The sequence below is a fragment of the Macaca mulatta genome, chromosome 1 (genome assembly GCF_049350105.2).
Source record: "Macaca mulatta isolate MMU2019108-1 chromosome 1, T2T-MMU8v2.0, whole genome shotgun sequence".
Taxonomy (NCBI): domain Eukaryota; kingdom Metazoa; phylum Chordata; class Mammalia; order Primates; family Cercopithecidae; genus Macaca; species Macaca mulatta.
Window position 1 is genome coordinate 60,925,639 of NC_133406.1, and position 50,533 is coordinate 60,976,171.

Below are 50,533 nucleotides of genomic sequence, written 5' to 3' on the forward strand. Positions count from 1 at the left end.
GATCCAAGGGGTAATGTGCACTGTCAGTTCCACCTGTTTGCTGGCTCCCTTGCTTGGAGCCAGGCGGCCAATAGCTTTGTAGAACCTACAGGAATAAGTTGTCAAAGGAGGACCAGAGACTAATACATTTGGAAAAGAAAAGAAAACAATGAACACTTCAAATCAACTCTTCTAGCTATTTTGAAATATACAATAAATTATTGTTAGCTATAAAAAAAAAGAGAAGAAAACAAACTTTCACTTGCAAAGAGTGGAAGGGAGTCAGCTTTCAAACAAAACTGGCTCACCAAATACAAAGCACAAATGTTTCAAGGAAAAAGTCCCAAATGGCCTAGATGACCGTGTTCACTTTGGTACCATTTCTTCACAGTGGAAAACAGCAACTTCCTCACATGGTCATCAGAGTCACAACGTATCCTCAGACTTCAGCAGAGCAAAACTCAGGGATCAAATGGTTTTTGTTAGAGAGGCCAAGTTTCTGGGAAATAGTCAAGGCTAATTTTGGGGACCAGAACCAGTCAGGGCGACCCTGTTGGTTTTTTTTTCCTACCATGGTATGTGAAGTGCTGAGTCATGTTGGAAATAGGGCAAAGTGTCAGCAATGCTTAGCACACATTTGTTAAACTAAACTGAACTGAAGTTGACCGTCCTTCATAGGGCCATGAAAACCTGGTCTCTCTGGAGAAGCCACGTGAAGATAATAGACAAGTGATTGTACAAGGGTCCCCTTAGCCAGCCTGAAATCAGTTTCCTGGTTAGCAGACAGGGTGAAACGTGGCCCTGCGCCCCATCTCTGCCTGGATGTGGGGCAACTGTGTTCAGGCGGCCTCTCCTGTAAGGGAGCAGTGACTCCCAGGGCCTGTGCTTTCTGGCACACAGCAGCCATGGGCAGGGGACTGGGAGTGAAAGCGGGGTAAGGAACCAATCTAGAAGTCGGGGCCGGCGGTCTTCACCCCTCTGAAGGCCCCTGGAGCAGCCATGTGTGTATGTATTTTCCGGACCCTGGTTTTGGCCCATCTTGTTAAAGAAGTGATGGCCACTCAAGCTGATCTGGGTGTCCCCCATCCCAGGGATCGACTGACTTGCTCCCGCCTTCACAGAGTAACCCCTATTCTGGTGCCCACTCCTCACTTCAGTGATTCCTCTCTCTGTTCCAGACTCATCTTCTTCTGGAACCTTCCCTCTTTCACAGGCTCACATCTAATTGCTCTATCCTCTGACTGTGTTCTTACAACAATTGGGCCTGTGAGTTTTGGGAACACCTGTGTCTATGGTGGTGTTTTAGTGCCCATGTGTCTCATCTTACCTCTCAGACTAGAGGCTCCCTGAAGGCAGGGCTGTCTCTTCCATCTGCCACACACTTTAGGATCTCCCTGAAGGTAGGGACTCTCGCCTCCTTTTCTTTTCAGATCTGGTGCCTCCTGAGGGCAGGGGTTGTGTCTCTGTCTGCTGAACTTCCCATAGCCATGTTTGGGTGAGGGCCTGACTCTCTCAACAGATTTCTTTCACCCAAGGACCCATGTCTCTAACACATCTCTCTGGATGGTGATTGTGATTTCGAACCACTGTTCTGAGGGATGCTTTGCACTTATCTATAGGGCATGCAAAAGGTGTTCTTAGTGATGTCTTGTTGACGATCTTAAACTCCAATCCACTGGATGATCCTCCTTCTCCTCTCCATTCGGTATGCAGAAGTAAGTGGAGGTTAATGAAATACACACACACACACACACACACACACACACACCCCACAAACACTCCTTCTCCATACATTCTAAATCCCATCTACAAATTTACAGCTCTAACCTGTCTAAATAGCCCTGTTCACCATAAACAACCGTCCTCTCCTTGGAATTGTTTTTGATGCCAGGATAAGAGGAGCACTGGCAATGTACAAAGCCAGAGCCTAGGTGACCCCAACCCCACACGGTCCTGTGGTAGAATCAGAAAAAGTCCCCAACCCCCATTCGGCTCTGCCACTTGCTGACCTTGTTAGCATGACTCAGCACCCTTGAGCCTCAGCTCTTCACAGGATTGTGGTAAGAATCCATTGAGGTATGCAGGTGAGGGTCTGGCATGGAGCAGGTGTTCTGAGGAGGCCGGTTGCCCTTCTCCAACCCCAGCTTCATTTCTGGCTCTCCCGTGAGATTTCCACCTTCTGCAGTTGAGATGATTCTGTGGCTCCCCCACTAAACACTGAATTTGGAAAACGCATACAGCAGAGCTACATGGATCCCTTTTGCCGTAACGGAGATGGGTCAGGTAGCAGTTATAACTCCCTTTAAGAGCCTTCAACATTAAAACAGGCAACTAGCCTGGGTGCAGTGGCTCATGGCTGTAATCCCAGTACTTTGGGAGACCAAGGCAGGCGGATCACCTGAGGTCAGGAGTTTGAGACCAACCTAGCCAACATGGTGAAACCCTGACTCTACTAAAATGGCTCAGGTATGGTGGCACGCACCTGTAATCCCAGCTATCTGGGAGGCTGAGGCAGGGGAATCGCTTGAACCCAGGAGGCAGAGGTTGCAGTGAGCTGAGATCTTGCCATTGCACTCCAGGCTGGGTGAGAGCAAGACCCTGTCTCCAAAAATAAAAAATAAAAATAAATAAATAAAAATAAAAGCAAAACCAGCCAAACAAAGAACACAGGCAAATAAAGGTATCTACAGACTCTCCATCCTTAGGAGTACTTAGGGGACCGGGCCTCACCCTTAGGGGACCAGGCCCTTTGGCCTGCGATGAGATGAGAAGGTCCTTCCTGAAGCCTCGGAGACGGATGCGATTTGAGAACAGCTTATGTAGTAAGGAGGTTGTGGTAGAGAGAATAATGGCTCCCCAAAGATGTCTGTGTCTTAGACCCCAGAATCTAAGAACATGTAACCGCACATGGCAAAAGAGACTTTGAAGATGTGTCTAAGTTAAGAGTCTTAGTTGGGGAGGTTATTTTGGATTATCTGGGTGGGCCCAATGTAATCACAAAGGTCCTTATGAGTGGACGATGGAGAGTCAGGCACAGAAAAGGGAATGTGACAAGGGCAGCAGAGGTAGGAGTGATGTGCTTTGAAGATGGAAGAAGGAGCCACAAGCCAAGGGATGCGGGCAGCTTCTAGAAGGTTAGAAAGGCAGGGAAATGGATTCTGCTCTGGAGACTCCAGAAGGAACACAGCCCTGTGGACATCTTGATTTTAGCCTCATCAAACTTATTTTAGGCTTATAACCTCAAAAAACTGTAAGATATTAAATATGTGCTGTTTTAAGTCATTATAATTTGTGGTGATTAGTTACAGCGGCCACAGAAAACAAATACAGAGATTGTTTTCCCCATTGACAATGAGGAAGCAGAGAGCAGGTGACCTTTCCAAGCCACTTGGCTGCTAAAGACAGAGCCTGTCCTGGAGCCCAGTCTCCAGGCTTCCTTTGACCAGGCATGGACCAAAGCCGACCTGAGTGCAGGGAGTATGAGGACACGCCTGAAAGTGACCTTTCTCCTGCTAGGTAAGGGCCTGGAGGAGAGGAAACCTGCGTGGTCTGCAATGCCCCTGATATTTGAAAGAAAGTGCCAGCTCCCTCAATAAAAATAAGCTCGAGGCAGGCCTACCCAGGTTGGCACTGGGTGAAGACCTCCCTGGTGGGGAGGAAGAAGCAGCTGGACTGCAAGATCCCTGTGCTGTCACTCAGATTCACTAAGAGGCACCTTTCCCTTAAGAGGTTGTAGCCAAGGTGGTCTCAGGGGCACTGGTCACCCCTTAACACTCTGGCCCAGGAGGTGGCACAGTCCTCCCCCTGAAAAGCGGAGCCTGAGCCAAGGCATTCAGATAAGACTCAGGGGAGGCTTGAGGGTGAGGCAGGGGAAGTGCACGCTTCGAGGTGGGTCCCGGACTGTCAGACCTTCAAGCTATGCTTGACTCCTGATTCCACACGGAGGGCGCCATCTGTTCAGGGACCCCTGTTGAAGGATGCATCCCTACTTCCAAGTCGGGGCCCTCTTCCATCTCCCTAAGGCTAGTCTTCTGAGCTCTGGTTTCCAATAAAGATACAACCTTTCCCCAGGGATTGGAGCTGGGCACCTCCTCTTTAAGGAGACAGAGCTCTCTGTCTGCAGACATGACCTGACTCATCACTCAAGCCACAACTGAACTGAGAAAATATAACAGTCCCCTAACATCCAAATCACTTCTACACTCCCACTGTTTGGGTAAAGCATTACATTACTCACTGGAGCCCAGAGTCCTTTGGCTGAAACACTAATTCACTCCATTATTTATCCTGAGGGGCAAGGGAGACTTGTGCCAAGTGCTCAACACATGCTATTCCAGTCACCGCCGCCCCCCCGCCGCCGCCCCCCGCCAGATCCTGGAATGGAGCTGTTGGCCTTATCCCTCTCAGTAGGTGAGCAAACGGAAGCTGAGAGAGGATCAGTGCTTTGCCCAAAGTCGTGCAGATTTTATGTGGTTGAGCAAGATTTGAACCGAATTCAGCTCTTTCAACATTGAGTGCGGGGGCTGTTTAAGGCTGCTCTCGTGGGATAAAAGGAGCGTGGGAGGAAAAAGAGATGAAGCCCATATTGTAAGAAAATTCATGATACACAGTGGGACAATAGGACAGAACAGTAGAAATCAGGACTGTCCTAGATAGCTGGTATAGATCTTGCCAAGAAAGGAAGTCAGAAGCTAACTATAGACTGAGGACCACGGGTGTAAGAACACGGTCAGTCCCTGGATTCTGCCACTTCTCCCTGATGGTAATTTTCCATTCTCCCCACTGTTCCCCTGCAATGACTAGCATTTAAACCCTGAAACCGAAAGGGACAGCTAGGAAGCGAATAGCCAGTCTTTGTCCAGTTCTGCAGCTATTTTAGGGGGAGAAAGAAACTCGACAATATGGTGTTTATGAGGGAAGTTTTGAGAAAACTTAAAAATAAGGGGAAAGGAGAGTGAATTCTTGGTGGCTTAGAAGGAGAAACTAAAGAGCTCACAGGAGTCTGCTTGGGACTAAGGGCAGCATCTGCTCATTCTTTCAGGAAAGAGTTACTGAGCCCCTATTAGGTGCCAAGACCTGGGCTAAGTTCGGGAGAGTGAGGAGTGGGACCTGCTCTAGTTAGAACAGTCAGGGAGGCCTCTCTGAGGAGGTGATCTTGAGCAGAAATCTGAGGGATGAGAGGGAGTCAGCTACCTTAAGAAGAGAGAAAATGATCCAGGCAGAGAACGCCATATGCAAAGTCCCAGAGGTGAGAAAGAGCTTAGCTTGTTGAAAACAAAAAGAGTAAAGCACAAGCGAGCTGACCAGCTGGCTAGAGTAGATTGGGGAGGTGGAGAGAGGCAAGAGGCCCAGAGGAGAGAGGCAGGTCTGGGTCCTGAAGCCTGTGGAAACCACAGAGGGGTTTTGTCCTCTGTGCATTTAAACAGGCAGTCCAGGATAAAGTTTGTGTTTCGGAAAGTCACTCTGGTGTCTCTGTAGAGAATAGATTTGGGGTGTGGCAAGAGTGGAAGAGGCATGAGCATAAGCAGCTATTAACAAGGTCCAGGCAAGAGATGCAGTGGCCTGCCCTGGGCTGGGGGCATGGAGGTGGGAAGAAGGGTGGACTATGGACTTTCTGTGGAGGCAACATCCGCATACCTACTGATGAGTTGGATGTAAAAGGATGAGGGAATAGAAGGACCGGGAACCACCCGGTGAGTCCTACCTTTAGCAAGGTGGACAAGGTTGTGCTAATTGTTTAGTGTGAGGAATTTGAGGGGTGGGGATAAGTTTTAGGGTAGGGGGTCTGTCTCAGCCATATTAAAGAGCTGTTTATGTTTTATCTGGATAGAGAGAGCAAGCGGGCTGGTGGATACATGCATCTGGAACTCGGAGGAGAGGTCTAGGCTGGAGATACATAAATGTGGGAGTCATTGGCATCAAGATGCTATTTAAAGCCATGGGAATGGATGAGTTCACGTAGAGCAAGAAGGGCAGAAGCCCATGCCCAGGCCCTGAGGCATCCTGACATTTAGACATCAGGTGGAGGTGGAAGAGACCCAGAAGGTACCACAGCAACTACATCATTCAGCCCGACATCCACAGGACCTGCAGGTTCAGCCCCACTGTTCCAGGTGCTAGGGCCAGCAGAGGAGGGGGATGGGGCCTTTGCCCTCAAGGGGCCCAGGGTCTATATAGGAGGCAGCTGTTTGAGCCAATACTTACAATGCAATATGGTAAAGTATTTATAGAGATGGGCCCAGGAGAAGGAACTAGAAGAAATGTCTGTGGTCCCAGGTCTCAGAAGCTAGGGCTATGACTGAGTCTGGGAGGGGCCATGGGCCTCAGAGAGGTGGAGAGAAAAGATGCAGAGGGCCGGGCGCGGTGGCTCACGCCTGTAATCCTGGCACTTTGGGAGGCCAAGGCAGGCAGATCACGAGGTCAAGAGATCAAGACCATCCTGGCCAGCATGGTGAAACCCTGTATCTATTAAAAATACAAAAATTAGCCTGGTGTGGTGGTGGGCACCTGTAATCCCAGCTACTCAGGAGGCTGAGGCAGAATCACTTGAACCCGGGAGGCAGAGGTTGCAGTGAGCCGAGATTGCGCCACTGTACTCCAGCCTGGGAGACAGAGCGAGACTCTGTCGAAAAATGGAAAAGAAAAAAGGCAGAGACCTGGAACTATTCCAGGTCTGGCATCCTTCCCTGAGACCTCCAAGTCCCCTTGAAGCTCGTTGTACCTCCTTCCCTTCTGCTCACCGCCAGCCTCCCACCCCACCTCCTAGTGGGCCTCCAGTTTCTCCACACTCCCCGATCTTCTTCCAGCAAAGCCCCCACCGCTCATGAGTAACAACATGGAGCCTGCTCCTTCCTCATTCCCATTCCTACCCCAGGCCCCCCGGTCTCCACCCCTTCCCTGACAGGCCAGCCTCCTCAGGAGAAGTGTTTTCTATAACCAGGATTAACTTGCCATGAAAATGACCACAGCCTGAAGCCTTGCCCTCCATCAGGGTGGGATGCTGTCTCAAAAACAGTTGCCTCATTTCCTGCTGTTGAGAAATCATGCTTGTTGACCAGCTTACATTTCACATTACTAAGAAAGGAGAGAAATCTGCCCCGCTGAGCTTCTCAGACAGAAACTTGGTTAACCCCTGGGTCTGCGGGTGAGGGTCCTGCACCAACCCCCTTCTCTCCTGTCAGCTGCAAGTGCAGCGGCTGGGTTGCTGGTTTACTTTGCTGCCTGGGTCACGATGCCCATGCAGTTCACTCTCTCCCATGGCTATGTGAAGTCCACAAACCTGGACAGTTTGGCCTCAGCCTCTCTCTCCATCCTTATCCCCTGCTGCCTTTTCGCGTGCCTGGTCCAGTCTGGACACACTCTGGCCTTCAATCTGAGGTCATGGCTCTAAGTCTCATGGCTGACTGCCTGAGACTGCAATGAGGTCTGAACCCTCATTCAAAGCTTGAACTCGGCTCTGCTGTTTATTTACGTTAGCATCCCCATGGATCATCCAACCAGAGGAAATTTCCTCTGAACATATTTAATTTGTTCTTTTTTAATTGTTTATGATTCATTTAATCTTGAATTATAATATTTGTAGGCATGCTTTATCCCCTCCCTTCTAAACTCTATCAACTCCAGAAGCTCAGGCCTTGAATCTAGAGTCAAATCTCGTTTATTTTCATCCACAATCTCAGCCAAGAGTTTGGACATGCTTGTGGAATGAATGAGTTTTGATTAGAGTTGCAGAGGAGAACTTGAGCTGATTGATATGGGAAATGCAACCTAGGGATTGATTTATTGGTTCTGTACAAAAATGCACCACTAACAGCTAAGAGCAGAGTCTATAAAGGGATAGAGAGCAGTTCATTTATTCACTCATTCATTCAACAAACACATATTAAGCATCTACTGTTTGCCAGAAATAACATTAGATTCTGGAGATACAGTAAGAAACAAGGCTGATGAAGTTCAGCTCACATGGAGTTTCTCTTTTAGCCCAGAAAGATGGATAGTCAACAGCAAAAACAAACACACAAAAAAACATCGCGCAGCAGTGCCATGATAAAAAACAATTTGGAATGATGTGAGAGAGTGACAGGGAGGTGGTTGAAAGGACTCTCTGAAAGAATGATGCTTTAGGGGAGACCTGAAGGGTAAGCTGGGTTGCCATGGGAAGATCTGGGCATGGAAGTCCAGGAAGAGAGAATAGATCAGACCAAGCTTTGAGGTCAGGGCAGGTGGGGAATAGAGATGGGACGAGTTTAATGGGTTCAGAGAACAGAAGAAAGGAAAGAGTAGCTGGATCATTTGTTCATTGCCTCAGGGTGATCAAGGGGACAATGAACAAAGATCATCAACAGTTCAACAGGAAGATAATGGCAAGGTAGAAAATAGAAATGGTATAGTGTCAGCAGCAGAAGCTTTGATCTGCAGATGAATTGGAGTCCTGACCAATTGTTACGGTGTGTGAGCTTGGGCAACTTTTCTAGGTCTTGCTTTTCTCAAGCCTAATTTTTAGAGTTCTTGCAAAGATGAAATGGTATAATAGAAATGAGCATCTACCAAGTGACTTTGTGTAAGTGGTAGCCTACAATCCAGGTAATAATCTGAAAACCAGCCTTACAAGATTAGCGTTGACAAGAAGCATGGAGCAGAAAGCAATGATCCAGCAACTGGGCTTAACAAGCCCTCCTTGCTGCTCCTCACCTCATCGCCCTCTTTCCCTCTCCTTTCCACTGGTCTGCCCTTTCTCAGCTTTTCATGTTTTCCTTATCTTTTTTTTGTCTTTCTCCTCTTCCTACCACAATTTCTCACTCTTTCTTTCCTTTACATTCTTTTAAGTCACATCATCTCAACTGCCTCAAATTTGGAAAACATATTTTAACATATTGGTCATGTTTATTTTGCATGATTTTGTCTTCCTTTAAAAATCAGGTGTTCTTAATGTTTTCTACATCTTTCTTAATTAAAAAGAAACAGCAGCAGCCACGCCGAACTTCAGTAATTTTATACAGTGATGTGGCCCTCGTATGAGTATGATTTTCCACTGAGGTCACTGTTCCTTAATAGAAAATGGCTCCCACCACTGGATTAAGGGATTAGAAAGAGATTGTCTCAAGGCATTTGGGGTCTGGTGTGTCGGGAGATCTCTCTGCTGGCAGAGGGGAGGTCTGGATGTGTTCAAAGGTCAGTGGCCTGAGTCACTGTGGGGATGCTCTGGAGCTCAGCCTGGGCATGCGGCTCCACCGCTGGCTGGCTGCAGCTCAGTGGCTGATGCAGATGTGGAACCTGACAGGTGGAAGGCCAAGGAAGGCCTGTGGGGTCAGCTAGTGCAGACTGAGACCCTGAGGAATCTCTAAGGATAGGCTCTGGTGTGAAGTGCAATGTAAGACACCCTCCCATTGTTGCAGGCCCTTGTGCTTGGCCAAGAAAGGACAAGTTTCCTCTGCAAGCACGCGTGTTGCACAAGGGTGTGGTGTGTGTGTGTGCTTGCGCACATGCATACACATGTGTCAGGAGGAGGAAGCCATAGAGCAAGTCTCCCACATTTAGCTCAGGATGATATTGCAAGGAGCCTTCTGGTTGGGGGATCAGGGTGAAGAGGTGATGCTTGATGCCAAGTGGAGACTCTGGCCCTCCCTTGCTTTCCTTATTTTCTGAGAAGAGGTACGCAGTGGCTGGTCGTGGCTAGCTGTGGCCAGTAGGTCATCTAGTCCAACCTGACCACTGTACAATGGGACACAGAGGACTTGGGATGAGAAGTGACTTGCCCAAGGGGTAAAGACCTCGTGATCTTCCCTCCATACCGAGTCACCTTTGCGTCCAGGTGATGACAGTAGGAAGATGGTGGGGGGACATTCCTTCTGTACTCTGACTTTAGGGATCCCAGATGTCGAGCATGAAGCCCTGCCCTGGCTCGTGTTACGGAGCCAAGTACCCTCATACTCCAGGGTTGAGTGACGTAGCGCTGGGTTGTGTAGCAGAAGGCAGCCCAGGACTTAATCGTGGGCACAGATAAGCTACATGTGCACACAGAGAGTTAACTTTAAACATGGAGAGGGTGGAGATTTCCACCTCTAAGGAGGCCCAAGTAAGGTCATATGAACTAAAGCTACAGCTTGACTATCTTACCCTAGATGCCAAGAAGGAACTTAGGGAAACAAGGGCACCAGTGGGTGGGTCTGGGCTGGTTTGGGTGGCCTGGCTCCCCCGTGTCCCTGCTGCTCTGCTTCGGACAAAGGCCAAGGACAAGCGGTGGTAATGGCAGTAGTTGTGGACACTGGGCCCTTGTCCCTTTCCTCTAGATGCCCCCCTTCTCAGGTGACCCCTTTACTGTCTCCCCTTGGAGTGTGATCTCCAAGGGTGAAGCGGCTGCGTGGATGGGGGACTGGGAGGTGTCCTCACCTAAGCCTGGGCTTCTGCTTGCCTGGCCTCATCAGTTTATTATTGGCCCGGGTGACAGCTGGGAATGGCAAGGACACCCTGGAGGAGGGAGTGGGTGGGGCTGGGGCCATCCTAAGCCCCCAAGATCCCACATGCCTGTGGAGGGGGTGCCAAGGAATGACGGGAATGTCTGCATGCTCTCCCTTCCTCACTCCCACCCTGAGCGAAATGAGGCGAGGCCCAAGACAAATGTCGGTGTAGACCTTTGGAAGGGTTGTTTCTTTCCTTGAGATATATTTGAAACACATTTGTTGCCCTAATGCCTGAATTAATTAAGAGGGATCTGGCTACTTTCTCTTGGCACCAAGCTCTGAACAAGGGGAAATGGGCTTTACGAACAGGAAGAGGTTGAATGAGCATAAAGAGCGCTTGTTAGTAGTTAATCTAGCCTAGACCAGGTGGTGGCATCTGGGGAGGAGGCCTAGAAAAAACACAGTGTGGAGGAGGGGGTTGCCGGGAGACCCTGCAGCTGCACCTAGCTCCACCAACCTTTCAGACGCGCCTCTGTCTACTGCTTTGCCACCTTTTCCATTCTGCATCTCTGATGGAGTTGCTGTCTTAGCCAGGGTCCCCTTCAGTTCCCCCCAAACTCAGCGACAGCAGGCCCTAGAGTCAAGGGACATGCATTTCCCATGTGAGAGCCTTATACTGTAGGAAAACTGGCATCTTCAATGGCATTTACAAGTGATAAAAGAAAAACTTCAACTGGGCGTGGTGGCTCACTCCTGTAATCCCAATACTTTGAGAGGCCAAGGAGGGCAGATCACCTGAGGTCAGGAGTTCAAGACAGGCCTGGCTAACATGGTGAAACCCCATCTCCACTAAAAATACAAAAATTAGCCAGCTGTGGTGGCATGTGCCTGTAGTCCCAGCTACCCAGGAGGCAGAGGCAGGAGAATCACTTGAACTTGGGAGGCAGAGGTTGCAGTGAGCCGAGATCACGCCACTGCACTCTGGCCTGGGCGACAGAGTGAGACTTTGTCTCAAACAAAACAAAACAAAACAAAACAAAACAAAACAAAACAAAACAAAAAACAAACTACAGCCGAAGGAGTTTAAGGAGTTTAATTGAGCAATGAACAAATCACAAATTGGGCAGCCCCTAGAATCACAGCAGATTCAGAGTCTCCAGGGGTGCCTCGTGGACAGAACAAATTTATAGACAAAAAAGGTAAAGTGAAGTAGAGGAATTGGAAGTGAAGCACAGAAACAGTGAGATTGGTTACAACTTGGCGTTTGCCTTATTTGAACGCAGTTTGAACATTCAGCAGCATACGAGTAATTGAAGTATGGCCGCTGGGATTGGCCAACACTCAGCTATTGTTACAGGTACACACTACTAAGTTAGGTTTTCAATTTTGTCTATTAAGCTAGGTTACAGTTACAAGGACCCAAATATTGGAAGTATGGAGTCCTTCTCAGGCCATAGTTAGTTTGCTTTAACACAATGTAGGGAAAGGCTATACCTGTGGGGGTGGACATGGAGCCAGGGGAGAAGAAGGGAGGGAAGAATGCAGGAAGCAGGTTTATTGAGCCTGGATCCTCTGGAGATCCCTGGGGGAATCTGTGGATTCCTTCAGTGAGAGAAGTGAGGGCAGTGCCTCAAGATGAACAACTTCCCCAGAAGGTTCTTAATTATTCATGGCACTTTCAACAATCTGGTCTCACTCCTTGCCTTCTGGGAGAATCACAGGTTTATGGCATCTGCTCTATCCCTCTCCAGGGACACTTAAGAGGGACAGATGGGAGGGAGAGATCACTAGCAACTACCTCGATTTTACGCCAAATAAGGGCTCTTGCACAGGAAACAGAGATGCTGAGTTCTGAGTAAGACAAAAGCAAGTTCTAATGCCACTTCCTACCACCCTCAGTATCATTTGGGAAGAAAGAGGAGGATCTTGGCCTAAGAAGGGACAGAGAGTTTCAGCTTTCTACCTACTAGAGGGAAAATAGAAAACGCAATAGTCCTGTAGCCACCAAAGACACTAAATTGGTGTCAGTTAAAAATTATCCTTAAAAAAAAAGCATTGAGCTGATGGCTTTACTGGTGGCTGCTACCAAATGTTCAAGGAGCAGATAAGTCCTTTCAACACATCCATCAAAAAATAGAATGAGGGGACCTTCCCAGCTTGATATCCCAGAACCTTGATACTTCAGGTCAGTTTATTATTGGCCTGGACAACAGCTGGGGGTGCCGAGGACTTCCTAGAGTGTAAGAAAGAAAATATGCAGGTCCATCTTACTAATATATGTGTGAAAATGTGAAAAAAATAAACCAATCCAGCAAAGTCCAAAAAAAATTAATATAGCATGACCAAGCTGGCTTAATCCTAGGAGTGTAAGATGAATTTAACAGGGGAAAATGAATATGATTTATTTTAGTAACAGAATAAAAGCAAAAATTTATAAATGGAAAACCATATGACAAAATTCATATCCATTCTTATAAAAACTCTTGGCAAATTAAGAGTAGAAGCACTTCTTTAGTCTTATTAAAGGCATCTATGCAAAACCTACAATAAATGGCGTATTTAACATTGAAATATTGAAAGCATCCTCTTTCAGGCCAAGAACAAGACAAAAAGGTCCATTATCACTGCTTACACTCACCACTGTACTGGATGTCTTAGAGCAGTTTGCAAGACAAATGAACAAAAGGTATATGGTTTAGAATGGAAGAAACAAAACTTATTTCTGCAGATGATGTGACATCACTATCTACATAGAATGCTGTGCAGAATTTGCAGAATAATCATCAAACTTAATCAGAGAGTTGGAAAAGTTGCTGGATACAACATCAACATACAAAAGTGGTATTACCATACACCAACAACAGTTAGTTAGAAAATTTGATTTTTACCATGGATAAAATTTATAACAGTAATAAAAAATTTAAAATACCTAGGAATAAATCTAATAAAAGATGTATGAGACCTTTAGGAAAAAATTTATAAAATTTTATTAAAATATATTTAAGAAGACAACTAGGGCGAGGTACAGTGGCTCACACTTGTAATCCCAGCACTTTGGAAAGCTGAGGTGGGAGGATTGCCTGAGGCCAGGAGTTTGAGACCAACCTGGGCAACATAGGGAGACCCTGTCTCTATTATAAATAGAAAAGATTAAAAAAAGAAGTAGAAGACAACTAAATAGATATACCATGTTTTTAGATAAGGAGACTTAATGTTATGCAGTTGCCAATTCTTCTCAATCTACAGATTCAATGCAATTACAATCAAAACTTGGACAGAATTTTTAATGGAATTTGGCAATATAATTTTAACATGTACATGGAAAAGTAAGTGTTAAGAACATCCAAGACATTTCTGAAACAAAGAACACAGTATAAAGATTTGCTGTAATAAATATCAGGATTTATTATAAGACTTTAGTAATTAAGATAGTGAGTTATTAGGGCAGCAAAAGAAAAATACACCAATGGAACAGAAAGATTCCCATGTGTGTACAGAAACATAATTTGTTTCAGGGATGGTATTGTAGGTTAGTATGAAAGGGATAGATTATTCAATAAATAGTGCTGGAATAACTGGTTATCCATATAGAAAAAATAAAATTAGATACAACCTTACAGCATATTTAAACGGCAATTTCAGTAAGACTAAAGGCTTAAGTGGGAAAAAAGTTACAAAACTTTTAGAAGATAATATAGGAAAACAGCTCTTGACTTCAGACTAGAGAAAAATTTCTCAAGATGCAGAAAGTAAAAACCGTAAAGAATAAGATTGGTAAATCTGACTACTTTAAAAGGCACCTAAGGAGAATGAAAAGCTAAGCCTCAGCCCAGAAGATTTAGCCAAACCTGCAACCATGAGTGGATTTGTGTTCGGAGCATGGAAAGAACACCTACATTTCAATAAGAAAGATATAAACAACCCAAGAGAAAAATGACAAGAGACACATTGGACTATTCACAAAAAGACAAACACATATTGCTTATAGGTATAGGAAAAGATGCTGAAACTAATGAGTAATTAGGAAAATGCAAGTTTAAACTCTAACAGGATACCATTTTACACCTCTCAAGTTGGTATAAAGTATGATATGATAATGGTGAGGATGGGATACAAGAAAATCCTGCTGATGGGAGGGAAAAGTTACACAACCACTTTGGGAAAACACGTTGCCTGCACCTGCTAAAACTGAACAAGCGCATAATTCACATCCCATTCATTCTACTCCCAGGCAAATTCTACACATATGCACTAGGAGACATGCTCAAGAGTGTTTATAGTAATATTGTCCACATTAGCCACAATCTAGAAACAACCCAAATGCCTGTTGACAGTGAAATATATAAGTTGTGGCATACTCATATGATGGAATACTATACAGTAGTGAAAATGAGTTATGGCCATGTGAAGCATTGGGCCACAGAAGATACCATATAATATGATTCCATTTATGTAAGTTTCAAAACCAGGGTAAACTAAACAATTTTTTTAAAAAAATGCACATCTAGCTGGTAAAACTATAGGAAAAACCAAGAAAAGGAATAACCAAAATCTAGTTAGAGGGCTATGGGATTAGGGAGGAGCACATCAGTCACTGTTCATCAGGTGCTAATAATGTTGTTTCCTTATCTGAGTGACAGACTCATAAGAGTTCCTGAACATATATGTTTTGAACACTCTTTGGTATAATGTGATATATTTTACAATGGAGACAAAATTAAAATGATAAACAGTGTCAGCTCTCACTGCTGCAGGTAAGGTGTGATGGAGAGTTTGGTCCCTGATCTGACCAGCCAAAGGGGGAGTCAAATTTGCCTGGGGTTCCAGCAGGTGTATCAGATGTAACAATGAATGTTATGGGAGAGGAGAATACAGGGGCCTCTTCTTTACGGGCTAAGAGTGGTCATCACTGTTAAGGAGGGTGCCCAGACGTTAGTGGGTTAAGCCACCAAAAAGTAAATAGCCCCAAATTCCTTTCAAACTGTATTGCTCAATGTCAAACACACTAACAGTTCAAGCAGCATTTGTGCCTGTCCAAAGGCCATGCAAGCTTGCATGACCTAGTTTATAATTAAAGTGTGTGGGGCTGACAGGGCAGTCTGGTGGGCACAGAGAGAAAGTCTTGTTATAAAAAGTGGTATTTACTTTGCGGTATAGGTGCTCAAACTTCATATGTCAGATTGTCTTGGGCAATGAGAGCAAGAAGTTCACCCTAGGTAGAGGCAATAAGAATGGTTTGTATACAGAGAATTTTTAAAAAACAAGAATAAAGACAGGTTTGGCCTGTTTCTTATTATCCCCATGAGCCTGCAGCTCCAAACGGCATCAGTAATGAAGTACCTGTACTTTCTCCCGGGGTTGATTTTTTTTTTTTTTTTTTTTTTTTTTTGAGATGGAGTCTCGCTCTGTCACCCAGGCTGGAGTGCAGTGGTGCGATCTCAGCTCACTGCAACCTCCGCCTCCCAGATTCAAGTGATTCTCCTGCCTCAGCCTCCTGAGTAGCTGGGATTACAGGTACATGCCACCATGCCCAGCTAATTTTTGTATTTTTAGTAGAGACGGGGTTTCACCATGTTGGTAAGGCTGATCTTGAACTCCTGACCTCATGATCTGCCTGCCTCAGCCTCCCAAAGTGCTGGGATTACAGGCATGAGCCACTGCACCAGCCGGGTTGATCTTTTGACCCTTGGTGATAAGCTGATCCTGGAGACCCGCACCAACAGTCCCACCAAATGGAAACACCATGAGGTCAGGGTTTATTTCTGCATTTCCCTTAGACCCTAGCACAACTCCAGCCACATGGCAAATGCTCAGGCAATGCTTATTGTTTTAAGCATTATTAAGATTACTTAATATCTTATCATTATTAAGATACTTAGGTAAACCATAAAATCAGATATTATAGAGGACAAGAGCTGAGGCATGAAGGAGGGTGCACCAGGGAGAGCAACCAAAGACATGGGTGGGCCTGGGTCAGGCCCTGACTCCACTGCTGGCTTGACTTGGACACCATGGTTTCTGCACCTGTGATCCCACGGGATTGACAGCAGAGATAAATGGACCTGAACATTAGCGTATGGCTGGAGACAGAGGAAGTGTCCAACACTCATGACCTCTGAGGTCTAGACACCAATAGCAGGGTGAGGAGATAAAAGAAATGCATATGATTTTAACTTGGGGGAGGAAAAGCCAGCAGTCTTCTAGAAAGCAAACTTGGGCTCTGGGTCTCATCTAGACTGGCATCTAAATTGCAGTTTTAGGCCCGGCGTGGTGGCTCATGCCTGTAATCCTAGCACTTTGGGAGGCTGAGGTGGGCAGATCACTTGAGGTCAGGAGTTCAAGACCAGCCTGGCCAACATAGTGAAACCCCATTCTCTACTAAAAATATCAAAAACTTTAGCTGGGTGTGGTGACATGTGCCTGTAATCCCACCTACCTGGGAGACTGAGGGACAGGAATCACTTGAACCCAGGAGACGGAGGCTGCAGTGAGCTGAGATCGCACCACTGCACTCCAGCCTGGGCGACAGAGTGAGACTGTCTCAATAACTAATTAATTAATTAATTAATTGCAGCTTTGCCACATACTGCTAGTATAATCCAAGGGAAACAGAAAATGATGCGTCCTTTGCAGGGGTACAGTGAGGATTAAATGACACAGGTTAATTCACTTACTATTCATTCAGTAACTATTTATTGGATGTCTAATACATGTTTAGTATGCTCTCTGGTCATGCAACAAATGTTAATTCCCCTGTCCCTTTGAAGGACAGGACTAATGGCTGGACACTAATATTAAAAGAGTCAGTGGTATTCAATAGAAGGGTTTGGAAGAGTAGTGCTCTTGTCATGAAATAGCACTTCAGTCTGGAAATCCTCTAAGTGATTTCTACGCCCGAGGATGAAAGAAGAAAAAAAGTCAGAAATTATATGGTCCAACATTTACTGAGCCTCAAACATGTGTCATGGTTGGAGAGGACCACTTAAGACATTGTGCTTGACCTTAGGAGCTCAGAACCTAGGGGAGGAGTCTAACATCTACACAGATCACGGCGGCAGCATATGTCAGTGTGGCCCAATGATCTAGGGTGGCAAGGAGGCAGTCACTGATGTCCAGGGCACCCGAGGATGTTTCCTGCAGGAGTAACTCGGAGCTGACTATCTTAGGGTGACTGGCAGTGGCCTGGGGGGAAAGGAAGGATGGCACAGGCAGATGTGAAGCACAGCTAGAGACATGCTCGAGGAAGGCATGGCCTGTTTGGAGACTCCCGATGGTCTCCTGGGATATAGGTCACCACATTGGATATGGGACACCAAGGGTGGTTTCCTGCCAGCAACCTAGAGCAGAGAAGAGGGAGGGTGTTGTACCAGACCACGCAGACAGACCATGCCCTGGGCATAAGGGCATGACAGAGGCTGGGGCAGTCACCAAAGGTTGACTCTGAAGGTACAGTCCCCAGGTTGGGGCAGTAGCCGGGAGCCCTGACCTCAATCGGTGCTACATAAAAGGGCACCAGGCAGGTGGGATTGAGGTGACAGTTGACATAAGGGATAGGGGAGCAGTCATTGCTCTGGAGGACCTGTCCATGGGGCCGTGATCACCGCCACCAGACTAAGGGCCTACACAAGGCACCTGTGCCAGGGGAGAAATGGGGCCAAGGCAGGGCCTCTTGGGGACATTTAGAAGAGGGGACCAAGGCAGGACTCTGTGCTATAAGCTGGGTTAACAAAGGCAGCCAGGGAAGAATTGCACCCAGGTTTACCCCTGAGGACTGTGGATCTCAAAAGTATATGGGCAAATCTTCCTTAGACTTGGGATCTCATCTCAAATGTGGCCTCCACTGAGCCTTCTCTGACCACACTGTGCATAGCAGTCCCCTCACCCCCATCCTTCACTCTCTAGCCATATCTTGTTTCCTTTTCAGCACTCATTATTGCCTGAAATGGTCCTATGTTCATGTTTGTTCATTGTCTGCCTCCCCCAAGAGAATGTTAGCCTCAGGAAAGTAAAGCCCCGGCTCTTGTCCCTGCTGTGTCCAGCTGGACACTAGGCCTGGCGTAGACACGCGGTATGCTGAGAAACTCAGCAGCAGCAGGAAGACTCCAGCCACATGGGGCTTCAAGGCCAAGGTGGAGTCAAAAGAGACAATCTGGCTGGGCACTGTGGCTTACGCCTGTAATCCCAGCACTTTGGGAGGCCAAGGCAGGAGGATCACTTGAGCCCAGGAGTTGGAGACCAGCTTGGGTAACATGACAAAACCCTGTCTCTACACAAAATACAAAATTTAGCAGGGCACAGTGGTGCGTGCCTGTAGTCCCAGCTACCTGGGGGGTGGGAGGATCACCTGAGCCCAGGAGGTCAAGGCTGCAGTGAGCTGTGATTGTGCCTCTGCACTCCAGCCTGAGTGACAGAGAGAGACCTTGTGTCAAGCAAACAAACAACAACAACAACCCCATCTCTACTAAAAATACAAAAATTAGCCTGGTGTGGTGGCATATGCCTGTAGTCCCAGCTACTCGGGAGGCTGAAGTGGGAGAATTGCTTGAACCTGGGAGGCAGAGGTTGCAGTAAGCCGAGATCGCACCACTGCACTCCAACCTGGGCAACAGAGTGAGACTCTGTCTTAAAAACAACAACAACAAAGAAAACCCAACAAACAAAAACAAAACAAACAGAAAACAAAACAAAACAAAACAAAAACAAACAAAAAGAGACAATCTGAACACTGATGGCTTTTAGGGAGCTCTCATTGTTCTTGTTCTGGGCAGGATTCATTCAGAAAATGGCGTGGGCCTGAGCTAGCCGGGTGACAGAGGGCTGTGGGGGTCCCACATGAGGAGCTGACATTGATGGTTGAGGTTAATGCTGACATCAGGGGTACCCAGCAACTTAACTGGGGTGGGGATATCAGGAGATGTGACCGGAGAAGACACGAAGGCCTGAGAAAGGGTCTCAACACTGTGCTGATGGGTGGGGACTTTCTCCTTTGGGCAGGGGAAGCTGTTGATAGTTTTTCAGCAAGGGAAGTGACAGGCTTAGCTCTCTATTTTAGAAAGATCAAACTGTGGTGTGGTGACTGACCAGAAGAGGGGGTGGGCAGGAAGCAGGGAGGCCAGGTGGAAGGTGGGTCCAGGTATGAGGTGATGCTGGTTCTAGCTGAGGGAGTGGCCGTGAGTTTGCAGAGGAGCAGGGTGGATGTGAAGACCAGAGAGAGGCTGTGGCTAATGCTTTCCTGAGGGTAAGACTAGTGCAGGTGTAAGACTGTGTACTCAGGGAGGACTTTGGTTATTTGGATGCTTGTAGGAGGGCGCATTCTGCTAAAAGGAGACTACAGTATTTGCTAAATTCTTGACATATCCAGCTCACAGAAGATGAAGAAGGGCTGAGAAGGGAAGAGGGAGGGAGAGAATGAGCACTGATCATAGGGTAGGTGTGCAGGACTTCACTGACTCCTCACAGTTCTCCCATCCTACAGCAGAGGACTGAGGCTCCGCTTCTTTGCCTGAAGTCACACAGCTGGAGTGCAGCAAGCCGGAAGTCACCCCTGCACCTGGACTCCACTCTGAACAGCTCATTGGGATGTGGTTGGCGTATCCCTCATTTGAGACCTCAGGGGGCAGAGCACATGCTCCAGCAGCTTGTGCTCTGGACTGAGGAGAGCAGGTTTCAGAATGCCCGTGGACAGGCAGGCTGCCGGAGTGACGAGGGCACTGGTGCTCTGGTGCTGGGTGTACTCACGTGGGGGGCCAAACCGCCTCCCCCTCATCTCACCTGTCCCAATCCTCAGCTGCCTTCCCAAGTCCCACCCAGAAACCAATTTGGAGTGAATAACAGGCTGGGTCATTAGGCTTTGTGCAGATTTTCTTCAAACAGAATGATCAAGGTGCAGCCCAAAGCAGCCAGGAATGTTGGGATGACTTTATCTAACCAGGACGCCGTATGCATGCTCTCTGGCCCGTTTCAGGCCTTGGTTCTGGACTCAGAATTGGTTAGAATCAGTCTTCAGTTTAAATGCCTGTAAAGTGAGAATAATCATTGTTCCTTCTTCATCTGGTGAACGGGGGCAGTAGGTGAGATAGGGCCTGCAAAGGGCCCAAACAGGATTTATCTCGAAGACCGCTGAGTACCAGGGGTCCAAATTCTTACTGTAATGTTGTGTGGCTGCTCGCAGAGCACTTAAATCAGGGAAAAGTTCTTCTCTGCTGCCATCTAGTGGTATTTTGGGAATAACACCTGCGTGAAGGTCTGCAGAAGCTCCTGTTTCCAGGCTTCTGAGCCAATAACAAAAGAACGTGTTGCACTTGGGGCCGTGCTCTGGCTGCCATCACCTGTGTACTGGAAACCACCCACTGGCATATGGACTCATGAGGCAAGACCTGCCACAGGGCCTGGCACATCCTGCACCGACCACCTTCCCACCTGGCTCTGACCTGCGGATGTTTTTGGAGTCAACAGTGTGCTTAGAGAGCCTCTTAAGTCACCACATCTTTGGGGAGAGGGGCACAAACCAAAGATTTATTTTGCAAGTGAAAGGGGCAGCCCAGGAGACCCAGAAAAAAGGGAGGCAGGGCTGAGAGCAGAAAGCCTGGGTAAAGGAAGACCACAGAGAGGCCTGCAGGAGCCAGATCGCAGCCCACAGGGAAACCGCAGGAGGCAGGCTGTAGAGTGATCCTGGGCCCAGCCTCGAAGCTGGGACTGGAGGGGCCTTAGGGACTCAATTCCAGGTGCAGCATTTGCAGGAGGAGCTGAACACCAGGCCTGCCGGGCAGCTCTGCTGGAACAGCCGCCCCCCTGCACAGCTGTAGAAGCTGGACCGTTCCCGAGGGTTGGGATAGAGCCCATCAGCTTTGCCCTGGCAGAACGTGTCTTGTCCGGGGCTGGGGCCATGCTCAGGTTCAGAGGGCTGACCTCGTGTTGGAACTTCAAGCTCTGGCGTGCCTGAAGGCACGTATGGAAGACCTGGGAAGACAGTGAAGATTCAACCAAGGCTCCCCCTAAGAGATCCCAAACCCACAGGCAGAGCACACAGGCAGCAACCATTGGCAGGCAGCAGCGCAGCACCATATGCCCTACAGGCTGAGTACAGCCAGGTACCCCAGGCAGAGAACAGCCAGACAACAGCCATACCTACAGCTGAAGCACAGTGCCACAGACAACACCTGGCTACACATGTGACAGGCAGTTAAGTCTTTACCCATCTGCAAGCACAACCAGATACTGCTGAGGGCAGGTGGGGGTGACACGCTGCAGGCTAAGGGGAGGCTTTCTCCCAGATAAGAGAGGAACAAGCTGCTGCTCCCAGGCTGGGGGCCCTCTGGAGGGAAGCCACGGTTACAACACCCTGGGCAGGCATTGCTACAACCAGGAAGAGAAAGCGCAAAAAGGAAAATTGTTTTGACAGTTTCCTTAGCTCCTAGGGGTGCATGAAGCTTGGGAAATTACAGTATTGGGGCAAAGTCATTTCCTCAGAAGGACCCAGGACCTACAGTTCATTGGATGCATGGATCTGTGTTCATACCCCACCTCCAAATTCTGCCACTGGCCCGGGGCACCTTACTTACTCAGTTCCCGCCGCAACGTCTGGATGAGAGGGTATCGGCCCTGGTCGCAGGAGAAGCCGGCAAAGTCATCTAAATCCAGTGCCCAGACCATCGCCCCGCCCAGTCCCTTCTGCTTCAGATAGCTGACCTGTGCAGGGAGGGGATGCAGTGGAGGAGCCCGGGGAAGCCTAGCCCGGCCAGCTGCAGAGCCTGGCTACCTCATCTGGACAGGGCCCTTTTTTCTCCAGCAGCCTCAGGCCTGTGAGTGGCTGCAGGTTCTGGAGACAGCACTGGGCTGGGAGCTTGGGTGCTGAGTCCTCATGCTGCTTGGACATCAGTCATTTTGCAGTCTCCTTGTCTTAACATAAGCATGACCTGGGATGGGGCGGGTATGCCGGGAAGATGTGTGCACCTCCCTAAGTGGGAACCCTTCACAGCTTGGTCATGTGTGGGCTGAGCTGCTTTATTTAAGGGTACTGTATGCTGGTCAAGGTAAGTTCAGTTACCATAGGGAACAACTCAGAGTTCCAAAAGATCTCAATCAAGGCTTGCTTCTGTCTTCATGTCTTTGTCTTCCCTGAGAGCCATCTTCCCTCCACCAGATTCCTGAGGCTTCCTGAGGGTATGACTGTGTTTCCTCAGAGTGGGATTCTCTGTCCTCTAACCCTGCCAGGGGGCCACGGTGCTTGATCCCTTGCTGGCCCCAGCCTCCCTTTCAGCTAGCTCCCTTCCTCTACCTGCCCTGCTTGGGGGTCCAGCTATGTGGGCCTACACTTTGTTCTCAGAGTCCAGCCTCTACTTGCTTCACACCCACGTCTTTGCTTGTGCAGTGGCCTGCTCCCTCACCCCTAAGAATGGCCACCTTCTATGCTTTAGGACTTATCTGAAACACCCTTCCACCCTGACCCCTTCTCCCATCTCCCCAGCCAGGATCGTGGCCGCCTGCAATTCTCCACCTCTAGAAGCTGCCACTGTCAACCACACAAGATAATTGATGTGGGATGTACAGATAAACTAGTGAAGCATCCATCTTCAGGAGCTAACAGTTTCACAGGGGAGAGTGGCATGAAACCAGGTAAATGCACTAACTCTTCAGGCCACCAATATTGGGCAGGAGAAGAGGGTCCTATAAGTAAAGCAAAAGATCTGTAATTTGAACATGCACCAGCTATTGCCAATGGGCTGAATAAAGCTATATGCCTCACCATGTGTATTTCTCCTCTTCATATGTCTGTAGAATTTGTATAGTATTTAGAAATCCTTTCCAGGGTGCTACTAAATGTAGAGTAATTTTTTGTCATTTTGTCTTTTCTGAGTCAATAGGTAGTAAAGGTACAAAATACGATCACGTGGAGATTTATGAAATGTTGGGACATTTAAAGGAGACTCACCCTTGAGGTCCTGAACTGCCCTCATTCCATGTCATTGACAGGCCTTGTTCACTCAGGACCACCCCCCTGCCAGCAGAGCTGGGCCTCACCTTGGTTTTGAAGCTCTCCACATCATCAAAGCCCACCCACTGGTTGTCCCGGAAGATGTAGGGCACCTCCTGGTCCTGGATTCTCTGTTTGGTGGCCCCCTTCCAGGAGCAGACCTGTGGGAGCAGAAGGCAGCACTGGGGAGGAGGAGGGAGGCTCTTGCAGGCACCTTCCCTTCCTCACCAGGAGGAGACTAGAGATTGGAAAATTCCTGTCTGAGGAAGCCTGGAGAATCAGGATGTGCTTTGCAGTGACCTAGAACGCTGAACTCAGCTTGAGGCACTTGGGCTTAAGGATAAATTCAAGACAGTATGGATGGTATGGAATTTACCTGGCCAGAATTCTCTGCACCTGGCTTCCTTACTCAGAAACGGTGGGAGAAGGAACCCTCTGCTCTCTCAGGCACTCCCTGACCCCCACAGTACCCAGGGTGGTTATGGGTTTTCCTACCTCATAGTAGGCCAACATCCCTGCTTCCTTGGTGAAGGGGCCAGGAGTGCCAGACCCTGTGGCTGGGGCCCCCACTCTGGTGTCTGAGGGGGAGGCCAGGGTGAAGGAGCGTCCGTAGGTAGGCATGCCAAGGATCAGCTTGCTGGCAGGGGTCCCCTTCTGCAGCCACATTTGCACAGCAGCATCCTGGTGGCGGAAGAGGGCAGGGTTAATTTTCTCAGCCCTTGGCCTGGTTCTAAGTCTGGGGGATCCAGAGACAGAACTAGGAGGGCAGGGGCTCCTCAACTGGAGCCCCAAGGGCCTTTGTTAGTATTCCAGCCCTACCCCACCTTCTGTAGAGCCTGCCTTAAACCCGTGACCCCAGAGAAGAAGCTGCATGGCATGATAATCAGAGAGCATGGGCTTCAGATGCAGACAACCATTCACTGAATCATTGTGTACTGATGGCCCACTGTGTGCCAGGCGCTGTCCATGGTGCTTCAGACACACCAGTGAACAAGGCAGACACAGATCCCTGCCTTTCCCAGCAGCTTATTTAACCTCACTGAGCCTTGGTGTTTTGTCTGTAACATGGGAATAAGGAAAATATCCATCTCTTAGGGCATTGTGAGAATTAAAGGTTATAATGCATGCAAAAGGTCAGCACAACGCAATAAAGGGTCACTATGGTCATCATTGTTATCATGATTGTTGTCTTAGTTTTACCCTGAGTACAAAAGCAGGGAATCGAGTCTGCTTTATTTATCTCTGTATCCCCAGTACCTAGAATGACACCTGATGCTCAGATAGAACAAAGGCTTCCTTACCCACCTCTGAATAAGGCCTTCCCCCGGTTATGTATTACTTGATGTGACACCCCCAGGCCTGTGACGGGAGAAGGTACCCGATATGAGTGTGATAAATTAATGAATAATGAAGCCTCATTCCTTAAGCCAAGAGTATGGTTCACTTTCCCCCAGAAGTTGCCCTAGTTTTGTAAGGTCTAGTTACTCTGAGCCCACTTAGCACTTAGGTAAAGAACAGCTTTCACTACATTTATTTAAATATATTTCTTTTTGTCCATCTATACGACTTATCTTTGATCAGACTGGTGCTTTCTGAAGGCAGAAGTCGGGGCTTCTCCTGATCTGTTATAGCACTTTTGTGCAAGTTGGGAAAAGTCACCCCTCTGGCTAGAAGCAATCCCCGGGCACATCGTGTGGTGAGTAGAAGGCCTCTTTGTAGAAATAAGATAACCTCCATTCCTCAGTGGATTCAAGGTACACAGTGTGGAGAGCAGGGTGCTGGAGGGACTCCAACCCCACTCACCTCTCGGCTGAATGTCTTTCTTTCTGTGTCTCCCCACCGGCACAGGGATACAGTTTCCTCCAAAACTCACACAGTCTTCCAGACGGGGATGGAGAGGCCAGACTCAGTGTGAAATGTGGGTGCCTGGCTCACTGGCTAAAAGAGGTGCTCTTTATTCATGAAAGAGCCAGAAAGTCAAAGATGTCCCACTCCAGCTGATATACAGAGATGTGGGCTCTCCAAAAGTAAAAAGCATTTTAATTTAGGGCTTTCTCTTTGTTGTTTGGTTTTGCTTGTTTTAAGAAAGAAAAACAATATAGTTATTATAAGCCCTCTCTGTAGGGTTTTATAAACCCTCTCTATATTTTAAGATATAGAGAGGGCTTATAAAGAGGATCTAGGCTGAGCATGTTGGCTCATGCCTATAATTCCAACACTTTGGGAGGCTGAGGCAGGAGGATTGCGTGAGGGCAGGAGTTTGAGACCATCTTGGGCATATAGCAAGACTCCATCTCTACAAATTAAAAAAAAATTAGCTGGTCATAGTGATTCCAGTTACTCAGAAGGCTGGGGCAGGAGAATAGCTTAAGCCCGGGAGGATGAAGCTGCAGTGAGCTATGATCATGCCACTGCGTGCCCATCTTGGTGAGAGAGCAAGACTCTATCTCTTAAGAATAAATAAAATTTTAAAAATTAAAAGTGTCTTGGTTGCTCAATGAGGAAAAGTTAGGAGACCCCAACCTACCCTAGTCTAAAAATGAAGGCTGCCCTTTGCAGGTGCTGGGGGTGCTTCCATCCTTAGTGACATCCGTGGAGATGTTATCAACTTGGGAAAGCTCCTACCCCTGAAAGCGCCTTCCAGAAGGTCAACCAGTGTGACCATGGAGCACAAGTCTGCCCACTGTCTTGAAGGAAATGGGGTGGAGGTGTGTGAGGGAAGCAGCAGGCCTGCTGGCTGGAGACTCAAGCTCAAAGTGGGCTTCCCCATTGGTCGCTTGTTTGTCATCAAATTGGTTTGCTGTGTCTACCATCAGCCAAGATGCTCCACAGAAGTGAGGTTTCCCCTCAGTAGGGGTAGGGACCCGGAAAATAGAAGAAAACAAGCAAGCAAAGAAACGAAAAAGCTTCTGGTTTCTCAGCGCCCTGTGTCTTTTTTCCTATGAGGGCCTTGGGGCTCAAAAGAAGCCACCAGACAGGGCCTGCTGGACAGGGGAGTCCTGCCTCAGCCCTCCGGCCACACGTACCACGTTGAGGCTGGCCGCTGCACCACTCTCCTCTTGCCTCTTGTAGAGGGGACTATTATGTCCCGTGACCTTCTCCCAAGAGCCATGGAAGTCGTAGGCCATAAGGTTGACAAAATCCAGGTTCCTGCAGGAGGCATGGAAGAGGAGGTGAGGAACAGGGATTGGGGGCGAGGGGAGCCCTTCTTTCTTACTCCTACTCCCTCAGTGCATGGCCTAGGGAGGAACCACTGGGGTCAGAGGCAAAGGTGGCAGGCCCACCTGGCTCTGCAGAAGATGACCCAGACAGCAGTCCCAGCCAGCCCCCTTATGGAGGCCATTCTCGTTCTCATTCAAACTTGTCATCCTCACCCCACTGTCCCCTCAGCACCCCCAGGCCCTCCCTATTCCACTCAAGAAGCCTCCTGCTACATTGCTATTTTGGAGGAAACTCTAGCTCAGGGTTTCTCCCACTTCAGTGTGCACACAGATCGCCCAGGAATCTCATTAAAATGAAGGTTCTTCTTCAGAAGGCCTGAGGTGGGGCCTGACAGTCCATAATTCTAACGAGCACCTGGTTGTTGTGGGGGCTGTGAGTCCACATGCTGTACTTTGAGGAGCAAGAATCCAGAAAACACATTTTCTGGAAGACAATGGCTTCACTACCGGCTCAGGGGCATTTTCACCTTAAGAATGAGTTCCCAAGGAAGAGGGCAGAGATCCAAAATGAAGGATCTGGAACAGGGCAGCAGCAGACACTGAGAAAAGCCTTTCTGGATGTGTCTTAGTTTTACCCTGAGTACAAAATCAGGGAATTGTCTGCTTTTGTTTTGGTGTAAGGATGGGACTTTCCAAATGCCTTGTAGGTGAATACCCGCTCTACCCCCGGGAAAGCTCAGTCCACCCTTGGCCTCTCCTCCTTCTGAGAGCACAGTTCCAAGCCATCTGCCTGAGACTCACCTGGCGATTTTGTCCACCTCGTATCCAGCATCCACATAGGTCCGCCCAGCTGGAACCGCTGCACTCAGAAGGAGGCGTTCCTTCCCTGAGGTCTGGGCTTCCTGCTGGAAGGCGTTGGCCAAGTCCTGTGGGAGTGGAGCTCAGAGTCAACACAGGGGCACGTACCAGGCAGGCAGCCCCTGTGAGCCCCAGGTAGATGTTCACTGGTAGAAGTCTGAGAGCTGACCACAGGGCTGATCTATGCCACGCAGATACGTGAAGCAGCTGGCTCTGGGGGCAGAGCAGCCCTCATATGTGCCGTGGGGGCTCCGGCTCTGGGTCTCTGCGCAGACAGGGTGATCCCCGCCCCACCCAGCGGTACCTGCACCAGGGCTGTGAAGCGTTCCTTGTCTATGGCAGGGCTCCCCCGGCTTCCTGGGTACTCCCAGTCAAGGTCAAGGCCATCAAAGCCGTATTTGCGCAGAAATCTGATGGCTGAGTTGACGAAGATCTGACGGTTGTTGGCCGTGGCTACCATATCTGTGAACCTGTGAGGTGATGAAGGGGAGTAAGGGCCTGCCTTGGACCAAACAGGAGGCCGCTCTCACTCAGAGACAGGCGAGAAAACACTCAGGACAGTGCGTCTCTGTGTCTGGGCCGGGAGGGGCGCTGGGAGGGCTTCTTCAGAGGCTGCAGGGATATTTGCTGGTGAGTTATGGTCTGGGTTGAGGAAAGGGGACCATCCAGAGCGCTTTCTACCCCCGAACATCAACACCACCAGGGGCTCATGGATGCCCTAGAAGCCTTTCCCAAAATTCCCTCCAGAGGCTCCCTCCAAGCCCCTGAATTGTCCCACCCCGAATCAGAGCTAGTTGACACCCTCGGAATGAAGGTTTAAAAAAAAGAGGAATTAGAGAAACTAATTTTTCTCTAATTAGGATTTTTCTCTAATGAGAATTTCTCTAATTCCTTTACTAAGGTTAGTAAAGACCCGGAGAGCCCACTGTTTTAGTTTCCTGGCAGGTTAACCTGGTCATCTTTCCTCTAGCTCACACCTGTAGAGTGCTTTGTGTTTTTATTACTATTACTAGTCTGGAGCTCGTCAAAATCCCCACGCTGCCTCAAGAACCACCTCTCCACATCTGCCTTCCTTAGTGGGAAGTCCCTGAACTTCTTGGGGGGTCTCAAGTCCTTTACAGATTGATCCTATTTTATTTTTATTAATTTAGTCTGGGGACACCAGGCTAAAAACTCCTGTATTTCAATAAACAATCTGTATATAAGCATTATTTTGGAAGATGAGTCATAACTTTCATCAGATTCCCAAAAGGGTTCATGATCCAAAAAAGTTTTAGAAAGACTGTTTAGAGCTTTGGGAGCCATATATTCTGGATTTTCTAGAAAACACCAAGTTTCAAATACTCCATTCCATTATCTCCATAAATCATTAAAAAATGTCCCCCAAATGCCAGTACTTTGGCACCCAGGCTCAATCTCACAGATTACCTTTTATACTCAGAAGTGGAATAAACATTCTCTCTGGGACAAGATAACCCATTTCTGAGCTCAGAAAACATAGACACTGCATGTTGTCAGGATTAGTTGGGACCCTCCCTCTTCTCATTTCATGGAAGAAGAGACTGATGCCTGGAGAGGTCTGAGCCCTCTGCTGTGTTTAGACCTGTGCTTCTGCCAAGACTGGATCTGAAACAGCCTGGAACGAAGCTCACTGTGCTGCCCTCCTGCTGGGGTGCCAAGAACCCAGAAAGAAATGCAGCCCCCAGAGTTCAGCTCCCCTCTCCTTTCCCCTGACCACACCTCAGCCTGGCCCGATTCCCTGACCAGTGCTCCCTCTGACCAGGGCTCCCTCTGGCCAGTGCACCAGGTTCTCATCCAGGAACTTTACCACACAGGTGACCACAGTCAACTAACCTCTGAGTGCCGAAATTCCAGCCTCCGATGGCTAACAGGGTCTTCAGCTTGGGATTCCTGGGAAAGACAGGAGACACGGCAGGATTTACTCTGCCAGCTCTCAGGGTTCCCTGGCAGGGATGTTACCATGGGGAGGAGCAACAAGGGTGGGGACGTGTCAAAGTGTCTATGCACAGAGCCTGTACTAGCATTCCGGGGACAGCTGTAGATTGGGAAAGGGAAGTCACGTTCCTGACTCCCAGAACCACCTGTCCAACCGGGGAGACACCGCTGCATGGGCTCAGGAAGCAAGGATTGGGGCAGATTCTCAAGAGGCTTTGTGAAGGCACCCAGAACACTGGGGCTGAAGGGTGGATCAGTTTCACAATGAGGAAGGGCCTTCACGGGAGACAGAAAGTCTCACAATCCCGATCCCACTTAGACCTAAACTGGAAGGGTCCTTTGGGATCCCCTAAGCAACCCCTACCTCTTTCATTAAGCACAGGAGAGCCCAGAGAGGTGATACAACTTGCCCAAAGCCACACAGTGGGTCTGTGGCAGGTCCTTGGTTCTGGGGAGGTGCCTGGCTCTGGGAGGAGGTTGTCTGTCCCCCCACCACACCCCACCCACCCTGCTCCTCTGCTTTGGCTCACATCTTCTTCCGGCCATTGAACTCCTGGTAGAGAGTCTCGTCATTCCACTCAATGGTGCTCAGCTGGTGGTTGGTCATGCCAGCGAAGGTGTAGATGAGGTGGGTGCAAAGGCTGGGGTCCACGTCCTTGGGCAGGAAGCGAGCCTCCCCCTGTCTGTACTGGGCCCAGTTGGTGAAGTAGCAGACCAGTTTTGCAGCAGAACCTGGCCCGTTGGAGTAAAGAAAAGAGATAGCTGTCAGCAGGGCCTTCTGGGGACTTGTGACCCTCCGTCTGGGGCAGGCAATGTCCTTGGACCTCCCTCTTCTACACCTGGAGTCAGTGGAGGGACGCGACAGGCAGAAATGGCATTTGCTTTTGTGTGGGTGGAGCCTTGCAGGTGGGAAAGCATTTTCAGAGGCCAGACATGGGATCCTCAGAACACTGAGTGGGTAGGGCCATCATCTTCCAAGACTTGTTTTCCCGGGAAGCAAGTTGAGGTTCACGAGCTTGGGGCCCATCCTCATCAGCACAGCTGCTAAGAGGGCAGAGCAGCCATGCTGCGACCCAAGCCTCTTGACTCCTTGACATCCTTAAAAGTTGCTAGTCTCAGAGTCTGAGCTCCCAGGACTAGGGTCTGGCAGGCAGGTCTCCCTACCCCCAGTTAGGGTCTCCCTACCCCCAGTTAGGGTCTCCCCTCCAGGCCCCAAAACCTGAAAGAAGGTAGCCCCAGGCAGCCCCAGCATGAGGCCCAGAGGGAATTAGAAATGGCATGCTCATCTGCAGAAGGAAGGCAGGCAGAACTTTCCAAAACGGTTTGGAATACCTCAGAATACTTCATTAAAATGCAAACCAATAAGTAGCAGAGAGGAGGCCCGGGTCACAGGCCTGGGTTTATGTTTCTTTAGTCTTGCATTAAAGCCATTTGCATTTGCCTGTTATCCCTTGTAGATAATCTATGTTTATCAATATCACTGCTGAGATTCTAATAAAGAGCTAATTTTATCTAGGAGAAGGCATCTTGTCTCTAAGTACCCCACACACTATAGGGTACTTGCCTCTAGAGTACCCTACAGTGTGTGAAAAGACTTTGCAGGGGGTAGGATGGTCTGTTCCCAGTGAGGGCCTGGTGGTGATGACCCCCACTGAGGTCAGCCCTGTGCAGGGTTGACCAGGACATCAGGAAGCAAGAATGCTAGTCTTCATTCCAGCATCTGCCAAAAATAGACTTTGGGTCCAACTCTTTTTCAATCCTGGCCCCATCTGATAATGACTGTGTGGTCTCTGGGGTGTCTTCCATTCTCTCAATCTATGATGGTGTGGTTCGTGTGAGCCAACATTTTATGCCAAGATCTTGATGGAGCGGTGAGTTTGGACTGGATCGTGTCTGTGGCTGGTGTCTAGAACCTGGGACTTCCCTTTGCCCCAGCAGGGTCTCTCTGTACCCCCTCCAATGCCCACATGGACAGGGAGGGGGCGAGGAAGAGGAAGGGTGCAAAGTGTCTATAGGAGAGTTTCGGGAAGAGAGCGCCCAGACAGGCCTCAGCTAGAACCCAAGAGCATAGAGGGCTGACCCTGGGCATACACGTGGCTCTGGAGTTGTCACTGTTTCTAACCAGGGGGCACCCCGGAGTGCAGCGTGCTGGTGGGGCTGGGGTGTAGCCTGCAGTGATACAGGAGAATTGCTGAACTGCCCAAAGCAAAAGAGAGGAAGGAGGGGATGAACCCAGAGAACTCATCCTCCAGGCCATGTAGGAAGGAGCCAGGAAGCTCTTTTTCTGTCATGTCATGCTGTTGCATATCAAATATTGTTATGAATTTCTGTACTATGGAGAAAATAAAGTGCAGTGGTTAACAGCAGGGACTCTGGCATGTCAGTGTCTGGGTTGAAATCCCAGCTTTGCAACTTACTCACTGTGTGACTCAGCTTCCTGCTGTGTGAAACAGGGAGGCCATTGGACCTCCCATAATGTGTGTCACACGACCCCCGTGTGGGCTAAAGTTAATACATGTAAAACACTCGGAGGAACACTGCATGGAAGAAGTTCTGTTCTAGGTGTTTTGTGTGTATTAACCCTTAGTTCACACAAAGTCCTACTATTATTACTATACTGCAGAAAGCCCAGAAGTAGCCTGGACTAAAGCTTTTTGAGAAATCTCCCACCTCTCATCTTCCCCATGTTTGCTGTACCTGTATCCGCGGCTGTTCCCTCCTATGAGGCTGAGAGGGAAATGTACGTCCAACGCCACAGCCAAATGTGAGAGGCACAGTCACAGGACAAGGTCTGAGAGGCCAGCATTCCCAGGCCACTGATGCCCAGGGAATGAGGTGGGGCAAGAGGGGGACCAGGAGTCTGAGTTGCTGAAGGTGCCCCAAGGTCTCTTTTCCATTTGACACAACAAGGAGCTCCCTCCTGCCTCTCTCAAGCTCTACATCTGATCGGTTCAACAGATCGGAAGCAGTGTGTTATCCTCGCGGAGCTAAGGGGCTGGGGATGCTAAGCCAGATGAGACTAAGGTTCCTTATCCCCAGCAACTTGGAGTCTGGTGCAGAGACACATCTGAGCCAATAATGAGAGGCAGTGCAAAATGCGCTGTAAAACACACAGGTGCTGCAAGAGCACAGAGTGCAGAGGAGGGAGCCAGCGACCCCAGGAAAGGAAAGCCCTGAGAGAGCTGATGTGCAAGCTGGCCCCACACATGTGCAGGAGCTCAGCTAGTGGATAAGGAGGCAAGGGCCTTCCTGGGAGGGCTGCTAGGGGATGGGGACATTTGCAGGGTCTGAGCTTTGGAAGAGAGTCACTACTGAAATCTGGAGCTCTTGGGGAGGTGCGGCAGGGAAAGTGTGTTGGGACATGAAGCAAAGCCCAGGGAAGGGGCTAAGGGATTCAAGAGCTAGCTCCAAGAAAGAGGCCACTTACCCCATGGGATCATCAGCAGGACCATGAAACCTGGAGCAACACAAGAGAGAAGGCCAGGGTTACGCCGCCATTCTCACCTTCCCAGGCCCCACAGCTACGGAAGCACAGGAGGTGGTCAGGGAGGGCTGATTTCCTACGAATCAAGCTTTCTCCTTCCAGAAGGGACCCAGGAGGGCACTGTGCCCATCCCTTCATGCAGGCCAGACCATGGGGGTCCCTTTCTGGCCTGGGATGGCTCCCTGGGCTGAGGCTGCCCCCTCTCTATGTCTCAGTAAAGGGCAGTGTGGATTCAGGAAGCCTGTGGAAAAACCGCTGACTTGTGAGTTATTCAGAGAGACTGCTTCTCTTTCAGAACAAGAAGAAAACCTGTTCTGGGGCTAGAAAGAACCAATCTGGAAGGGCTGCACGGGGAGAGATCACCTCCTGGGGAGGGCCTGTGCCTCTGCTCCCATCGTTAATGCTTCCTGCTGCCTTTCCACCGCCTGGCTGTAGCAGGCATCCACAGCCGTGGAGACCTAGGCCTTGACAGGACTCCTTCAAAGAGATCTCTTTCACCTGGTGACCTTGGACTTCTCTGTCAACCTAATAGAACCTGCATGAAAATTTGCAAGGATGCCCAGGGTCCTGGCCCCAGGCTGCCTTCTTGCAGGACAGCCAATATGAGGTTAGAGAAGAGGCTCTTCGCAGTGGGTGCTTCTTGGATAAGGCCAACAGGAGGGACATAAGAACATGGGAAAGACACAAAGACCCAGTGCAGGGGCCTCATTGACTCTGGGCTTTCAGGACAGAAAGAGGAAAGTCAAGTCATCTTCAGCCTGTTGAGAAAAGCCTTCCCTTGCAACACGAAGTCTCTTGGGTTGAAAGAGCCTAAGGGGGAGCCCACAGGAAAGGTAATTAAGGGGCTGCAAGCCAGGAGGCATGGAGAGGGATAAAATGACCCTCTGAAGTTCTCCTGAGTCCCCCTGCTTCCTTGCAAAGGGTAGCAAGGGGTCCCTGGACATGCACATCCCCACCTCCCCACAGCTCCCGAGACCCAGCCCACTATCCCTGACAGCTCACCTGCCCAGACCACAGACCGCACCATGATGCAGCTCAGCGGCAGGCTCAGCCCATACAAACCAGCATTCCAGGTCCTGCTTTGCTTTTATCTGGCCACCCTGTCCCACCCCAGCCAGGAGTGTTGCAATCAGGGGCACTAGTGGGAGGAGGGGTGGGAGCAGGGTGGGGCAGGGTAAGATGTCAAGTAGCATGAATTGGGCAAACTTGACACAATGGCCTTTAGCAATTCTTGCTTTTCTGGAACAATCAGAGGGTGGCTCTTAGTGTTGCCAAACAGAGGAAAGTGGAAAATGGCCCTGAACCTCCTGATGGATGAACATGACCCTGACTTTGTTTGTGTAGGTGGTGAGGACCATAAGCAGCCCCAGACTTAACAGGGCTTTGGAGGAAGAGAAATGACTCACGAGTCAGGCAGCTGGGTTCCAGACCAGCTCTCTTGCTTCTCCGCTGCCCTCTCTCAAACTGCTTCTCCATCTGGAAGATAATGGGGTTGCAAATATAATTTATTTTTCATGATAGTAATATTTTCATATCCATTGATGGAGAAAAATAGACAATGATAAATAGTGGCTATGAGTTTGGTAATAGCTTGAAATGCCTACGTTTCTTATGAAGAATAATAACGGTGGACATTCAGGCCAGGCATGGTGGCTCACACCTGTAATCCCAGCACTTTGGGAGGCTGAGGTGGGCGGATCACCTGAGGTCAGGAATTTGAGACCAGCCTGACCAACATGGAGAAACCCCATCTCTACTAAAAATATAAAATTAACCAGGCGAGGTGGCACATACCTGTAATCCCAGCTACTCGGGAGGTCTGAGGTAGGAGAATCGCTTGAACCCCGGAGGCGGAGGTTGCAGTGAGCTGAGATCGCACCATTGCACTCCAGCCTGGGCAACAAGAGTGAAACTCTGTCTCAAAGAAAGAAAGAAAGAAAGAAAAAAAGAATGGTGGACATTTGTATCGGTTTCCCAGAGCTACTGTAACAAATGGCCACCAACCAGGTGGTTTGAAACAACAGAAGTTTATTCTCTCACAGTTCTGGAGGCCTGAAGCCTGGAAACAAGGTGCTGGCAGGACCATACTTCCTCCAAAGGCTCCAGGGGGAATCCTTTCTGGCAGCTTCCAGCTTCTGATGGCCCCTGGTGTTCTTGGGTGTGCAACGGCATCACTCCAGTCTCTGCCTGCCTCCATTTTACATGCCCTCCCTCTCTGTGTCTCTGTATGTCTCCTCCTTTCTGTCTCTCAGAAGGACATTCTAATCCAAGATGATCTCATCTTGAGATCTTTACCTTCATTACATTTGCAAAGATCCCTATTCCAAACACAGTCACGTTCTGAGATTCCAAGTGATGTTATCCTTTGCGGAGCTGGGTGGTGGGGGGCGGGGAGGCGGTCACCATTCAATTCACTACAGGACCCAAGTGGGGACATATTTCTGTAATGTCTGCAGACAATGTCTGGTGCATGCATGAACTCCAGGGTCCCTGAGAAAGCTCTGCAGTTTCTAGGGGATCCCGTCTTTGGCCCATGTGCTTAACATGAATGGCCTGGATGGCCATGTGGGAATACTGCGTGTGGCAGGCTCTGTAGTGAGGTTCCTGAGTTTGAATTCCACCTCTGCCATTTACTATCTGTGTTCCTTAATTTCCCTGAACTCCAGTTTCTTCATCTGTAAAGGGGAATCCTCAGAGGACTGTTGAGAACGCACTCCATGGTGGCTGCCATTATTCCTAGTTCTGCCAAGTGCTGCCAGTTCTGCCTGGCCTGGGGGTGTCAGAGGGCTCCAGTAACCTCTTTGAGGCCCCTGAGAGGGTTGGACCTCAGCACTCAGATAGACCAGCCCTGAGTCCTCCCTTTCCCTGCTGCAGTCATGGCTTCTGTTTCCTTTGTGTTCAGCCCTTTCTCTCAGGAATCCTGCAAAGGAGCCTGTTCAGGGTCACCTGAAATGTGCAGAGTTGCCTGAGCTCCTTGGTGGTGGGGGAGTGAGAGTGGGATGCAGGAGTGAGGACTGGGAGGCCCTGAGCCTCGGGGAAGAGAGGCCTCTCTGGAGAGTTAGGGGCCTCCTTATCTCACCCCCACCTCCATATACACAACTGACCTGTCCACTTGGTGCATTTCTCACTGTGCCTCATGTCCCCAGGAGGACCTGCACTGTAGTGCCCAGGTTCTGAGTTTTTCCAAACACTGTCCCATTCCCCATCGTCTTTAGGTTTTCTAGAAAAACAGATCAAAAATAATAATAGAGTTTGGTAATATGGCTGGATTTAAGGTAAACATACAAAATGAATAGCTTTTCTCTATATTAGCAATAACCAATTAGAAATAGAAGTGAAGGAAATGTCTGATTCACAGAAGTGTCAAAATCTATAAAATATTTATAAATAAATTTAATAACAATAATAAGTTTAATAGTAGAATCTGTAAAACTTTACCCATGGGATATAAATTTGCAATAGGATCTGAACATGTTCTTGCACGGGAAAACAATATCATAACAAATGTCAATTTTTATCAACTAAAAATAAAAATAAAAAACCAGTAATGATGGTGACACACTATACAAAACTTATTATAATTCCATTGGGATTAAAATAGCATGGAATTGCCACCACGACTGACAAACAGAGGTAGGTCTGAGCATATATGGAGAGGGCGTATGCAATGAAGGTAGCAGTTCAAATGAATAAGAAAAAGACTTTTTATAAATGCCAATGACTTAATTGTCTACCAATCTGGAAAGAATCAAAGTTGGGTCCCTCACACCATATACAGCACAAATGACACATGGTAAATGAAGCAGGGCACAGGGAGCAGAGGAGCTCAGGGAGAAACACCAGCCAGGGCGGGGTGGGAAAGGCAGCGGAGTGATGCTTGAACAGAGCTTTGAGAACAAGCAGGTTGCCGGACAAAGAGAGAAAGGGAAGGAAGTTATAACAAACACACCAGATGCTCACTGATGGAGCCTCTCAGTGAGGAAACTGCCCACGATACATGTAGGGACAGTGGGACATCATTAAAAGCTCTGTGTCCTGTTGGTTGAGAGCCACTGGTTGAGGTAGGCAGGTGGGGGTGATCTCTGCTGAGAGGCTCTGGGTAAAAGGGCACTAGACATGGCTGGAGGGAGAGGAGAGGGGTACAATGCCTTGCCAGCCTGGATTTATTTCACAGTATGTCTCAGGCTAGGTAGGGCACATCCTGGGCCCACCTGATGGCCAGACCTGAACTGCAAGATTTCAAGGAATAAGTCCCTGCTGGGAGGCTGAGACCTGGGAGCAGAAGGCAGGCCCATGTCCACCAAAGCTGGGGAGGAGCTGTCCCCAGTGACTGACCCAGAGTGCCCACCTAAGTAGGCAGGTCCCAGCCACCAGTACAGATTGCCCATGTGTAGAACTGAGAGGTCTCTGATGCCTTCAGCAAACTTCAATTAACAGCCCACCATGCCTTTGCTCCTGAATCATGTCCCTCCTGGGGCTGCCCTCCCTGGCCCTCAAGTCCTACAGAGATCACTCTGAGTTAAGTCTTGCCTCTTCCCCAGTCAGTGTTGTTCATACTACCTTCTGCTATCTTGGAACAACTCCTTAAATCCAGAATAAGAAAACCCTGGCTTGGAGACAGACAGAACTGAGTGTACCTCAATGGATATCCCCAATAAATTACTTTCATAAGCTTTATACCCTCCTTTCCAGCCCCATTGGCTTCTCCCACCCCTCTCTCAGCCACTGCCAAACCCTAAACCAAGTAAAACCAGTGTGCTTGATATAAAATGAGGCTTCAAAGCAAGTCCCCATCCCACCCTACTGCAGAGCAGATGCCTGTATAGAAATTCGAAAGCCTCTGCTGATTTGCATCCAACCTGGCTGGCTGAGCTGGGGCTAGTCACAGTTTCTCCAAGCCTCAGTTTTCTCATCTGTAAAATGGGAATAATACTACCTATCTTATTTGGTAATGATGTGGATCGAATAGATAATGTGTGAGAGGGCTTTGTAGGTGGGAGGACAGCAGCCGGATCTTATGGGACTGCATCTTGATGGTTGGTATCACACCGTTCTCTCTTGCTTCATGCGAGCATCTCATCTCTGTAGCTGGACTGTCCACAGCCAGGCAGAGCAGGGCCTCTCCCCACACCTCTCTATGTGTCCCTCAGTGCCAAGCACACAGGGAGCCTTCAATTAATGTTTATTAACTGCTCCTTCCCACATCTCACCCCGTTCTTCCCCTTAGCAGTAAAAGGCATCACCACATACCTGCGTCCCCAAGTCACCTAGGAAGTGTCCTTGATCCTTCCCTTTCCTCACCCTCAATGATCAGGACCTACTAGACATCCTGCCTCCTGCTCCATCTCCTTCACCTCCTAACCACCGTCAACTCCCACTTGTCCCCAGAAGAGCCTCCTACCTGCCTTCCTTCCTAATTCTCTTGCCTCTGCAATCCATTCTCCTCATAGCAGCCAGAGTACACTTTGAGAAACTTAAATCAGATCCTGTTGCTTTCCTGCTAAGACCTTGCAATGGCTCCAACTTAGAATAAAATAGTAACTCCTTAACTCTATCTCTTGAACACTCCAAGTCTGTTCTTTCATTAGGACCTTTGCACCTGCCATTGCCTCTGCCCACAATGTTGCTGTCTGTGGTCTTCACATGGCTGGCTCCTTCTCCTCATTCACGCTTTTCCTGACCACTCATAGAAAGTAGCACCCTCCCCTCAAGTCACTCTCTGTTCTGTCCTGATGATTTATTTTTTCCTAAGTACTTTCATGAGCTGAATTAATTAATTCATTCATTCATTCATTTATTCATTTGTATGTAGTGTCTGTTTCCTACTACTAGAATGTAAGCTTCATGAGAGGATGGACTTTTCTTGTTTAGTCCTCTTTGTCTAGTACACAGAATATTTCCCAACACATAGTAGGTGCTTAATCCATATCTATTGAATTAATTAATTAATTAATGTGACCTCTCTGCATGATCTGGCCCTCTATGATATTGTGATATAAGAAATGTATATTTGGTCTTTGCCCCCAATTTCTGGCACAGAACTCCTAAAACCCTTAAAATTTCTTGAGAAATAGGGGTTCTAGCTGCATCTCTTATTCTAATGTTTAGCCTTTGACCCTAGTTTTGACACAGAACTCCTAAGCCCTTGGAACTTCCTGGGTACTAGGAGCATCTTTTGTTCCAATGAGGTGCCTCTTTGTGGGCATCTGGAGGGGTGTTGGTCACCAGAAAGACCAAGCCATGATGAGAAACTTGGAACCTTCATCTCCACCCCCCATCCTCTGGGAAGGGGAGTGGGGCTGAAGACCAAGTTAATAATTAATCATGCTTATGTGGGGAAGCCTGCATAAAGATCCATTAACTAGGCTGGGTGCAGTGTCTTATGCCTGTAATCCCAGCACTTTGGGATGCCGAGGCAGGAGGATTGCTTGAGCTCAGGAGTTTGAGACCAACCTGAACAACATAGGGAGACCCCCTTTCTACAGACAAACAAACAAACAAAATCCATGACCTATGGGGTTTAAAGAGCTTCCAGGCTACTGAACACATGGAGAGAGCAGAGCAGCTCCAAGCCCTTTCCATCTTCCTTGGACTATGCATCTCTTCCATCTGGCTGCTCCTTTGTATCCTTTGTAATATCCTTTAAATCAATGGGTCAATGTAAGTAAGTGTTTCCCTGAGTTCTGTGAGCTGCTGTAGCAGAGGAAGAGCAGAGGAAGAGTGTCATGGGAACCCATTTTAAGCTGCTTGATCGAAGTGCAGGTCACCACCCAGGACTTGTGATTGGCATCTGAAGTGGGGGCAACCTTGTGGGACTGAACCCTCAGCCTGTAGATCTGACTCTAACTCCAGATGGATAGTGTCAGAATGGAATTAAATTATAGGATACCCTGTTGGTGTCTGCTGGAGAGTTGTTTGCGTGTGGAGAGAAATCCCCACACCTCTGGTCTCAGAAATGAAGTAGGGGGAGTGAGTGTGAGAATAGTAGGAGAATATAGTCAGTTTGTGTGTTTTTTCCATTAGGCCACCCGCCTACCTCTCAGCCTTGTGCTGGTCACTCCACCCTGAGCACCCTGGTTCTGTTTCATGAACATGAGTGTGTCAAGCCCTTTCCAATCTCAGGGTCTTGGCACAGCACCCTTTGCCTAGGATGTGTTCTCTTTCTCCTTCTCATCTTCTGGGGCTTGTCTCTGCTGTCGCCTCCTCAAGAGGCTTCCCTATGTCTGCATATTTCTCCATGGCAGGGCAGTCCTGCTACTCCCTCCTGAAAAGGTGTTTCTTTTTCCACCCCAGACCTTAACCTAATTTGCAATTATATAATTATTTTGCGAGCTTACGTATTTAATGTCTGTAACTCTCTCTAGACTGGAAGCCCCAAGAGCAGGGACTGTGTCTCTTTGTCCACTGCTGTGCATCAACAATCAGTTGCCTGTATAAAGAACTGACCTCAATAGACATCTGTTGAATGAGTTGATTATTGAATACTATTTCTTCAACATCCCTTGTAACTCAATGTCAAGTGCTTAGTAAGAAGCTGGTTGATGTAAGAAGTGCAAACCACCCCTTAAGACCTCTTAATGTACTAGCAGAAGCTATGCTCCCCACATTGCAATGGAAGAAAGAGAAGCCAGAGAATTTGCAAACCTTCTAGAGCTAAAGTGGAGGCTTTCAGGTTCTTCCCTTTCCATTTGGTTATCTTGGGACAGGCCTGGCTCCCAGGCAGAGGTGGAGCTAGTGGCTGCTGGCTGGTGTGGGCTTCAGTCATGCTGAAACTCATATCCTGGAGTCAGGGCACTCTCTGGGGACAGAGAGCACCTTGAATCCTCTCTGGCCATGTGGGTTCTGGCCTTGCGTGTCTAAATGTCAGCCTGTTTCCAGTGAACCATATCCCAGTGGTAGCTGTTTCTTTCACTATTAACAGGTTTGAGCCTGAAGCAGTTGGCATGTAATAGGCAGTAGAACTAGAAGGGAAGGGTCAGGCCTAGGTGGTGAACGTGGGCCAGGACTGGAAGTACAACCCATTCAGACCCCCACATCACTTCCTGACCTGCTGTCTTCAGATACCTGACATTCTGCATGAGCTCCTTCCCTCCTCCTCCCCTCCTTCTCTCTTTCTCACGCCCTTCCTTTCTGTCCCTCTCTTTTTTTCTCCTTTCTTTATTTCTACACATAATCACTGTTGTACAATAATAATGTCCCATTGCAGCATTTCTTAAAATAGCATAAACCTAAAACTGTCTTAAGTATTACCAACTGGAGCCTGAAATTCCATACTTCATTGAAATGAAACAAAAATGTCCTCAATATATTGTTAAAGGAAAAAAGCAAGATGTGCCCATTTCATGTGGTAGATTGACCACAGGTATTTAACCCCGCTCTCTCCTGAAATCCCTTGAAATCGCAGTTAAAGGAATAAAGTGGTGTAAATCCACTAGGACAAAGCAAATAGAAGAGGAAACTAAAATTAGTAAGAGATGCCAGCAAACGTTTGGAAGGTGAAAACAGAATGAACAGGTGAAACTGGCTTCACAGACCTGAAAAAGCTGAAACCTTGGTCTTTCATGTGTGGCCTCTTTCCTCAAATGTCTGGTGATCAGGCTGCATGCAGGTGGGGAAGCCCACAGGAAAAAAGAGAACTCAGGCCAAAGGACCCTGAAAAGGTGCAGGAGTCAGCAGAAAGCTGACAAGTGGGCTAAAGCTGACAAGAGTAAGTGACGGCGACCTGTTGGACCCCTGGATCTTCTTTATCTCAATTAAATACGGGGATGGTCCAGAGGGACTGAAGACTCAGTAATACCTGGATCAGCAGAGGATGGTGTGGGGGCTGTGGTGGGTAGGGAGGGTGCTAGACTGAAGACTGAGAGAAATGACTGAGGAATTAAATGAAAGTCTGCACATGGGATGCTCAGAACTTCCAGCCTTTCCCCCCACTAGGCTCCCAGAGTCCCAGGCAGAGGACTGAAAAATTCCTCTCAAGGAAAGCTGGCCAGCCTAAGAGAAAAGTTACCAAAGCTCAGACTACCAAATTCAAATGACATTTGAGGGCCCCCAGCACAACAGCTGGGTTCTTCTCCATCACCTCAAGGTGGGGCCCTTGGATAAGAAGCCCACCAAGCCTCTAGAGCTTCCAGTGGGCTTTTATTTTTTATTTTTTTTTGAGACGGAGTCTCGCTCTGTCGCCCAGGCTGGAGTGCAGTGGCCGGATCTCAGCTCACTGCAAGCTCCGCCTCCCGGGTTTACGCCATTCTCCTGCCTCAGTCTCCTGAGTAGCTGGGACTACAGGTGCCCGCCATCTCGCCCGGCTAGTTTTTTGTCTGTTTTAGTAGAGACGGGGTTTCACCCGGTTAGCTAGGATGGTCTCGATCTCCTGACCTTGTGATCCGCCCGTCTCTGCCTCCCAAAGTGCTGGGATTACAGGATTGAGCCACCGCGCCCGGCCTTCCAGTGGGCTTTTATTGACTCATATGGAAGAAAAAGCCTGGTCACCAGACATTCAAGGAAACAGTCCCCACATGAAAGACCAAAATAAACAAAGAAGGAACTCAGAGAAATCAGAGTAGGCAGCTGCCAGGGATTCTGACTTTCTAACCTCAAACGACTGTATTCTGCTCATTAACAATGCATTACTTTTATTCTTAAAAATTACTTTATGCTAATCAATGGGCATAAAGTTTCAGTCAAGCAAGATGAATAAGCTCTAGAGATCTGCTGGACCACACTGTCCCTACAGTCAGCTGTATTGCATTGTATACTTCAAAATGTAACAGGGTAGATCTCGTGTTAAGTGTTTACCACAAGTAAATAAAAAATTTTAATGTGCCTATTCATTGCACACTTTCTAGGTAACAGGTGCTTGCCAGGCACTGGGGACCCTGAGATGAATTCACAGTCCCTGTCCCGGTGGAGTTTACAGCCTGCAGGGTTAAGCATTGCTTTTGGCTGGAGTGATTGCTCAAAAGCAAATGCCCTGAGCGGTGTAACCCCCTGAGACACTCACACCTCAGCTTCTTTTCACTGGGAGGAAGAATTTTTGGTCTCCACCATGGGCCCTGCAGTTTTGCTTATCTTCCCCCAAACTTTTTGAAGTTGAGACTCCCCATCACTCAAGGTTTTAAACATGCTAAGGTAAGGGGCTTTAGCTTGGGGCCTTGGGCCAGGGTCTGCTGGTCCCTGAGAGGTGGGTTCTACCTGGCCTCTGGGGACCCAGGCAGGGAAGGCTGGTCTAAGAAAAGACCCTTGTAGGGGCATCTTGGCCCTAGGTTTTCTCAACTCCCACTCAGGGACTGTGCCCAGGGTTCTATTTCTGGGCTTCCACCCACTCCCTGCCTGCTGACTGAGTGACTCTAAGTAATCTGTTTCCTCTCCCATGGGTTCCCCAAGATCATCATGGGATGTGTTATCACAAGGTCTGACCAGGGCTGGGCTGGGCTGGTCCTGGCAGGACACACTACACATTGTGTCCTTGTGTACTTGTTTATAGTTCTCTCTCTAATAGCTAGGTATTTGAGGGTTCCCCTTTTAAAAATTAGCATTGTCAAAGCTTTGTCTGTTTCATTCATCTTTTAAAGAAAAAAGATCATATATTTACTAACCGATTCTATAACTTTTAATAAACTGGCAGAAATACTTAAATGGTGATAGTGATGAATTGCTGGAGGCTGAGGGTGGACTAGCTTGAGAGTTGAAACTCCTGGGTGCCCAGTCTAAAAGAGAGAGACACAGTTTTGTGGATTTTACCTCTAGAAGTCCACCAGGTTCTCATGTTGAAGACTGGAAAAAAATATCCTCATGTTACCTGCAAGGGGGAGGGGGAAAGTAATATTTTAAAATATTCCTAGAGCATTTTGTATAACAAAGGCTTGCCCTCCAAGGGAAATTAAAATTACTTTACCAGAGCCTTATCTTACCTGGGGAAAAATCCACTAGCCCTCTGTAGCCATCCTGTATCATGTAAGGATAGAAAATACACAGGCTAAGAAATTATTTTGAAAGTCATGGCCCAGGAACTCGGGTCTAGTAAAATACTGAGATTTAGTCATAAGATCATAGAACTCTCGACCGGGCACGGTGGCTCACGCCTGTAATCCCAGCACTTTGGGAGGCTGAGGCAGGTGGATCATGCGGTGAGGAGTTCAAGACCAGCCTGTCCAACATGGTGAAACCCTCTCTCTACTAAAAACACAAAATTAGCCAGGCATGGTGGTGCACACCTGTAATCCCAACTACTCAGGGGGCTGAGGCAGGAGAATCACTTGAATCTGGGAGGCAGAGGTTGCAGTGAGCCAAGATCGTGCTATTGCTCTCCAGACTGGGCAACAGAGCGAGACTCTGTCTCAAAAAAAAAAAAAATTTATAGAACTCTTGCCCTCTCCAACAACTTATCACTACATCAACAAGGCTCCAGCATGATAACCAGATAAAAATTCAGAAAGTTGCAAGACATTGACTTTATTTTTTAAAGAAATACTAAACAACGTAGAACCAGTTTACAGAAAATTAAGCTGGAAGTGTCGCTTCTCAGCCTTATCTTCCTTTACCTCCCTGTATCATCTGCACTATTAGCCACTCTTGTCTCAGCAGAAGGTCTTCCCTTGTCTTTCATGACTTCATATTCTCACCCTGGCTGTTTCTCCTCAGGTATCACTTTAGGCTGCTTTTCTTTTTAGAGTCTCTTTTTTTTTCTTCAACTTTTATTTTAAGCTCAGGGGTACATGTGCAGGATGTGCAGGTTTGTTACATGCTGTAAACGTGTGCCATGGTGGTTTGCTGCACAGATCATCCCATCACCTAGGTATTAAGTCCAATATCCATTAGTTATTCTTCCTGATGCTCCTCCTTCTCCCAGTCCCCCACCCCCAGCAGACCCCAGTGTGTGTTGTCCCCTACCCCATGTGTCCATGTGTTCTCATAATTCAGCTCCCACCTATAGGTAAGAACCTGTGGTGTTTGGTTTTCTGTTCCTGTATTAGTTTGCTGAGAATAATGGCTTCCAACTCCACCCATGTCTCTGCAAAGGACATTATCTTATTCCTTCCAATGGTTACATAGTATTCCATAGTGTATAGGTACCATATTTTCTTTATCCAGTCTATAATTGACAGGCATTTAAGTTGATTCCGTGTCTTTGCTATTGTGAATAGTGCTGCAATGAACATACGTCTGCATGTATAATAGAATGATTTATATTCTTTTGGGTATATACCCAGTAATGAGATTGCTGAGTCAAATGATATTTCTGCTTCTAGGTCTTTGAGGAATCGCCACACTGCCTTCCAGAATGATTGAACTAATTTACACTCCCACCAACAGTGTAAAAGCCCTCCTTTTTCTCTGCAACCTCGTCACCATCTGTTTTTTGACTTTTTAGTAATAACCATCCTGACTGGTGTGAGATAGTATCTCATTGTGGTTCTGATTTGCATTTCTCTATGATCAGTGATGTTGAACTTTTTTTCATATGTTTGGTTGACTCCATGTATGTGTTCTTTTGAGAAGTGCCTGCTCATGTCCTTTGCCCACTTTTTAATGGGGTTGTTTTTTTTTCTTGTAAATTTGTGTAAGTTCCTTGTAGATTCTGGCCATTAGACTTTTGTCAGATAGATAGAATGCAAAAATCTTCTCCCATTCTGTAGGTTGTTCACTCTGATGATAGTTTCTTTTGCTGTGCAGAAGCTCTTTAGTAAGACATAAACCCTATTTTAAGAAGGAATTCAAAGGGAAAATCAAAGATAACAGGGGAGGATAAAAACAGTTAACCAAACCAGAAAACTGGAGGAAACAGGAGCCTCTGGCACTTACAGCTTAGGAAACTAGGGAAAGAAAAGCAATATAATCCTAAAGCAAGCAGAAAAATAAATAAAAATTAGGGCAGAAACCGATGCAACTGAAAAGAGGAAATCAATGAAATCCCAAGCTAGTTCTTAGAAAAGACCAATAAAATTGATAAACCTCTAGCCAGGCTAATCAAGAGAACCTAGATTACCAATATCAGAAATGAAAAACAGATAATCACCACTGATTCCATGGACATTAAAAGAATGATGAAGGAATATTATGAACAACTCTATGCCCATACATTTGATAATTTAGATTGAGTCAATTCCTTGAATGATACAAACTAAAACTCACACAAAGAAAAATAGATAATCTAAATAGGCCTATGTGTATTAAAGTAATTGAATCAGTAATTATTAATAATAACATCCAAAAAAGAAAGCTCTGGGGCTGGATGGGTTCACTGGTGAATTCTAACAAATGTTTAAAGATGAAATTATGCTAATTCTCTAAAATCTCTTCCAGAAAATAGAAACAGGGTAAACACTTCCTAACTTACTCCATGAGGTTTGCATCACCCTAATAACAAAACCAGATAAAGTCATTAGAAGAAGTAAAATTATAGGCCAATATTTCTCATGAACATAGACATAAAAATCTCCTAAAAAATTAGTAAGAATGTATAAAATATTATAAACCACAATCAAGTGGGATTTATCCTAGGTATGCAAGGCTGGCTCAACATTTGAAAATCAATTAATGTAATCCACCACATCAATAGGTAAAATAAAGACTAAAAATCATATGATCATATAGACAGATGCAGAAAAAGCATTTGACAAAATCTAATACCCATTCATGACAAAAACTATCAGCAAAGCACAAATGAAGAGGCATTTATTCAATTTCATTTAAAAGTATGCAAAAAATCTACAGTTAACATATTTAATTGTGAGAAACTAGATATTTTCTCCCTACCAAGGGGGAACAAATTGGGAACAAGCCAAGCATGTCCTCTCTCACCATTCCTATTCAGCATTGTACTGGAAGCTCTAGCTAATGCAATAAGAAAAGAAAAAGTATAAAGATTGGAGAGAAATAACTAAAACTGTTTTTGTTCAAAGATGACATGATTTTTCTGTGAAAACATTCCCCAGAATCAAAAACAACAACAACAAACTCTTGGAACTAATAAACAATTATAGAAAAGTTGAAGGATTCAAGATTAATATACAAACCTCAATTGTTTTTCTGTATACCAGCAATGAACAACAGGAATTTGAAATTAAAAACACAATACCATTTTACATTAATATCAGAGAGAGAGAGAAGAAGAAGAAGAAGGAAAGGAAGAAGAAGAAAGAAAAAGGATAGGGAGAAGAAGAGGTAGAAGGAGAAGAAGAAGAGGAGGAAGGATGGAAGAGAAATACTTAAATATAAATCTACTAAAATATATACTATGTCTATATGAGGAAAATTACAAAACTCTGATAAAAATAAATCAAAACAGGTTTAAGCAAACGCAGAGACATTCCATGTTAATGGGTAGGTATAATCAATATTGTTAAGATGCCAATTCCTATCAGTTTGACCTATCAGTTCAACACAATCCCCACCAAAATCCCAGAAAGTTATCTCATGGATATTGACAAACTGATTTCAAAGTTTATAGGGAAAGACAAGAGGCCAGTATCGAAGAAGAAGAAAGTCAGAAGACTCACAATACATGACACTTATTTGGAAGATATAGTAATCAAGACAGGGTGGTATTAATAAAAGAATAGTTGAATAGATTAATGTCTCAGAATAGAGAGCCCAGAAAGAAACCCATGCAAATATAGTCAACTGATCTTTGACAAAGGAGCAAAGGCAATTTGAGGGAGAAAGGATAGGCTTTCCAAAAAAAATGGGACCAAAACAATTGGACACTGTGTTGGGCATCCTCACAACTATTCTCAGGTTCAGTGATTCACTAGGAGATCTCAAAACACTCAGAAAAAGTGTTACAGTCATGGTTATTACATGACTCCAATTTATTACAGAGAAAGGATACGGATTAACATGGGTAAAGGATAAGAACACACAGGTCAGAGTCCTGAGGAGACCAAGATTATGCTTCCAGTGGTCCTCTCCCAGTGGAGTTGGTCGGGCAATATTTCTTTCTCCCAGTAATAACATGTGACAAGATGTTGGAGGTATGGTCAACAAGGGAAGCTCACCTGAGCCTTGGTATCAGTCACATAGACACGGAATATCCATGTGACTGACATTAGGGACTCAGTCTCTAGCCCCTCCAGAGGTCAAATTGATACAGCATTGCACAAGACTTTCACATAAATCACATTGTTAGCATAAGCTATCTGGCATGGCCCAAGGCCTCAGGTATGCAAAGACAGGCAGGATATTCCAATGGTTTAGAGGTTAACCGTCAGAAGCAGGTCAGGAGCCGGTGTCTTCTTGGCAATGTGCAGCCTGCTTAGTTAACCTTTTGCTGCACAGACATCTATATGCCAAGAAAAAAAAAAATCTAGACACAGACCTAGCACATTTATAAAATTTAGCTCAATATGAATCATAAGTCTAAATGTCAAACACAAAACTATAAAACTTATAGAAGATAAGAGAGGAGAAAATCTAGGTGACCTTGGCTTTGGAGATGAATTTTTAGATACAACATCAAAAGCACAATACATGGAAGAAAAAGATGGTACGTTGGAATTTACTAAAATTGAAAACTTCTGCTTTGTGAAAGACACTGTTAAGAGAATAAAAAGACAAGCCATAGATTGGGAGAAAATATTTGTAAAACACATATCTAAAAAAGGATTTGTGTTCAAAATATAAAAAAAAAAACCTCTTAAATGTACAATTAAAAAAACCCATTAAAAATGGGAAAAATATTTAAACAAACACCTCACCAAGGGAGATATACGGATGACAAATAAATATACGAAAATATATTTAACATCCTATTGATACAGCACAGGCAAGCCCCCAAATTGGGGGTTATCTAGGGAGGGTTCTTGGCTTTGCCTAGGAAAGAATTTAAGGGCAAGCAGGTGGTGTTAAACAGCAACTTTTATTGAAGCAGCAGCGTACAGCAGCAGCAGAGGTACTGCTCCTTGTGGACTGGGGCTATCCCATAGACAATGTGCCCAGAATAGCAGCTCAGAGGCAGGGCTGCACTCATATTTATACCCACTTTTAATTACATGCAAATTAAGGAGAGGTTATGCAGAAATTTCTAGAAAAAATGTGGCAACTTCTGGGTTTTCAGGGCCATTGCCATGTCATTAAGGAATTACAGATTAAAACAATAATGCATACCTGTTAGAATGGCTCAAGAAACAAGCAAACTGGACAATACCAAATGCTGACGAGGATGTGGAGCAACAAGAATTCTTATTCATTGCTGGTGAAAATGTAAAATGGTACAGTCACTTTGGAAGAGAGTTGGGCAGTTTTTTACAAAGCTAGTGTTAACGTATGATCTAGTAATCATGCTCCTGGGTATTTGCCCAATGGAGTTAAAAACATGTATACACAGAAACCTGCACACTAATGTTTATAACAGCTTTATTCACAGTTGGCAAAAACTGGAAGCAATCAAGATGTCTCCAATAGGTGAATGGATAAACAAACTGTGGTACATTCATACAATGGAACATTATTCAGCAATAAAAAAGAAACGTGCTGTCAAGCTACAAAAAGACATGAAGGAAGCTTAAGTGCATATTCCTAAGTGAAAGAAGCCAGTTTGAAAAGGCTAAATACTGTATGAACTCAACTCTATCACAATCTGAAAAAGGCAAAACTGCAGAGACAGTAAAAAGATCAGTGGCCTGGGTGCAGTGCCTCATGCCTGTAATTCCAGCACTTTAGGAGGCCAAGGCCGGCAGATGGCTTTGAACTGAAGAGTTCGAGACCAGCCTGGGCAACATGGCAAAACCCCATATCTACAAAAAATATAAAAATTAGCTGGGCCTGTAGCCCCAGCTAGCTGAGAGGCTGATGTTAGAGAATTGCTTGAGCCCAGGAAGTGGAGGTTGCAGCAAGCCAAGATCGTGCCACTGCACTCCAGCCTGGGCAACAGTGAGACTCTGTCAAAAATAAATAAATAAATAAATAAAAATCAGCAGTTGGCAGGGGGAAGTGGGGAGAGATGAATAGGTGAAGCAGCACAGGGGATTTTTAGGGGGTAAAAACTAAAGAAGGGTACATGACATTAAGCAAAACCCATGGAAGAGTACATCACAGAGTGAGCCCTTAATATAAACCATGAATTTTAGTTAATAGTAATGTATCAGTATTGGTTTGTGAATTATAACAAATGTATCACACAATGGGAGATGTGAGAAAACTGGAGTTCGCATGGGAGAGAGGGGATTTGGAAACTCTTTTGGACTACTGGCTCGATTTTTAAATCTAAAATTGTTCTAAAAGTAAAGTCAGCCGGGCACGGTGGCTCACATCTGTAATCTCAGCACCTTGGGAGGCCAAGGCAGGTGGATCATCTGATGTCAGGAGTTCGAGACCAGCCTGGTAAACATGGTGAAACCCCATCTCTACTAAAACTACAAAAATTAGCCAGGTGTGGTGGTCCTTGCCTGTAGTCCCAGCTACTAGGGAGGCTGAGGAGGGAGGATCACTTGAACCCAGGAGGCAGAGGTTGCAGTGAGCTGAGCTCAAGCCACTGCACTCCAGTCTATGTGACAGAGCAAGATTCTGTCTCAAAAAGAAAAGAATAAAAAGAACAGAATAGAAGTAAATTCTATTAATTGAAAAGAATTATGTCTTCCATAATGACAGTTTTAAATCTTGCTTTCTAATCTTCATACTTGTATAGTTTTCTCTGCACCTCCATTATGGTAGTGAACAGAAGTAGTCATACAAGACATCCTTGCTGTGTTCACAATCCTAAAAGTTTCAAACTTTTACCATTGACAGT

The 50,533-nt window shown here is 47.1% G+C and overlaps 1 protein-coding gene across 15 annotated transcripts; it reads right to left on the reverse strand.

The window, feature by feature from the left end:
• Positions 1–20,866: 20,866 nt before the first annotated feature.
• On the reverse strand, positions 20,867–34,026 carry CHIT1 (chitinase 1). 15 transcript variants are annotated; one of them, XR_013417984.1, is made up of 12 exons: positions 33,814–34,026; positions 32,755–32,784; positions 29,858–30,059; positions 29,226–29,282; positions 27,676–27,841; positions 27,315–27,439; positions 26,379–26,502; positions 23,848–24,033; positions 23,400–23,513; positions 21,941–22,067; positions 21,507–21,577; positions 20,867–21,338 (listed from the first exon to the last, which is right to left on the reverse strand). XR_013417984.1 is itself a non-coding variant. In XM_001103012.4 (11 exons), the coding sequence occupies exons 1-11, from the start codon at positions 33,836–33,838 to the stop codon at positions 21,094–21,096; spliced, it is 1,401 nt and encodes a 466-aa protein (XP_001103012.3). In that variant the 5' UTR covers positions 33,839–34,026; the 3' UTR covers positions 20,867–21,093. The 15 variants fall into 15 exon arrangements, 12 of the variants coding, with proteins under 12 accessions (XP_001103012.3, XP_077859707.1, XP_077859708.1 ...); XR_001440478.3 differs by having other exon boundaries at positions 21,574–21,734; XR_013417983.1 differs by lacking the exon at positions 32,755–32,784 and having other exon boundaries at positions 21,574–21,734; positions 29,858–30,089; positions 33,814–34,025.
• Between the last annotated feature and the right edge of the window lie 16,507 nt (positions 34,027–50,533).

Bases quoted from the DNA above. Each gene is read 5' to 3' on its own strand.
- CHIT1 (XM_001103012.4), bottom strand. From the start codon at position 33,838: ATGGTGCGGTCTGTGGTCTGGGCAG. The intron at 27,440-27,675 runs GTACCGCTGGGT...CCACTCCCACAG, and splicing joins GCTTCACAGCCCTGGTGCAG to GACTTGGCCAACGCCTTCCA. The intron at 26,503-27,314 runs GTGAGTCTCAGG...TGCCTCCTGCAG, and splicing joins GAGGTGGACAAAATCGCCAG to GAACCTGGATTTTGTCAACC.